Consider the following 62581-nt stretch of genomic DNA (forward strand, 5'->3'; position numbering starts at 1 on the left):
GAAGACCAAGAGGAAGCATTGTCACTTCTCCTAGTAAATAGAATAAGCTCACACCAAAACCTCACTTCTCAAAGTATGAATCAATAAAGAAGAGTTTGTTCAAGCACTTTAGAATAATGAGTGATTCTGAGGAGGAGGGATAAAAAAACCATGCCAAGCTTATGGAGGACTTTAGTGTTTCAAGAAAGAGCAATTGGTGAGAGTGTTAGTAATGGGACCTTGACAGCAATTGGTGAGAGTGTCAGAAATGGGAGCTTGGCAACTTCAAGGACTCCTGAAGTCTAGCCAATGCGTTTATGAATCTATGGATTTAGCCAAGAATCAGGTTTCTTCAACTACTGAGAAGAATACTTTGCATATTCTCACTGTGATTCAGATTTTGGCACTTGGTGGATATAATTAGCTTAATGAATAACCACTGCATTTGAAAATGATATATTTACAGCAGCATATCATGTCTTCAAGGGTACTGGTTTGACAAAAATGAAAAAAAGCGAAATGCGCTTTTGAGTTCATCATGGCAGCAGCCCATTGAGTCATATGAACAAACATGTCAAGGCAGAGAGTAAGACTTCAGTCTCACGAGAGTAAGACTTCAGTCTCACTCTTATTAACAAAAGAAAGATAATTTGGGTAATTTAAAGTATCAGGGTGACAAAATAGGTATTTTAGGGTTTTATGATTCCGTATTTCATTCCATTGAAGAGGAGAGAATAAATACACAATATTGAGCTAGGACTTACCATTCACATGCGATATGGATTTCTAACTTACCATTCACATGTGATATGGATCCTAGTATACAAGGTAATGGAAATATGCTAATCCTAATATACAAGATATCTAGGATAAGCTAGAATATACAGTTGGGATCCTACATGGATTGATACAGGGGAGAAGGATATTAGGTTTTAAATTGAATCAAAACGTTTAACTAAAAACAGAGCAATTTAGTGCACAAGGCTCCTACTACTACAAGTCTAACAGGGACAAAAGTACAAAGTCTTACTATCTATTAAATGATCTACACAGAAATGAAAACAAAACTCTTTATGAAGCGGTTGCGTAGATGTGAATGACTCAATTAAATTTTAATAAATGATTTCGATTTGATTTTGACAGCCTTAAATCCCTCGTGGGGAGACCCGCCAACAGGCAGATAATAATGGCAAAAACAGAAGCGGAAAGACGTATCCAACACCACTTTTAAGTAAATATTCATATTCCCATACTCTTTTGTTTGCTAGTATGATAGTTATCTGTATAACCACAACTTGTATATATGGCCACAAAGATATTAGTCTACATAAATAGCTGCATGTGGGGAGAGAATTGAAGCGAGTAAAGAGACAGAAAATTTTATGGATGAGAGGATCGAGCTTTGATTAGCTTCAACAAGACTCAACTCTCATGTGGAGACTGTCAAGTGTTCGTAGTTGATTTTTTTCCATTTCAAATCAAATGACCCCACTCACGTTCTTCTTTAAAAACTCTTAGTGCAACCCAGCTCCTTCAGCTTCCAATTTAGGGTTGGAGGAGCTTGAGAGAGAGAGAGAGAGAGAGAGAGAGAGAGATGGTGAACTTTGTGACACTAGAGAAGTCATTGTTGCATGGGCTGATGAAGCTGGCCGGGCTGAGAGCTCAGGTGGTGGAGATCGAGCCTGGGACAACCGTCAACTTCTGGGCTCCAACTGAGACCTCTAAGAAAGCAAAAGTGAAAGCTCGTTCTGAAAAGGTGAAGGTGGATTCATCGGAGGAGAAGAAGAAGAAAACAAATAAGCCTGCGGTGGTATTGCTACATGGCTTTGCCGGTGATGGTCTCATGACTTGGCAGTTTCAGGTGGGAGCACTGACCGGGAAGTACGCTGTCTACGTTCCAGACTTTCTCTTCTTCGGACGTTCCATGACCAGTAGGACCGACCGGTCACCGGAATTCCAGGCAGAATGCATGTTGAAGGGGCTGAAGAAACTAGGGGTGGACACCTGCACGGTGGTTGGGTTCAGCTACGGTGGGATAGTGGGTTTCAAGATGGCGGAGCTGCAACCGGACATGGTGAAGTCCCTGGTGGTTACCGGTGCTGTCACGGCCTTTACGGACTCCATCGCTGCTAAGATGTTCGGTCGGTTGGGATTCTCGTCGGCTTCTGAGTTTTTGCTTCCCACTTCTGTGGAGGGTGTGAAAATCCTTTTCAAACTCGCCATGTACATGAAACTCTGGCTTCCTGATCGTTTGTTCAAGGACTACCTACAGGTTTTAATTTCCTTCCTTTATTATTCCTTTGTTCACTATATTTTACTAGTGACACCGTACTATTTATAACTGGATGTCTTCTTGATTGTCTCTTGTCTTAAAAATTTAAGATAGAAGTACCAAAATTTCAAACGATGAATTAATATAAAAAAATTAATAATAAAATAAAAAAATCATTGTCGAGACATCTTTTAGAACGTACATGTGAAATTATATGATTTATCTTCAATGAAAAAAAAAAATGTTATACTAAAAAAGGTCAAAAAAAAGTAAAGTTGTAATTTATTTTACGCCTTAAAGAGTATCAATAAGATAATCCCTTTGTTATTACGTTTTGGGTGGTGGATCTATATACTGCTGGCATGTAATGCCATCTTCCACACTAAGCCAATGCGTCGATAGGAGGGGTGCATCATCATTCATATAAAGGGGTGACTTGGTCTGAGAAGAGAGAGAGTGTGTGTTAGAGTGATATACATGGCAATTTATTAAAGAGAATTTAACTAACCATTCTTAATGATGGATGCCTCTCAAATGGTAATGGGTTAGTTGCAAGGGAAATAAAGGAAAGGAAAGTGAAATCAAATCATAATTAAAATAATGATTTTTGTAATCATCACCTAACACGATTATACAACCTATTGCGATTCCAGGTAAAAGAAACTATTCCACATTGAATGTAAATAGACCAAAGTGAAGACTTAAAAAAACTTGGCCACCTTATCCTTAATAACTAATTTCATAAGATGATTCTACCCCAATCCTAACATAACTAACTCCAACACATTATGACTATTAAATTTTAGAAAGAAAGAATGCTACCCGTTAGTGTCTTTGCCTAGACACAATGGGTGTGAAAACACCACACCGCCTTGTGCTGAAAATGCTCTCATATGTCTTCCCATTGGCCCATGCACTTGCATGAACTTGCGCCAATGAGATAGCATTCTATTACCCAAAATTTTATTATATTTTACAACTAAGTTATTTGATTTCAAGAAGAAAAATAAAGATTCTATTTCCCTAAAAAGTATAATTACAATATGGGAGATAATGTACTCTATTAAGGAGCAGAACCATCGGCAATCGGTCTCTCTTCTCCATGTAAAATGACTTTGTGGATGGGGCGATGTTGGCGAAGACTGCACTATCCCACAAAGTACACTCTCTGCTACAATATTTAAGAAGAATTTAAGGGAATTAGACAATCTTGCTTAGGTACAAATCTTTCCACTTCTTTTTTGACTGATTTTCCTTTTTTGCCCTTTATTTGTTCCCTTCGCAAATTGCAACTAGATCTATCCTTACATTTATTTGTTAGGGTTGGTCTGTGACTCTGTAGTCCCAAGACGTTTAATGAGTCTAACAAACAGGTCAGGGCGTGTTATATAAATTGCCAACTAGATAAATAATGTCAGTATCAAATATTTTATTATACTTTTGAGGATAAAAATGTCAGCACAATTATAGCATATGGGGTTGGTTGGTAAGCGGCCACATCCTTTGGGGGTCGGTGTTTGTTTCACTTTAATGCGATAGAAACCTCTACCCATAAAAAGGAAAATTGCCATAGAAACCTTTATGTTTGAGATGATTCTCATTTTTCTTGGGACATGTGAATCCCTTATTAGTCTTTTTTCATCTAAGAATGAGATCTGAGTAGTAATTCATTGATCATATTTGTATTTCCTTCTGTCCCATATCAATATCTCACCTCTTCATGTTTTTTTTTTCTTCTAATAAAGTTGAAAATCTCTTCATCCACCATGATTTGACCTTATGATTGAATTATCGGAAAAGTCAATTTCATCGTTTAACTCTACAAATTGAAACATTCTTATTTATTCAATCCAATCCAAAAGTTTCATCATCAACCATTATTCTTATTGTATAAAATCCCAATTCAATCCAATGGTTGGGGATATCGTGACTTAAGAGGTTCTCTCTTTACCATGGCATAGGACTTTAACCACAAATACAAGAGAGGAGAAGTGGAGGGGGAGGGGGAGGGTATCTTATCTTATAGCACAAGGTGAAGATAAGAGAATCGACCCTATGACTTAATGACTTAAGAGCATGCATTCTCCTGACAAAATACCAATCAAGCACTTCAATATCATCTCAATGACTTAACATTTGGAAATAAATTACTGATGTAGGGACGTTACAACATAAAACTTCAATAAGGGATGGCAATACCTGATCCCACACCATTGATTCAACTAAGAAACACGGAAGGTCAATAAGATGCATGTCACTCCATTACGACCATCCAAATAGAATATTTCTTTCATCATCATAAATTACAACGACTTTCATTTGGTTTCTATGATGCCAGGTGATGTTCAATAATAGAAAGGAGAAAGCTGAACTACTAGAAACTATGGTCGTCAGCAGCAGCAAGGACGCCACCATCCCCTACTTTTCGCAGGTAAGTTTGTAAACCTACAACTTCACATTGTTCTTGGATTGGCATTTGACAGTGGAATGTATTACTCTACAATCTACCCCCTAGAGTCATAAACCATTGGATCTGAACATTCTATATCCGAGAGGATTTGTATGATAGAACATCCCTCTATTGTGGATCAGACATCCTAATTTCTTGGGCTCTGTTTGGTATAATTTCTATTTGTATTTATGACCTATTCATAAAAATATTTTAGGAGAAAAAATTATGGATCATATATAATAATCATTTGGATACTACTTAGATAGAATAAATCATAGAATGATAAATAGGTTTGAGGGTATTCAGAATAGATTATACGAATCTCTTTGGTATGAATTTCCTGAACCAAAACTTCGGCCACAAGAATCCTTTTCCAGGCCTTTTCTCAAGAAATTTCCCTGACCATTGTCTCTCACCTAAATTACCTGATGCTATTTATCTTCCACTCTTCTCTCATGGTTGTGATTTATTCATGGGAAAAAGAAAGCTACTCGCTTTGTGTGTCTCTATGCCTAGAAACAGGCGGGCAAAAAAACAGAGCCCCTCCCAATGGTGCTGAAGATGCTTATGTGCAGCCTCCCATTGGTCTGTGCACTGGCACAGTGGCCATGCAAGCGGTTATCGTTCTGTTACTCTTTATTTATTTATTTGTCTATATATGTCTGTTTGTTTGTTTCTTGTGCAGAGGATACATATCCTATGGGGTGAGAACGACCAAATTTTCAATATGGAGATTGCCCAAAGCTTGAAAGAGTATGTTCACTCACTCACTTATTAGTGATTGCAAGGATCAAATTTGAGTGAGAGAGAGAGAGAGAGAGAGACATTGTCTCCCCTCTGTTGCTACACTCTATTGTAGACTGTTCATAGAAACATAGAAATCCCAATGACAGTTCTCTGATTCTGTGTTTGGACATATGGTCCCACACTAGACCAGGATTTGCAAATCCATTTGGTCTTAGATACATGGCATATCTAAGAGATGGGCATCAAACAAACTTACATGAGATGCGTGGTAAATGAAACAATAAAATGCTTCATTCATCCACGAAAAATGAAAAAAAAAAAAAAAAAAAAAAATTCCCTTTTCATGGTGAGAGAAAAACATGAAACACCTTCATATGAATGATTTCCTCTTGGATGCATTCTTATAGATTATCCTAATGAAAATACTCCCAACTCTATTATGGCAGGCAACTAGGAGACAATGCAACACTGGAATGCATTAAGAAGGGAGGTCACCTGGTTCACCTGGAGCGACCCTTCATCTACAATCAGCGTCTCAAGGCAATTCTTGCTTCCCTGCATACAGATGCAGATCAACAATGAAGTTTACTCCTCTCATTTCTTGTCAATGTTTGTGTTTAGTACCACCTATTTCCCTGCATCGTAGAAACATGCATCCTAACAATTTCTCAATCAAAGGAACCATGAATAGATGGAGTTCCCAATATTTTCCTCACACCTTCAATGGACTTAAGAAATACTGAAAGAAACACAAAAGGCAATGAAGCAAAAAATTTGATACCATTGGATACCCTTGTACCATCTGAATGCCTGGCGTGACCAGAGCAGCATCAGTAGCTACGACGTTAGTAGCCCTTGAGATTGGAAACAAATCACATACAGAAGGAAGTCTGGTTTCTTCCCCTTTCTTCTTTTTCAAGACAGATTTTTGGGTTATGGCTTAAGATTAGAAAGAGACCATTCTGTACCATACAACAGCGAGATTGGATCCTCTGCATGTAGTTCACCTGGACGTACATGTAAGGATCCAACACATGTCCCACTTCTTACCATTTAAAGGGTGAAGAGGGGTATATAAGGAAGCAAAAACATAATGAGGAGAGAGTTCATTCTGATTTCTTAAACCCTGCTGGATGAAAAGCAGAGTCTAGTAATAAATAAAGAAAGAACAAATCAACAGATATAACATGTCCAAATCGCGGCTGCTTCAATTGTTGGACTATCATTGAATTCCCTCAGGCTCAACCATTGAGCATGTACTCTCATAGTCCAAATAAAAATGGCTCAGCAGCCATCGAAGGACATCCAAATGAAGCTCTAGTTACTGAACTGAAATTATTTAATTTCTAAGTTAACCTTTACAAAACATAAATTATATAAAAAACTAAATTTGTCTAGGGCTGAACGGCCATCCTGAAACCACTCAAATGGCAGAGGCAGGTAAGGAAAATGTTGTGCATGTCAGCGTCCAAACTAAAGAAGAAACCTCACGTAGTTACTGAAACAGAAATCATATGATGTAACATTTTAAGCAACATACCAGCCAGTGTTACATGGAACTGATGTGTTCCATGAAATACCATGATATCATCTAATTGTTTTGTTTGATACATGACATATTTAATATTACATATTTAAGATAGGATTTTTATTTGACACATCACATTCACTACGATACATCATATTTAGATTTTGTACTGAAACAAACTTACACCTTATATACTCGCCTCAATTACCTAGTTCTGATCATATAATTGATAATTTGATACAGAATATAGAAATTTACCGTGTACTCCAGCATATTTTTGCATGGCCTTTCCACCTCACAAAGTACAAATGGTTTGATAACAGGCTTTTCTCTCATATTGTACCAAAAAAACTGGTTTACCACCTTTAAAGCTACTATCCCTGTGAATAACAGCTCAAATACCATCGATGGTTGAGTTGGAATTCCAGGAACTTCTTTGAAATTGGGTGCTCACTACACGGTCTCGGGAAAACTGTGGTTTTGGCAACCAGGACTATGATCATTTTTTAGAACAGCTTGCCTCCCAAGAACCTCTCCATTTCTTAGGATAGCAACGACACCCATCTCATAAGGCCATCAGTAGATTCAAAAATTTTCGTTAAAGATGTTTCAAGATTGAATAACCAATGCACCCATTGAGTCTCTCTTGAGTACCTGAACAGAAGCACACTATAATCATCTTAAGAACTGGAGGGTAGCAAATACCTGCAATAAACAATGTTTAAGATTGAACTAAATGTGTAGCAGAGAAAGGCGAATAAAAATCAGAAACCAAAATCCATGCAACAGATTAACAATCATACGACAAGAACAAATAATTGTTTCATTTCTTTGTTTCAACTAATGAACTTGATACTACTAATAAGGTCTGTAAATCTCCATGGGACTTCATCTACCGATGGCATTCATCAAATAAACGTAGTTGAGTCTCCTCCCACTTCCAAGTGCTACCACTAAAGGCAAGTGGAAAATCTCAAACCATATAATAGGTCTTGAAACTCATATCGGATCGAGCCAGCCATATCATTGCAGCCCAAAAATACTAGGATTGTATTGATCTGAACTCCCCATATCATTGCAGCCAAAAATTTTAAGATTATATTGCCCTCACTGTAATAGCCATGGGTACAATATGGAGTCGACCACAAGTGAAATGCCCTCAAAATTGAGGGAAAGGAAATTTCGTGGAATTCAAGGCTGAATCACAGCAGTGGAATATGAAGATGATTTAACCACCTACTGCAATTCTTCAACATATAACCACAAGATATAGCCAGAAATATACATCTTATAGTTGTCATTCTTACAACCTCATCATAACAGTCCCCTTTGCATCCCTTAAGAAATCTATGACACCCGAAGATTTTACTGTTATGTTAATACCAAATTTATCTAAATATTTTCTTGAAGCCCCACTTGATCTCAAGTGGGAGATCACCAAACCACTATTAGTCAAGAAAACCCATGCGATAGCCCAACATAATATTTAAAGACAAAGTAAGAGGGCCTACATTGCCTCTGCATATCATCTACAACAGAGAAAGTGCTAATTGGATAATTTACAATCTAACAACACATCTAACAAATATTGGGGAATAAGGTCTTCCTTTTTATAGCACATTGCAATTGTTCAGCTCTTATTCCAGTTAGTATCAACAAGTTTGGAGGACCAGGTAGATTCACATGACCATAAAGAGTGTGACCTACTACGTCAACAAGTCGTCTAATTCAATCTTTTCGGCCACACAACAACTTCAGCGAATTAAGGTACATTTGACACAAGATCCTTAGGCCACATGCTAGCATTACAAATTTTGCACTTGAATTGGAAGAACAAACACTGAAATACCTGGGCAGAGTGAACTTCTACTGGAAAAAAAGCATTACTCAATTACTCACATTCTGGTAGATCTTGAATTGAGAGTCTAACTTCGACCTCCAATTCTGAAAATTCCTGCAACCACAGAACATTTTCATGAGAGAGAGAGAGAGAGAGATAGAGGGGGAGGGAGATGGTGTAGAATCAGAACCCGCGATTTAGACATCTACCCGACGATGTGAGGACAGAGGATGATCCAAATTAAGCTGCTTGTCGAAGGGTTTAGGGTTCCTCCGAGAGAGAAAGAGAGAGAGAGAGAGCCCTACCTCATTCGCCGGAAATATTCTCCAGTGACTGGCTTGAATCGTTGGAGGACTAGAATGCCGGAGAGAGGAAGATTAGAGACGTCAACCCTCAAGCAGAACCAGCAAAGTCGTTGTTTTGGGTTGTTTCTTTGATTATCGGTAAGAGAAACAAGAAAGTGTGTTAATTTACAAATCCACCCTTTGTCCAACCGTTTGTATTAAAAATGAATTGACTTTATTAACCTCAAAAGTAACCCTAAGGGAATGTTTGGCAATCAAAGAAAATCAAAAAACATAATTACATCATGATTTTTTTATGTATCTAATCTCTCTTTAAATCTAAATTTTTTTTGGAATTTTTTTTTCCTTTCTTTCCTTTTTCTTGCCTTCTAAATATAGCATAAGAAGACAAAATATAACTACATTATAAATTAAGTTTTTTTTTAATTAATTTATGACTCATTTGTAACCATATGAATGATTGTCACTTTGTGTTTGAGGGAGGATATTAATGTTAAGTGCAAGTGTTTCATTTGGGGAATCAAATCTCACGAATGAATAGAAAATTAGATCTAACATTGGATTTTACCTACCTATCTATCCTCATGAAGAGAAGTTTGGTTTTAAACTCTGATTCAAACAAGAGAAGTTCACCATGCTAATGTGCCTTTGATGATCCAAATCTCTGGGTCAAGCATCGACGAACACATTAAAACATAGACGTACACGGGAATCAATGGAAACAAAAAAAAAATCAATAGAAAAGTCATATTATATTTTATAAGGGCAGAATAATCATTTTGCCTGATGTGCCTGGGCACAAGCCCACATTCCGAGAGAAATCATTTTCCCAATGTTAATTGTCCTGTTGACTTTCTACATAACCCACCAATGGGGTTGGTAGCCTAGTGGTGAAAATGCCCTCAACCCATCACCACTTGAGTCGGTTAGTTGTGGATTTGAGTCTTGACATGCCCACTATTGCTCATTGGTCCTATGGAGACGCTCGTGGAGCACCCTTTTTCTTTTCCCAAAAAGACTTTCTACATAACCCATTCTACAAAATGTTGCAAGCAAATGGGTAATTTTATCATACCCAACGGTCAATTCCTCTTGAAACTCAGAGATTAAGAACACTCTCACAGCCTCCAAGTTAAGAGTTCGATCGAGCAGCTTGACAGAGAGATGCTGATGAAGCTGGCTGGGCTGAGACCTCAGGTCGTGGAGATCGAGCCTAGGATAACCATCAACTTCTAGGCTCCATCTCAGACCACTAAGAAGCCTGGGGTGGTATTACTACATGGCTTCTCCGTTGAAGGTACATGACGTGGCAGTTTCAGGTGGTACACTGACCGAAAAGTACGTTGTCTACGTTCCAGACTTTCTATTCTTCGGAAGTTCCATGACCAGTAGGACCGACCTGTCACCGGAGTTCCAGGAAGAATGCATGGTGAAGGGACTGAAGAAGGTACACCTGTACGGTGGTGGGGGTTCAGTTGCGGTTGGATGGTGGGTTTCAAGATGGCGGAGCTGCACCCGTACATGGTGAAGACCCTAGTGGTTACCGATGCAGTCACAGCCTTTACGGAATCCATGAGTGCTAAGACGATTGGTCAGATATTTTGCTGCCCACTTTTGTTGAGGGTGTGAAAACCCTTCTCAAAGTTGTCCTGTACAAGAAACTCTGGCTTCCTGATCGTTTGTTCAAGGATTATTTCTAGGTTTTATATTCCTTCTTTAATAAATTCCATTAGGATTGTCAATTCTGAGTCTGCACCGATAAACATGACATTGCCCAACATGTTTACAACCACATGGTGCCACCAAAAATAAAACTAGCTAAGGGTAAAAATTATAATTGACCAAATGCCTATTCCCTACTAGTATCAGGGCAACTAGTATAATTGTGGAGAATTCTATTCCTAATCTCAGAAGACATGGGCCATTTGTTCATAATGTGTCAATGACATCTCTATAGTAGGAGTATTTTAAACCTGGCTTCTAAAAGCTTTGAAGTCAAGGTAAAAAAAAAAATTGTTTTCAAAAATAATTTGAAAGTAATTTTTCTTTATGTATAAAAAACTATCACTGTCTTGTACATTTTTCGAGTATACATGTGGAATGATAAAATTTACCTTCATTAAAAAAATGTATATCATATTAAAAAGACAAAAAAAATAAGATTATTAATTATTTAACACATTAAAGGGTGGCAATAAGAAAATCCCTTTGTTAATAATGTTTTAGGCAATAGATGGTGGTATATGTAATGACATCTCTCATGCTAAGCCAATGGGTACATAGGAGAGGTGCTTCATCATTCATATAAGGGCCTGGCCACATGGTAAATGAAGAGAGAGAGAGAGAGAGAGAGAGAGAGAGAGAGAGTGATATATACGTCTATCTTGATGTTTTATTAAAGAGAAAATTTTATCTAACTATTGTTGATGTTGGTTGTCTTTCACATAGGACATGAATAACGTACCCAATGTAAAAAACTTATAGAGGTTTGAGGACCCTCTCCTTAATAGCTAATTTTTTAAAATGAGTTCTACACAAATCCTAACATAATTACTAATTAAAACACATTTTAATTCTAATTATTAAGTTTTGGGGAAAATAAATGCTTAGCATCCAAAACATAAAGGGCAGTGAAATGAAGCCTCACCCTTTGTTGATGCCCATGTGTTCCTCTGCACTAGTGCAGGTACAGACAACCAAGGAGTGCTCTTTTCCCCTAAATTTTATCATATTTTACAATCAAATTATTTGATTTTAAGAAGAAAAATAAATATTTTACTAAAATTTTAATTCCTAAATTTATTACAAAAAATTATGTAATTAGACAATCATGCTTAGGCACAAAAAAGTTTCCATTCCTTGTTAACTGATTTATTCTTAAGGTATTTAAACATTCAAATCGAGCCTTATATTTATTTCCTAGGTTTGGTCTGTAGGCCAAGGACATTTAATGAGTCTAACAACCAAGTGAGGATGGGATTGAATCCTGCCTTCCCCTTGGAGATTGTCAATCGGTTGACTTTGTTATTCTCATTTATCTGTGGAACCTGTCGATCCCTGGTTCCCTATTGTCTGAAGATTTGATGGCAAGAAATCCATTCATCACATTTATATATACTTATCTCTCATACCAATCATTATCATAAAACTATTGATTATAATGATTAATATCTAACTTTTCCATGCAATATTTTTCTCAGTAAGTTTCCAGTCAGGATAAGGAGAGAATTTCTTCATCCACCATGATGTGATCCAATGGCTGAATTATCTGGGGCAAGTGAACAATTTTCATTTTCTCAATCTAATCCAAAGATCAATACTGTGGCTCTCTGTCCCTATCTATCGTGATGTGATCCTATGGTTGGGTTATTAGACAAGTAAATTTTATTATTAACTCCTAATCCTTTTGTATAAAATCTCCCTTCAAGGTCAAAACTTAAATATCATGACTTAAGTCGTTCTCTCTTCATCATGGGCCCCTTGTTTTGGTTTAGCTATTTTCATACAATTAAGGACATGAATCCAAATAAACCCAAATCCTTTGTGTCATCCTTACTGAATGTAATAGACTTGAGTAGACTTTATTCTATATTTGACTTGGGAAATGTCATTTAGCGCCTCGGGAAAGAAAATGACCATTTATAGTTAATAAATCTCTCACATTGATCATTTAACATTCATATCATCTTGATGTAAAATGTACATAGAACTTCCACAAGGGATGGCAATATTATTTGATGCGACCCAGCAACTCGAAAATGACCTATGTAGCTATTTTATTGGTATTTTTGGATAATATTTTTATAAATAGATACAGTGTGGAAAAATATTCCAACACATGCAGCTTTTCTATTATGTGGATTAATAATTAGTATTTTAGAACTCCATAGATTTTTTATTTTTTTTAAATTGATGTTTCTTCTCAATCATATGCCCCCACTATATATCTTAATTTTTTGATATATTCTTTGATTGATAAAAAATTTTCGATCCTCTTGGCCTTTAAATGGTCCAAAAAAAAATTAAAAATTTTTCAAAACAAATTTTATAGCATTATATTAGCATGTGTAAAAGTTAAAGTGATCTAAAAATTAAGTTATGATTAAATAATGGGAGAGGGTTCACTCCAACACCCAAGTAGTATCTCAAGAAAATGGAGGGGCAGGGTTAGGAATCACAAAATAAGGGAGTTTCGAGAGGAGAGAGTGGACCTGGCGTGCAAAATATGCACACCATCCTGTTCGAAAGAATCCATGCACAGACGTTGTGCAAATCATGCAGATCTTAATTTTACCCTTAAGTGATAAGAGAATATGTACACAAAGGTTTTAACTCCTAAAATAATGCTAAAAAAAATGACACACCCAATAAATCTGGAGAGGATCATAATATGTGCAGCCTTAACACCACTTTCTTGGAGGGATTGTTTCCTGACTCGAACGCCCGATCATGCGTATGTCACTCCAATATGACCATCCTAATAAGATCTTGCTTTCATCATTATGGTCATAAGACTCATAACTTACAAGAACTTTCATTTGGTTTTCTATGATGCCAGGTGATGTTCAACAACAGAAAGGAGAAAGCTGAACTACCGGAAACACTGGTCAGCAGCAGCACAGACGCCTTCATCCCCTAGTTTTCTCAAGTACGTACACAAACCTAAAATTTCACCTTGTTCTTGGGTTGGCATTTGGCAGTGAAATGGAACATACTTACCTCGAGTAAGAAAACCCATAATTGGATTGGGACCTTCTATATCTGAGGGGATTTATATGAAAGAATCAAACCTAACAGCAAAAGAATCAAACCTAACAGCAAGCACTGTTCTAGAAGCTCCCTCTTAAAAAAATTTGTCTTTTGTTTTTTTTTTTTTTTCCTCCTTTGACCGAGTTGTTTCTCTGCTGATGGCCATGCACAAGGTGGACATGTAATCCAATGGTTGTGTTCTCACTCTATTCTTTGTAATTCATTGATTCTCAATATAGTTTTTTTTTTCTAACCATTCTCAATATAGTTTTATTGCTAATTCTTAGCAAGAAAAAAATAACATTTATATTTTCATTCTTAGGCTCTCTTTGATATAATTTTTATTTATACTTATGATCTATTAATAAGAAATCATTTAGGAGAATAAGTGATCGTTTGGATACTACTAGATAGAATAGATTATAGAATGATAAATAGGTTTGGTATACATACATACGTAATAGGTTATATGAATCTCCACTCTTGCATCTACACCCAATGTACATTGTCCTGAATTCAAGTTGTATGAATTTTGCTGAACCAAAACTTCGTCTATGCTCATTATTAAAGGTCCCACGAGAATCCTTTTTGTTGTCCTCAAGAAATTTCCTTGACCATTGCCTCTTGCCCAAATTACCCGATGTTTCAGTATTTGTCTTACATTCTTCTCATCTAGTTGTGATTCATTTATGAAAAAAGAACACTACCTGGTCGTGTTTCCCTGTGCCCTCTCATTTAATGGCACCCTAACCCTCTAGGGGGTAATCGTGCATGCTTCCCCATTGGCCTAGGTGCTTGCATGGAAACCACAAGACCAGGTAGCATTCTTCATCCCTTCATTCAGCAATGTTTTTTGTCCATGAGAGGCCCCTACGCCCACACACAGGGGCATACGCCCCCAGGAGGGTCACAATGGTCATTTTGCACCCTTGTGTCTGTGGTGTATGGGCCTCTCACTGACAAAAATTGTCCCTTTATTTTTTTACGGGAAATAGAACCCTTCCTGGCAACATGACGCCTACACCTAGACACTATGGGAGGTGAAATGACCACCAAACCCTATGTGAGTGAAAAATCTGACCCGTATTGATGGTCCCTGTGCGTTGTGGTTAACTCCACTTTAGCATGGGCCACGTTGCCAAGCAGGGAACCCTATCCCTTTATTTATGGGAAAAAAGCTTGAAAGGCAATGTGGTCCCCGCACCTAGTCCTAGAGGGTGGGCAAGCCATCCTGCCCCATGCGCAAGCACTAGCATGGAGGCCACTCCCTTTCAAGGAATCCTCTCCCTTTATTTATTTATCTATCGGGGCTGTTACTTGTGCAGAAGATACATCTCCTATGGGGTGAGAACAACCAAATTTTCAGTATGAAGATTGCCCAAAGCCTGAGAGACTATGTTCACTCGCTTAGTGATTAAAGGGATCAAAATGAGAGAGAAATAGAGAGAGAGAGATTGTCTCCCCTCTGTTCCTACTCTATAATGTTGTGCCTCTTCTTGGTAGGGAAACATAGAAATCCAATGACAGTTCTCTGATTCTGTGTTTGGGCATATATATTGTCCCACAGTAGACCAGAATTTGCAAATCCATTTGGTCTTAGGTACATGGCCTATCCGAGAGATTGGCATCAATCAAACCTCCATGAGTTGTGTGCTAAATGAAACAATAAAATGCTTCATTCATCCAAAGAAAAATCTTTCTTTTTTCTTCTCATGGGGAGAAAAAAAAAAACATGAAACACTTTCATATGAATGAAATCCTCTTGGATGCATTCTTATACATCATCCTGTTGAAAATACTCCAACTGAATATTATGACAGGCAACACCAGAAAGCATTAAGGGAGGTCACCTGGTTCACCTGGCGCGACCCTGCATCTACAACAGGACTCTCAAGGCCATTCTTGCTTCCCTGCATACAGATGCAGATCAACAATGAAGTTCACTCTTCCCATTTCTAGTCAATGTTTATGTGTTCTGTACCCCCTGTTTCCCTGCTTTCTATTCATTTACAAACAAAAATTTTGGAGAACTTGGCAGAACTGAAGACTATTTTGGAATTGATTGCGATGAATTAAATAACAATATGGGCACAAAAATGTATATGATTTATTCAAATAGAATACAGCACTTGGTACAAATATATTGACCTGGATTACAATCAAAAAGGGAGGTGAAACAAACCTATGGGTGATGGAAGAGGTAAGACTTCCTTTTATGCCAGACTAAGATTACAAATTTTCTTTGACACAATATGCAAGGAAATTGCAAAACAGATATAGAGAAACCATATCTTCCAACAAAAAATTTCATCTGAAGGACCATTGAATTTCCTCAAGAGTTCTCCCTTTTGTCTCAGGAACCCAAAGTGTCACAAATACTACAGTAAAAGCACTCACGACTGTGTAGAGGGTGAAGGTACCTGTTGAGAATGGAGCCCCAATTTAGTAAGAGGGAGGGAGGGAGAGAGAGAGAGAGAGAGAGAGAGAGAGACCTCCACTGCTCCAATTCAAAAGCAAGTTCGCAGTCATCGTAATCAGCCAAGAGGTTAACCAGTTGAACAATGTTGCTACACTTCCAGCAAGACCCTTAATATTCACTGGCATTATCTGTCATGCCAAGTGCACAAAGCACATGAAACATCAGTCTAATTGAAAAAGTTATCCAGATCAAGAAAGAGAAATCCATTCTGTGTCAGTCAGTACTTCCTACCCTGCCAGGATTTTCTGGTCAGCAAGAAATCCTAAAAATCAAATTTAATTTCAGAAAATTTACTTTCTTGGACTTTTTCCCCAACAGGAAGTTTAAGGTCCACAAAGGCAAACACTAGGCTTCACCCAAAAGGACCTGTTGGTCCTAGCTTCTAAGTAATTCCAGGAGAGTGCTGCAACCTAAAGCATGGGATAGAAATTATTTTGAACTTTGCTTTAAGTGATCATATCCTTTGAAAGCAGCTCAATTCATACTTCCATGCCTTTCACAACAGCACATACAAAACCTGAATTGCCATCAGCAGAAGACTTTCTTCAATTCCCCATGAAAATTTAAACATTGCTAATGTGATTTCCAGTAAAACATCAGATGTACCATTAAGCAGAAAAGTCTCTCTTGTCAAGAGTAAAAAAGATGCATAAACTGTGCATACCTCTGACATTATAATCCATGGGATAGCTCCAACTCCTAAAGAAAAGGTAAGCACGAAGATCTGCAAGGAAATAATTGGTCCAACTGAGAATAACTAAAAACAAAACAGTAAACAAGAAACAACATTACAATTTTGAAGGGATGAAAACATACCACAATCCCGACCATGGATACTATGCCCACAAACTATATAAATGAGATTCTTCCGATAGAATATCCTGCTTGCAGTAGAAGACGAAATATATTGTGCTCAATTCATGAACTCATGATGATGCTCACCAGGAGATATAAATCTATAAATAAGGCAAAATCCAAAGCGTCAACATAACTGACCTTCAAGTAAAAGCATACGGCAACAAGTAGAAGACTAGCAGTCATTCCAGATGAGGAGATCTGCAGCAAGCATATTTTTAGATGATCATATTCCAAGAGTACATAATTACCAGGAAAAGGAACCATTCAGCTTTCACTCACTATAAGAAGAAGCCGACGGCCAGCTTTGTCCATCAACCATGTTGTTACTCCAGTGGCAATAACCTAGATAGCATAAAATTTTTCTCATTAGATGGGTCTGATGAAAATTGTTCATGTAATGCCATATTTTAATTTGGAGAAAGAATAATAATTAATGATTCAATATGGTACCTGAACAGCACCGAGTCCACATGTTGCAACACTACTTGAGGAAATGCCTGCTCAAATGTGATGTAAATAAAACTAATGAGGTTGTCAGAAAGACAAAAGAAGCCCCCACCCCGACCCCACCCTATTTTTATTGAACAAAAATATTTCTTGATGTAAAAATGAGCACCACATTCAATGCTATCAAGAAAAAAAAATCAGAAACAAGATAGATACAATAGGACCAACAAAAACATTAAAGGTTACAACACAAACATACTCAAAGGGAATTCCACTGACATTGGACAGTCCCCAGTATACAAGAAGTCCCCCCAGGCTCTCACATTGCCATGTTCATCAGCAACGGAATTGCCAGGTCTCCCCGCACACGGTTGAATGAGATATTCAGGGATATAGCCAAGGCTTAGCGCAATTAGGCCAAGCACGATGACCCTCAAGAATCAATAACATCCATCTAACAGCCTTCAAATCTCCCTCAACTATCAAGAGTAAGAAAATTTTTGCCAACTCTAACCCATCAAGATAGCTCACAATTGAACTTTAGTAGAATCAGTCACATCAATAGGGGCAGTACTTAATTTACTAGCCACAAATTGACATTTAATGAATATCCGTATCGAGTATTGTATCAAAGGGGTGATTTTAAGAGATGTATCGTATCGTATCAGAGAGACACAAGATACGCATGGAAATGGTCAAAAAATACATGGATGTGCTTATAATATATATAAAGTAAGTTTTGAAGCATAAAACACCTTATTATGCAATATGTAAATATAGATCAGCTTGATGCAAGAATTTGAGTTTCTACCTAATCTAGTCGTGCATAACAAAAAAAAAAAAGAGATCTACAACTTTACCACTTTATTACCCAAATCTATTTCGATCCGTGAGTTGAGCACTGTAAGCCCCCAAAACTTGCTGAAATAGTGAACATTATGGCCATTTTTTATGTTAGATGATTTCTTCCAACTCATATCAAAGAGAAAAATATGTTACCAAGGCCTTCGGTTGCTCTTAATTTTGTATCTCACTCATGGTCTCTGTTTTCCAGGTTTAAAGGAGGCATATCAAGTGTATCTTACCAGTATCAGACCGTATCAGACTGTATAGTCCCGCATCGGTCAATTCAAACTTTTTTTGAAAAATAAGTATTGTATCAGCAAGTATCATATCACTACCCACTGATACCGATACAAATCGGCTGATACGATACAATACGATTCCTACCAATACTTAAAACCCTGCTTAATGATGGTACAATGGTACATAGTACGATAAAGTCTATATCTGGACCAAATGGTGTTTTTATATGCCAAGTTAAAACATCAGATTGGCTTGGTCAAGTTTGGCCCCTTAGTTTGGAAGGAAAAATTAGGAATTCAGGTGGATCAGGCTCAGCTGATCTGGCCAATCTGATCCCAATACAAAATCGAAAATAGCCAACATATGGTTGAAAACCTAAAAGGCCCAAGTACATGAAATCAAGACCACTGTGCCTTAATTCTGTTGAAAGCAAGATTGTTCAATTCTTAGCCAAGACAAACAGTATAAAGGTAATAAAGTACAAGGTTTAATAAAGTACTAGTGCTAATTATAATCTACACTCGGAAAATCCTTGTCCATAGCAGTAGGATCATTTCTCACATCCTAGACTGCTCAACAATAGTCAGCCTGACAAAATCACAAAAGGCTTCATCATCACCAGATATGGTTTCTAACATTACAAATCAATCAAGTCCTATGCATAATCACAGACGAGAAACCGGGCATCCATACCTATAATCTCTAATATGATACATACTAGAATCACACTCCATATAATATTTCTAAGTTTAATACATTGATCAATACATGTCTATTCAATATCACATATCCAAAATCAAGGTCTGGATTCCCAGATCTCTAGAAGCATGCATAAGTGGATCCATTAAATTCCAGCTTCCTGATCAGCAAGTTTTATGTTGACCATCACACAGTGGTTCTGATTACTAAGTGCTTACAACACAACCCACCCCTATTGGGGCGAGTGTGTTGAGGAATCAACTTAGAGTTTTATTATTGTTATCTAGTGTCATAAGATACTCAAGTTAAGTTCCTAGATTTAATTCTCTTTCTCGCTTTCCTCTGTTCAAATTTGTTCCGTTTCCTAAATAACTATATCCCCATCAAGGAACTTCCTGTCCATATGAACAAATTTGAAAACCCAAAATATGTGGCTCATGATTAAAATATCCCAGGAATATCTTCATTTTCGGGAGGCTGCACATACCTCCATGCAATATCTTCATTTTTGGGCAGCTGCACATTGATTCATGCAATATCTTCATTTTTGGGAGGCAGCACATTACTCCCACTGTGATTTGTGAAAGCTTCAGTTGATATTCAATCATCCCAGATATATGCTCTAACAAACTCCCATTCATAACTGACCCAAAAAGTCCTTGACATTCATTATCAGTACAGCACCTTGAATTGGTTGCCCTTTAACCAATAACCGTCGATTAGAATTTAATATCTAATTTTCCCATCTATTTCTTTAATCAACAAGTCATATATCCTCCACCACTTCAACATCAATCTAACTGACGTTGGAGTGTAGGACAACCTAGTGTTTCAAAACGTAGAGCTGAACTACAATGTAAGGGTGGTGGGAAAAAGGATAGGATGGATTGGGATTTTAAGGAATAGAAAATAAATAGGGAAAGCTACTATTTTTGGACTGTGAACAGTACCAATGAACAGTAACCACGAATAAAAAAAGTGCATACCAAGTGTGCTAGGCTCCTGCTACTGCAGGGTCTGGGGAGGGTCATAATGTACACACAGCCTTACCCTCACTTCACAGAGAGGCTGTTTCCCTACTCAAACCTGTGACCACTAGGTAACAATGGAGCAACCTTACTGTTGCACCGAGGTCCACTCTCTAAAGAGAAGAGAGGAGGGACTGCATCAGAAAGAAGAGATCAACAAGGGAGAGAAAACTGACCACCTAGGCAATTATCAAATCAAAACAAATTTAATGCATTCTATTACATAGTTCGGGGGGTTGCTGCATATTCATAAGAAAACAAAGAAAGTCTCCTAAATCTGAAAATCTTAGGTAGCTAGACTAACTCAACTAACAAGGACTCTAAATACATAACTAATTCGAATTTTTGACGCCTAAATCTTCTAGATAACTTGGACCCCACACAACTAACCAAAATAGGACTCTCTAATGAATAAACTACAGCCAACTACACTACCTAATGGACCCCACTACTGATTAAATAATTTTTTTTGTACACCTTATAATTCAGCCAATTAAAAATAAATCCCAAAGAATTAAAATCCCATACCCAATAGATATTAAAATAGTAACAATTTCTAGATCAGGCTTGCATTATTAACCTTGACCTCTCTGCCTAATCTTACATCATTCACTAGGTAGTAGAGCTTGGTTGTTCTGCATTTATCATCTGTTACAGATGGTGAGTATTACCCCTTTTCTAACATTGGATGTGGTCCTCATATTCTCCGCTCTTTTTCAATCAAAACTGGAATCTCCTCTTCCATCATATATCACTCGGTAGCAGAACCTTAGCTTTCCTGCATAAATAATCTACTAAAGATGGCGTAATATCCCTTCTAACATGAGATGTGATCCTCCATTATGTTTTCCTATAACTTTAATAGTTGAGAAAGCTTCATGTTCATTGTCTGAAGGACCAAATTCAGCCTTCTCCACAATGCTACAGTTTAATGATTTTTTTCGAAATTGGAAAAAGTCATTAACCAAAGCAATACAAATATAAACATGGATAGTATAAATTGTCTAATGCAGTCGGAAGCGCGATGGGCTAGGTGTCATTCTAGCACAGACGAACCCTCAAATCCACAAGCTAGGTGAAACCCTAGATCCAGTGAGGAAGAAGAGAAATTGTGGCTATTTCATTCAACATGCAAGTTAACCTTCCAGTAATCCCAAAGTGACCTTGTATAGATAGGTCAGCTTACAAGGGCAAACGCATAAAAACTAGAAACTAGGAAAAAAACCCTAAATTGTGCACCAAATTTCACAGGCCTCGCTGACCCCCTAAACTGATGAATTGGGCAACCCAGTAGTTTCTTGGTTGTTAACACCTATAGAACACTGACTGCCATTTCCAAAATGGGATACGACTCCCATGACTCCACTTGAGTCAAAAGTTATGATCCCGACAGTGACACTGAAAAATCAGTATTTTTGACCAGGGAAAATCATTATTTTCGGCCGGACCGCGTGGCCTTCTATCGGTCCAAACGATCCAGGAACTCATTCGAGACCTCCTCTACATCATTGTCATAGCTCTTGATGCAGTTCATAAGAACAAGACCAGCAACAAACCAAGCCATTGGAGTGGACCAAGAATGGACCAATATGTTTGATTTTGAGTGTCCAATTGGTTATATGGGCAAAGGTTGGACCTTGGCGAAATGGTAAGCTTGCTCCATTATGACGTAGTAGTCATAGTTTTGAGTCAGGAAACAGCCTCTCTGTGTAGCATGGGTAAGGCTGTGTACATTTCCATAGTGGCAGGAGCCTCGTGCATTGGGTACACCCTTTTTCAATGGGTTATATGGGCCATGGGCTTAATATTTTTGGGTTTTCTATTGTAATGGGCCAACTCTATAAGCCCAAATATTAGGGATTTGAGACTTATATGGGTTATTGTTAGTTTCTACTTTAGCAAGTAGCATTCTTTATTTTAGTAGTAAATCTAGAGGATTGGACAGATGTTCTACATTCTAGCCCCTAGTTTCTATGTTGTTAAAGTTCTAGAATAGTTTCCGTTTGAAGAAGACTAAATTTGTAAGAGATTCTATCTATTGTATATACAGTTTCCTATTTTTCTTATTTCATGAAAGTAATAAATAAAAAGTAGGGAACAGACTCTCCACAAAGCGGGGTAAGGCTGCATACATTATGTCTCTCCCCAAACCCCGTAGTGGTGGGAGCCTCGTGCACTGGGTATAACCTTTTTTATAAATAAAAAGTAGGGAGGGATCACACTACCCAAACAATTGGAACAACTTGTTAACTCTATGTTTGCTAAGTTCACTGAGAGACAGTATAGTTTTGTGGGATACAGTAGGAAAACTTTGGTGGGATGTAAATGTTGGGAGTTGGTGGGATCCCTTTACCACAGTTAGGTGAGAAGCCTAACATATCCTCTATGTTGGTCTAATGACAGTTGAGGATGTCATGCAACTAGTGTTGTTATTGATGGTCAACACAGCCATGGTCAACATACTCACAGAGTAGTGGCAATGATGGTAAAGGACAATGGTATGCAGTGTCGGCAGTAGTCAAAATGACAAAGGTATTAGACTTGATAGATGTATTGGGTGAGCAAGCAGCAACAGTGACGAAGCAATCAAAATCATAGTTGTCAAGGCGTCACATAGGCGTCTAGGCGGTAGGCAACTATTGCCTTGTGTTTTAGCATTTATTTATGCAAAATATCATTTAAGGAAATATAAAAAGAAAATATCCCCAATTTAAATCCAATAAAAATAGTTTAAAAATCAAATTCCAAAAGGATAAAAATTCAACCCACTAGTCCAAGAACAAAAACTGAATTTTTTGTTGTAGGGCAATTTTCAACTTTCAAATGCTACGTTTTTCTCAATTCTGAAAATTTTATAAATCTTATCATGGTAAAACATTGCTAAAAACCAAAAGTCCGATAAAATTATCTTTTGTTTTGATGTCCATAAAATTATTTACATTCAAACGATTTTAATAGCATTTGTGCACTTTAAAATAAGTTTGATCGAAACATAAATTCGTCATTACAACTCAGATTTAAGTTATCTTAGACTTGTTGGAAAGATGGTTTTTATGCTATACCTAATACAAAAAGTCTCATGTAAAAATAAAATCATTTGAACTTTCAAACTTATTATAGAACAAGAGCATTTATTTAAATGTTGATTTTGATGATTTAATGTTGATTTTTGATGATTTGATGTGGCTTAATGTTGACTTTTTAAGATACATGATATATGTAGCATACTAAATAATGTTAGAAAAGAGGAAAAATAAAAAATAACACTTGGTCACCTTACACACCCTGTTTGCCTTAAGGTAGGCACCTTGTTGTCTAAATGCTTAGGCAGCCCTCCAACGCCTTGGCCTCGTGATAACTATGATCAAGATCAGCATGGTAGTAATTTTGAACACCGTGTTTTGGGCCTTTGGCATCCCAGTATTCACTATTCAGTGTGACCTGGTAGAGTCAAATAATTGATTGTGCAATGCAGAAAGGCAATGGTCATCCATCATAGTATAATAGTGACTATAAGGGTCTTGTATGATGAGGAGGCCAAATGTGATGATGTGCCAGTGTATTGGCACTCTGATGACATGGCAATGCTCAAAGGCATGTTAGAAGTTGCATAGGGTGAATGGTGTAGTGGTGTTTGGTATGATTTTCCAATCAAGATGCGGCAATTTTGGGCCATTTAAGTTTGGGGGCATTTTGATCATTTAAGATGGCATTTTTTTCAGTTGACTCATTCAAGAAAGTTACAGAGTGTCTTGCACTCTCCAACGCATACAGATTCGCCTCGATCCGATGTCGAACAAAGAATATATCGCCTCAACAAGATTTGGGAGCATTTTAATCATTTCACATGGCTGAGTGCACAGTCGAGTTATTCTAGAGATTTGTAGTGCTATAAATTTTGAACCCAACACAAGTGGTTTCAGTGAGATCCGAATTTGTATGGAGTTGTCACTATTCTTGCGTGGATGCTCTAAGTTGACAAAAATAAGATTTCAAAAAAGAGTATTGTTTGTATTTTTCTATCAAAGAATTTTATGGTAATTTTGAAGAAGTTGAGACCCACAGGGGCATTAGAAGTTGGACATAGGGACTTTTATGCTATTTCAGAGAATTGAGACTGTTAGATCAAACACCAAGAAACACGAATAATAAAGACAGTAGATCCGTACGACAGAGATTTAACGAGGTTCACACACTAGGGTGGTGTGTTACGTCCTCGGGCGAAGAAGAAGATGATTCACTATGCAGAGGAGAAATTACACACTAGCAGCGGCGAGGAAAAACTCGCCCTGAAACCCTAGCTGCATGAAAACCCTGGAATACAATGACTTTCTCAACAAGCAACAGTACATTATATATATACTCCAAATCGCGGTTCTCAACAAGCAACAGTACAAGCAACAATGACTTTCTCACCCCCATACGAGATCAGTGATGGGCTCCGGGCTTGGGCCTCTGCTTCCATCACAGATCTTAGAAAATTTCCCATTCGGGTCGCCACCAAAATATGTCGGATCGAGTCAATCTTCAAAACGGGTCAAGAATTCGAGACAAACTTAACAAATCTCCACCTTGGCTTGAATTCTCCTCCAACAGATAAACAAATAGCTAATATCTTCATCTTCTCCAATAGCCCTCCAAAGGGCTGAACTCAAACATGACAAACACCAAGTAAGTTCAAGCAATGCTCGAACTTACCAACACATAAAGGCTTAGTCAACATATCAGCTGGATTGTCTTCAGTACCAATCTTCAACACTTGGATATTACCTTGAGCAATTATCTCTTTTATGAAATGATACCGAACATCAATGTGCTTTGTCCTCTCATGATACATTGGATCTTTAGTCAAGTGAATAGCACTCTGGCTATCACAATGGACAACAGTCACCCCATGATCCATGCTGAGTTCTCCCAACAAACCTCTAAGCCAAATAGCTTCTTTAATTGCCTCAGTCACTGCCATATACTCTGCTTCAGTAGTAGATAATGCAACTGTAGCCTGTAAAGTAGCTTTCCAACTAACCGTACTTCCTCCAAGAGTAAATACATAGCCTGTGAGTGACCTCCTCTTGTCAAGATCACCTGCATAATCTGAATCAACATAACCAGATAAATTATCACCATTCCTCCCAAACTCCAAACAAACACCAGAGGTCCCTTTCAAGTACCTAAGTATCCACTTCACTGCTTCCCAATGAGCTTTACCTGGACATGACAAATATCTGCTCACCACACTGACAGCTTGTGAAATGTCAGGACGAGTGCAAACCATAGCATACATAACGGAGCCAACTGCACTAGAGTATGGAACACGTGACATGTACTCCACCTCTTCATCTGTCTTAGGTGATAGAGCAGTTGAAAGTCTAAAATGAGATGCAAGAGGAGTAGTTACAGGTTTGGCATCTTTCATGCCAAAACGATTCAATACCTTCTCAGTGTACTTTTGTTGAGATAGCCACAGCTTCCCTGCTTTTCTATCCCTCTTGATCACCATACCAAGGATCTTCCTTGCTGCCCCCAAATCTTTCATCTCAAATTCAGAACTTAATTGTTCCTTCAACCTATTGACCTCATTCCTATCTTTTGCTGCAATCAACATATCATCAACATAAAGCAACAAATATATGAATACCCATCAGAGAGGTTTCTGAAATAAACACAACAGTCATATTGACACCTGGAGTATCCAAAACTAGCCATAACTGAATCAAACCTTTTATACCACTGTCTAGGAGACTGTTTTAAACCATATAGGGACTTCTTCAACAAGCATACATGGTCTTCCTTACTTTCAATAACAAACCCTTCAGGTTGATGCATATAAATTTGTTCTTCTAGTTCACCATGCAAGAATGTTGTTTTCACATCAAGTTGCTCCAACTCCAAATCATGCATAGCAACTAAAGCAAGTAGGACACGAATAGAACTACGCTTAACAACAGGTGAGAAAACATCATTAAAATCAATTCCTTGTACCTGACTGTAGCCCTTTGCAACCAAACGTGCCTTGTACCTAGCATCTTCAACACCTGAGGCAGATTCCTTCTTCTTGAAGACCCATTTGCAACCAACAATTTTCTTCCCTGTTCTCGGCTTCACAAGCTCCCAAGTCTGATTTTTATGAAGAGATTCCATCTCTTCATTCATGGCAATCAACCATTTTGTAGAATCAATTGAAGCAACAGCTTCAGAATATGTTGCAGGCTCACTATTTTCAATTGTATCTGCAACAGACAATGCATAAGCAACAAATTCAGCATGCCCATACTTTTGTGGTTGTCTAATATTCCTCCTTGGTCTATCCTTGGCAATGTTGTACCGCTCTTCTTCTTGATTCTCTTGAGCATCATCTCCTTCAGTAAAAGTAGGCAACTGGACTAAAGTAGATTGTGCTTTGTTTGAAGATGAACCACCAATTTCAAACTCTACCTTCTCTCTAGATTTTTCTTGACCTTCATCACAATGAATAGGAACTTCTTTCCTAGGATGCAACATAGCAGATTCATCAAAAGTAACATCTCTGCTAATAAGAAATTTTGGAGACTTTGGATCAGAACACCACAACCTGTATCCTTTCACTCCAGATCCATACCCAAGAAAAATGCATTTCTTAGCCCTAGGTTCCAACTTCCCTTCATTTACATGTGCATAAGCAGGACATCCAAATACTTTTAAATTTGAGTAGTCTGCAGGTTTACCTGACCAAACTTCTTCTGGAGTCTTGCACTCAATAGCTGTGCAAGGAGATCGATTCACCAACAAGGTTGCTGTGTTAACTGCTTCTGCCCAGAACTCCTTGCCCAATCCTGCATTTGATAACATACACCTCGCCTTTTCTAACAAGGTTCTATTCATACGCTCTGCCACTCCATTCTGCTGGGGTGTTTTAACAACTGTATGGTGTCTTGCAATACCTTCATTTTTGCAGAACTCATTAAAGTCACCTTCACAAAACTCTAGGCCATTATCGGTTCTCAACCTTTTAATTTGTTTCCCGGTCTGCTTCTCAAGCAAATTCTTCCACTGTTTGAAAGTGACAAATACTTCATTTTTGTGCTTCAAGAAATAGACCCAAACCTTCCTAGAGAAATCGTCAATGAAAGTAAGCAAGTATCTTGCACCAGCCCCCTTTGAAGCAACCCTGGAGGGCCCCCATAGGTCTGAATGAATGTAGTCCAAAGTTCCCTTAGTCCTGTGAATAGCAGTACTGAAACTAACTCTTTTCTGCTTCCCAAATACACAATGCTCACAGAACTCCATTGCTCCTGTACTCTGACCACACAACAAGCCCCTTTTACTTAATGATGCTATCCCTCTTTCACTCATATGGCCTAACCTCATGTGCCATAAATTTGTGACATCTGATTCAGACATAGATGATGAAGCTGCTGCAACAGACCCAGTGACTGTAGTACCCTGTAACACATACAAACTGCCAACCTTGATTCCTTTCATCAATAAGAGAACACCCTTACTGATCTTCATTACTCCACCTTCAGCTGTATACTTGCAACCATTTGAATCAAGAGTGCCTAAACTGATGAGATTCTTCTTCAAATCAGGGACATGCCTGACATTAGACAAGGTTCTGACAATGCCATCATACATCTTGATATTGATCATTCCCATTCCAATAGTCTTACAAGAAGCATTATTTCCCATCAACACAACTCCACCTCGAACTGATTCGTATGTGGAGAACCATTCACGATTAGGACACATATGGTAGGAACAACCAGAGTCAAGAATCCATTCATCCTGTGATCTAACTTTATCATCAGTCACCAAAAGCATATCAGACTCACTCTCATCTTCAGCAATGCTAGCTTCTGCAGAATCATCTCTTTTCTGTTGATTTTGAGCACCGTCACCTGCCTTCTGCTTATTTAAAAGCTTATAGCATTCAGATTTAATATGCCCATTTTTCTTACAGTAATTACAGGTTAAATTCTTGTGCTTAGATTTTGATCTAGCCTTCTTTTTGTCACCATCTGAACCCCTTTCATTCGTTCTCCCTCTAGCTACCAAACCAACACCATCAGATTTATTGGTAGATGTCAACTCATCATCAATCTTCTGCTTGCTTTGCAGATTCGTTTTGACATCCTCAATAGAGATTGTCTCTCTACCATAAATCATGGTATCCCTAAAATGCTTATAAGATGGAGGCAGAGAACATAACAATAATAGGGCCAAATCGTCATCGTCTATTTTAACATCTATCCTTTTCAAATCAGTAACAATAGAATTGAACTCAGATATGTGGGATTTAATAGAAGTACCTTCACCCATATGAAGGGTATACAATTGTTGCTTCAATCCCAACCTATTGGTGAGGGATTTGATGAGGTAGAGGTTCTCTAACTTCACCCATAACTCTGCAGCCGTTTTCTCTGAGAGAATTTCCTGTAGAACATCATTCGAAAGACACAACTGAATAGCTGAAAGGGCTTTATCATCCAAATCGCTCCAATCATCATCGGACATAGTTGCAGGTTTCTTCGCCTTCCCAAATAGGGTTTTCTTCAAACCCTGCTGCGTGAGAACAGCCATCATTCGAACATGCCATAAACTAAAACTGATGTTGCCGTCAAACCTATCAATATCGTATTTCGTTGAAGCCATGGATCGAAGTAACCCAGAGCTCTGATACCAATTTGTTAGATCAAACACCAAGAAACACGAATAATAAAGACAATAGATCCGTACGACAGAGATTTAACGAGGTTCACACACCAGGGTGGTGTGCTACGTCCTCGGGCGAAGAAGAAGATGATTCACTATGCAGAGGAGAAATTACACACTAGCAGCGGCAAGGAAAAACTCGCCCTAAAACCCTAGCTGCGTGAAAACCCTGTAATACAATGATTTTCTCAACAAGCAAGAGTACATTATATATATACTCCAAATCGCGGTTCTCAACAAGCAACAGTACAAGCAACAATGACTTTCTCACCCCCATACGAGATCAGTGATGGGCTCCGGCCCAAGCCCTCTGCTTCCATCACAGATCTCAGAAAATTTCCCATTCGGGTCGCCACCAAAATATGTCGGATCGGGTCAATCTTCAAAACGGGTCAAGAATTCGAGACAAACTTAACAGAGACCGATCCCGATTGAATGGTTTTGAAGGCATCCACGTTATCGGGGAGTTTTCTAACTTTTTTTTAAGGCACAGTGATGTAGATACACATTATGGAAGGAAATATGAGAGGAAGAAGGGTCCAGCCTTAGTCCACCTGAGTGGCTAGGGTCCAGTCAAGAAGCCAGTCGAACCCCTACTTAGTCCACCTGAGTGGCTAAGTACAAATAAGGGCCAATTGCGCCCATCAGCTAGGGGAATAATTAGTAATTGTTTTTAATTAATTAGTGGGCCATTGGGCCCATCGAGTTTTTTTTTTTCAGGAAATTATGTTGCAACATACAAAAATACGATTACCACAATGGAAAAAGTGAGCACAGTGTTGAGTAGAAAAACCACCATGGAAAATACCACACAGCTCTTTTTATCACAATTGGAGAGGTGGTAGCAGATCATACGAATATCTTGACAAAAGAATAGAGCAGAAATTATTTTTTTTAGGGGTGGGGTGGGACTGGGTGAGGAACATAAAACATGCTAGTCTTATTGTTAAAACTTAAAACGACTCAACTAAGCCTTATCCCAAAAGTTTTTCTGCTTAACACATCCATTCAAATTTCAACATTAGTGGTTGCTGAATGGAAACTAGAAGTAAATGAGGTCCTTACTCCACTCGTATCTCAGGATCAACTTCTGAGATATTAGAGCTTTTGGGGATTCGATCTAGCTGAAGATTGTTGTAGAAATCCACCAATGCCCAAATAATTGGTTCATGGATACTAACCCTCCAACACTTGTCAGTGACCTAGCATTCCAATAGAGGTTTTTGTGAGAAAATGTCTACAAAAAGATACGTTCTTCTCTTGTCTACATAATGACAATACTCTGAATTAAGCATTACCCGTATATAAACGTATGGGTACACCTGGGTGCCATCAGTATTCTCGTTCTTCATTGTAATAGTCATTTTGAAAACCGGATGCTGCATGTCAGTTTGATCAGGTGCCAACAGAACAGGCAACAACGTTAGTGGGAGCTGATTATCAAGCTGCAAATGGCCAAATATAAGCTTGAACCTGGTATCAGCATGTCGAGTCCAAATTCTCTTAGGACTCTATTTATTTTCCACATAGGTTTATTATTCCTAGTCCAATTTTGAATTCCTAATTGTAGTAGGAGTGTCTAGTTCTATTGGGAAACTAGCTCCTAGTTGAAGTAGGAGTGTCTAGTCCTTTTGGGAAACTAGCTCCTAGTAATAGTTTGATTGTTATTCTGCCCCTATAAATAGAGGAGCCTATGTACTCATAATTTTATATTTGAATAAAGAAAATTGCAATCATTATGTTGAAACAACTGAGATAGTTGTGGGTGAGAAGCCCTGGTCGAGACAGCCACTCCTCCCCCACATTCTCCTACTTCTTTTCTTAATTTCTACAATTATTTTTCTGTTTTCTGTTTCTGTTACAGCAGGGATTGATTTCCGAATTCAGACCTAATCTTGGGAGCCAATCGATCTCTTCTTTTGGCCAACTCTGAGGTCTGATCTGCAAGGGCTTTCAAGGACTAGTTCAACTCTTCAAGAGGGCAACTCGATCTCTGTTGGGAAGCCATCAGCAGCTGTTCACTTCCGGTTTTTCTGCAGTTCTTGATTTTCTCTCTCCTAGGTCAGAAATCAAGAACCTTTATAACTCCATAACCAGCCGTCAGAAGCTCTTCATAGTTGGGGGTTTTTGTACCCTTGGTGGGACTACAATCGATCAAATTTGCAGCTCAATTGGAGCCCTACAGGCTTGGCCGCACCTCTCTCTCTCTCTCCAGCTCTATAGCAGGTCTTTCTCTCTCCTATCGGGTTGGGTTTTGGACTGGTTTTGCTCCAACAATGGTATTGTATCCTTGGGGTTTTATTTGATGGTCTTCTTCCTTTGTTTCCTGGTCCTCTTTGTATTGTTTGGGGTTATAAACTGCTGGGGTAGTTCTTGTAATCTACTCCTACATTAAGTGGTATCAGAGCTATGGCTCAGACAGAAGAACCCCAACCCACCCTTCAAGATGTGATAAAAGCAATCCAAGCCTTGTCTACGAGGTTGGATGGACATGACCAACCGTTGGCTGACCTAAAAGAGAGTACTGCTGCCCACTCTAACACCCAATCAATTGTTGCCCAAACTAATGTTCAACCTGTTGTTACTTGCATTGGTAATGTTCCCAGAAGAGTCACTATGCAACCTAGAAAGAATTTCCCAACTCAAAATGATGAGTATGATGAGTATGACAATCAGCTTTATCAGCCTGACGATACGCATAAGGTCAAGTTAGAATTGAAAGAGTACAATGGGAGGCACGATCCCCTCCACTACCAGGACTGGGTAACTTCCTTTGATGACTACTTCCGGTGGTACCGTATGCCTGAAGAAAGTAAAGTCCAATTAGTTGTCACTAAGTTAACTGGTGGAGCTAAGGACTGGTGGAGGAATGAAGAGAATAGGCTGATCCGCAGATGTCAGATGCCTCACAATTGGGAAGACTTGAAATTTATCCTTGATGATAGATCCATACTACCCACCTATCGACGTCGGTTCTACGACATGCTGAATACTCTCAGGCAAGGTACTATGACTGTAGGAGATTATATTGATCGTTTTAATGAACTGCTTTCACGAACAGGTGCCCATAAAGAAGATGAAGAACTACTCATATCCCGTTTCAAACTGGGGTTAAAGTATGATATTCGTGAGAAGCCCTAAGTGCTTGTTTTGACAAATCACGAGAAGAAGAGGATCTGATCAAATCAACCTCCAGAAGGTACATTCAACCAATTGACAACAAAAAGCCTTATATACCAACCAAACCCACTGGATTTCCTACCCGAGCTCCACAAGATACACAGGATAAAGGGAAGGCCCCAATAGGAAGGGAGAGTGGACCTGTGACATGCTACAGCTGTGGAAGAACTGGGCACACGGCAAAATTCTGCCCTAAGCGTGGACGATCCAACTCCGTCATCAGTGCCATCGAATACAACCCGGATTTACAAATCCACGAACCTCAAGATGATGATTGGACTGTTAACGTTGCAGCTACATGTGAGGAGGATGAGCTGGAAGATGAGTTGGCACCAGAGAATGATGATCCTTATGCTTATGTCAATGTGGTTGCAAGAATCCTAGTGTCTGAAACTAAGGGTGAAGACTGGAGGAGGCAAAATATCTTCTACACCTTAATGTCAAGTGGACCTCACAAAGCTCAAGTGATTGTAGACAGTGGAAGTTGTGTGAATGTGGTATCTCAGGCCTTTGTCATTGACGGGAAGCTTTAGACTGAACCCCATCCACAACCATACAAGGTATCCCTTCTAGACAACAACACCATGGCTGTAACTCAACGGTGTTCTGTCCCATTGAAGGTTTCAGATTATGAAGAAAGTGTGGTGTGATGTCATCCCCATGGTCCTCACCGATGTACTACTTGGAAGGCCTTGGTTATATGACAACAATGTACTAGTGGGAGGTGCTAAGAACCAATGCATCTTCGATCACAAAGGCAAGCCCTTCATTCTAAATCCACTCAACATACCTCAGGTTAAAGACAAGTTATGGGCTGCCCAATTAAGAAGACAACATGTCTTAAAGAATATTGCAAAGACCTCTTCCAAAACAACCACTGAGCAAAAGAAGCAACCATTCAAAGGAAAATCCAGCAAAGAGAACACTTTGGAAAACAAGCTATGTGTGCTGCCCCATAGAGAGTTTTTAACCACTAGTGAAGAAACCGGACTAATCCTCGCTCTTGTTACTAAAGCTGCTGAACCACTAAAAGAGGTAAAACATCCCCCACAAATCAAACAATTACTTACTGATTTTTCAAACTTGGTACCAGAGGAATTACCTGATAAGCTACCACCTATGAGGGATATTCAACATGCCATTGACCTTGTGCCTGGGTCAATCCTCCCCAATCTGCCTACTTACCCTCTCAGTCCTACAAAGCATGCCAAGCTCAAGAGGCAAGTGGATGACTTGTTGAAGAAAGGGTTCTTGGTTGAGAGCATGAGTCCATGTGCAGTGCCGGCCCTACTGACACCAAAGAAAGACAGATCATGGCGTAAGTGCATTGACAGCCGTGCCATTAACAAAATCACGGTAAAGTACAGATTTCCTATTCCTCGTTTGGATGATATGCTTAACATGTTGATAGGAGCCTCCATCTTCTCAAAGATTGACCTACGAAGTGGCTACCATCAAATTCGAATCCGTCCAGGGGATGAATGAAAAACAGCCTCTAAAACAAAAGAAGGCCTGTATGAGTGGAAGGTTATGCCTTTTGGCCTCACCAATGCACCTAGCACTTTCATGAGGGTGATGACACATGTACTATGACCCTTTATCGGCAAATATCTCATAGTATACTTTGATAACATATTAATATACAGCAAAGCACAAAATGAACACTTTGAGCATTTGAGACGTGTCATGAGAGTACTACGGGCAGAACAGTTATACATCAACTTGAAGAAGTGTTCCTTCATGCTGCCCAATGTTATCTTCTTTGGCTTTATTATGTCTTCACAAGGCATAGAAGCTGATCCGGATAAAGTAAAAAGTGTTGGTGATTGGCCTATTCCAAAGACCTCGACCGAGGTTCGTAGCTTTCATGGTCTTGCCTCATTTTACCGACGATTCATCCGGAATTTCAACGTTGTTGTAGCCCCAATTACAGACTGCACAAAAAGGGAAAAAGTTCCTTTTCAATGGACTCCGGCAACCACTAAAGCTTTCAATTCGATCAAACAAAAGATGACAGAAGCACCCGTGCTTAGACTACCCAATTTTGATCTTATGTTTGAAGTGACTACTGATGCATCCCATGTTGGGATAAGAGGAGTGCTTATGTAAGAGGGCCATCCGATTGCCTTCTATACTGAAAAGTTGAATGATGCAAAAAGAAGGTATTCTACCTATGACTTAGAACTTTATGCCGTTGTTCAAATCCTCAAGCATTTGAGGCATTACTTAATTGGCGAAGAGTTCGTGCTCTATTCGGATCATGAAGCACTCAAATACTTGCACTCACAAAAGACCATTAGTGATCAGTTCGCTAAATGCATCTCATACTTGCAAGCATAGTTGTCATGGCGTCGCCAAGGCGGCGATTTGGCATCCTGGCGGAAAAAAAAATTTATGGCAGTGCTACGATTTACGTGACTCACAAATGGCGGTATCCATTGGCTGATAGGCGTTGCCATGGCACCACCATGGACCCCAGGTCACGCCTGATTCACTAGGCGGTCGATTTTTTGTAAAATGCAGGGTGATTTTGATAGGGCTATGTTGATTTTTTATGATTTGATGTTGCTTAATGTTGGTTTTATATGTTTTAGGGTATATATTGTAGGCTTGTAGCATGCTAAATAACTTTAGAGAATAAGGGACAAAAAAGTAGCATACTAAATAACTTAAGAAAATAGGAAAAATAAAAAATGGCACATGGGCGATTTGACCGCCATGGCAACGCCATAATGGGCGATTCATCGCCAAATCGATTAGCCACCCCTCCACCGCCTTGGATCAATTTGACACCGTGACAACTATGCTTGCAAGGATATGTATTTGCTCTCAAGTACAAAGCTGGGAAAGAGAATCAAGTGGCTGATGCACTTAGTCGAAAGGTGATGATGATGAATACCTTCACAGTACAAAGTGCAGAAGTGGAACACATCAAAGAAGAATGCATTAATGATGCTGAATTTTCAGAATTATTCAACAACCTCCAAGGAGGAGGAAGGGATGACAAATTTGCTATACATAATGGGTATCTTTTCAAGGGCACTCGCCACTGCATTCCAAACACCTCTTTGAGACATCACTTGATTCGAGGGCTACATGGAGGAGGAATGGGTGGACACTTTGGCAAGGACAAAACATACTTTATGATGAAAGACTTATACTTTTGGCCTCAACCCTTAAAGGACGTACGACATGTGATACAGAGATGCTGCACTTGTCAACTTGCTAAAGGAAAAAAGAAGAATACGGGATTGTACACGCGGTTGCCCGTTCCACACGCACCTTAGCAAGACATAAGCATAGACTTTGTCCTAGGCTTACCACCTACACGGAAAATGTATGATTCCATATTTGTGGTAGTAGATCGTTTCTCCAAGATGGCACACTTTATCCCATACAAAAAGACTCTTGATGCAAGTCACTTGGCCAAACTCTTTTTCAAAGAGATAGTGCGCATATATGGTCTACCACAGACAATTGTTTCAGATAGGGATGTCAAGTTCATGAGCTACTTCTGGAAGACCCTATGGCTGAAAACAAATATTAAACTCAAGTTCTCCACTGCATTCCATCCTCAGACAGACGGACAGACCGAAGTGGTGAACAGAAGTCTTGGCAACTTACTCCGATGTCTAGTCCAAGACTATGAAAAGACTTGGCCATCTATATTGGATATTGTTGAATTTGCCTATAATAGTTCCGTCAACCATACCACAGGTCGTACACCATTTGAGATTGTCCTTGGACTAGAACCTCAATGACTGGTTGATTTGGTACCTTTGCCACCTCAGGCCCGTATTAGTGTGGAAGCCAAAGAGTTCCTTAGACACATCACGGATGTACATGCTAATGTTCGTCGTCGCATCGCTGTTAGCAATGACGGATACCAAGCAACTGCCAATCGACATCGTCGCTACGTGGAATTCTAGCCTAGTGATATGGTAATGGTTCGAATTCCACTTGAGAGGTTTTCTCCTGGTACAGTGCACAAGCTCCATCCTCCAAACATGGGTCCCTACAAGGTCTTGAAGCGCATCGGCACTAATGCTTACATGCTAGAGCTACCTCCTACTTTGAAGATCAATAATGTCTTCAATGTAGCTAATCTGACGATATATTTGGGACACCATTCTGATGACAATGACACTAAACACACCCTCAAACTTCCTCAATTTGCAAACCCTAAATTTGATGTCATCGAAGATGTTCTCGACAATAAGTTCACCACAGTTCGTGGGGGCAAAGGGTACTACTCCTTCCTCATCAAATGGAAAGGTCGACCACGAGAGGATTGTACTTGGATCCATGCCGATGACTTTCAACGCCTTGACACAGACCTCTATGAGCACTACATGTCCCTTACCTATTCATCAGAGTTGAATGATTCTAAGAGAGGGGGAGCTGATGTAGATACACATTATGGAAGGAAATATGTGAGGAAGGGTCCAGCCTTAGTCCACTTGAGTGGCTAGGGTCTAGCCAAGAAGCCAGTCGAACCCCTACTTAGTCCACCTGAGTGGCTAAGTACAAATAAAGGCCAATTGGGCCCATCGGCCAGGGGAATAACTAGTAGTTTTTAACTAATTAGTGGGCCATTGGGCCCATCGAGTTGAGTAAGTGGTATGTCGAGTCCAAATTCTCTTAGGACTCTATTTGTTTTCCACATAAGTATTATTCCCAGTCCAATTTTGAATTCCTAGTTGTAGCAGGAGTGTCTAATCCTATTGGGAAACTAGCTCCTAGTTGAAGTAGGAGTGTCTAGTCCTATTCGGAAACTAGCTCCTAATAATAGTTTGATTGCTATTCTGCCATCTATAAATAGAGGAGTCTATGTACTCATAATTTTAGATTTGAATAAAGAAAATTGCAGTCATTATGTTAAAACAACTGAGAGTTGTGGGTGAGAAGCCCTGGCCGAGACAGCCACTCCTCCCCCACATTCTCCTACTTCTTTTCTTAATTTCTGCAATTATTTTTCTGTTTTCTGTTTCTGTTACAGTAGGGATTGATTTCAGAATTCAGACCTAATCTTGGGAGCCAATCGATCTCTTCTTTTGGCCAACTCTGAGGTCTGATCTGCAAGGCCTTTTAAGGACTGGTTCAACTCTTCAAGAGGGCCACTCGATCTCTGTTGGGAAGCCATCAGCAGCTGTTCACCTCTGGTTTTTCTGCAGTTCTTGATTTTCTCTCTCCTAGGCCAGAAATCAAGAACCTTCATAACTCCATAACCAGCCATCAGAAGCTCTTCATATTTGGAGGTTTTTGTACCCTTGGTAGGCCCTACAATCGATCAAATTTGCAGCTCAATTGGAGCCCTACAGGCCTAGCCGCACCTCTCTCTCTCCAGCTCTATAGCAGGTCTTTCTCTCTCCTATCGGGTTGGGTTTTGGGCTGGTTTTGCTCCTGCATTGGTATTATATCCTTGGGGACTTATTTGATGGTCTTATTTCTTTGTTTCCTGGTCCTATTTGTATTGTTTGGGGTTATAAACTGCTGGGGTAGTTCTTGTAATCTACTCCTGCATTACCCAGGGGGCTATATGTAATTTCTTTAAGTATGGTGATTCGGATCTGTTAGCCTAGATGAGGCCACGTAGTCAAGATCCAAATCCATGGTGTGCGTGCTTTGCACTTGCGCTCAATGTTAAATATTCCATTGTGAGCTCTGACATTGACTCTGCGCATCGAAGACAATTCTCTGCGCTACATGGAATCAGTTCCATCTGGGTGTTACAAGAGCGCATCATGCATCTCTCGTAGATTCCATTCCATGTGATATTATTAGGTGTGCATATGAGGTGTGGTGTTGATTCGAATCGAAGGGCCAGATGTTGTTCTTGCCTAACACCAGCCCATCCAACAGCTTCTGATTGAGCCATGCAATTTAGCTAGACAGAGGCCGAAACACAGTCTAGCAGGTCTGACGTCACCAGACCATGACATCAGCCTGATTCAAATCTGATGGCCAGTAATACCTGTCCCCTTGTCTCGATCGCATGGCAGCAATTCACTCCGCTAGATCATTGCGCCAATCAAACATCCATCATTTCCCCGCGCTACAGTGCTTCGTGGGTGCACCCACGACACCATGGAACCCCGATAGATTCCTTTTTTAGCTCCGTCACTGGTCCTTTTTTGTTTTGAGTGAATCAAGTTGTGTTCTCAGAATTTTGAGCTCTACAGAAACAAAAGGAAAGTATAGAGAGGGGGTGTGGCCCTATGCTTGGTTTTTTAATAAACTCCACCAAAGAGCAATTGCAAGTATTAAATGGCTTTGAATCTTGTTATCAAACTGTGAGGACTTGCGAAGGGAGTATGGTGAGTCTGAACATGGGTATTGGGCTCCATTGATGACAAAGACAAGCTTCTTGTGCGAAGAAGGGAAAGAAAGACAGAGCTTATTAAGCTCTTGTTTTTAAAGAACTTCAAGGATGATGAAAAGGACTTGTATGCTATATTAAAGCTTCCGATGTACTCACTAATCTATGTTCAAGATTTTATTGAGGGTAAATGAAGGCTGGGTTGTTGTCATTGAGCTCCACTGATGAGTTGTGAGCATTGAATATGAAGAACGAGTAATGTAAGAAACCACAATTAGAAACAACCTCAACCAATATCAGTTCTGATCTCAGACTTGGGGCCGCAAGTAAGGCAACAATAAAGCCTAAAAGAAGGGTTGAACTGAAACTCACAAGTGGATGGATGTTTGGACCGTCAAACCTGGTCAAAAGACCCCACAGAATACTGCTGTAGGTTCCTAAACAGTGGCTGAACCTGAGAAAGGATGGCAGAACTAACAATCGTCCCTAAAAGATTTAGGGTTTCAGCAGGGTAAGGGAGAAACTATGCCTTCCTCTGGAGGGCTTCCTGAAGGTGGTCCCTGATTACCTCAATAAAACCCCAAAAGAGGCTTAGGAAAAACCCTGCTGGCATGGGAGATGTCGAAGAAATCGATGGGCAAGAAAACCCGGACAATTGGTTGCTTTTGATCCACCCTTTTGCCTGCTTTCAATCAGAGTTGTATTGGTACTTTTGTACTTCAAAATAGCTTGGATCAATCACTCTCACACTCTCTCACAAATTGAAACAAAGAACAAAATAAAGAAAATAAAATAAAACCAATGGAGGATTGAGAAGGGTGGAAGCGAATGATAGGAATGGGTATCTCACCCCTCAGGTTTTGGATATCACACCCCTCAATGGATAGGCATCTCACCGCTCAATAACAGCCTTCAGACAAAGAGCATTCACTCAAGAAATTCATTAATCAAATCCTCCTCAGTTACAATCAGTTAGCCTCTTAAATAGGCACATCAGCTCCTTCAAAATAGAAGGTTACAAAATAGGGAAGTAATTGAAATAGGCAACTAACAAGAAAAGGAAAGTAAGTAACTACAACTAAAACATTCCTAAACTAATTACTTATCTAACAGAAGACTCTAAACACTAAAAAGGTAACAAATCCTTGAAGAATAATGGGCTGGTTACTGTTCACATGAACAGTCACTTTCGTTTATCTTCCTCCAGCTGTATCTTTATAATAAGACAAGATAGCACTCAAACTGAAATCAGTAGATATTTTCTTGAAGATTCTAATAGTTGTTGCTGCCCTTCTTGAAATTGCTTTCCACCAAATAAAGGACAGCCGTACTTTCCTTTTTTGGAAATCTTTTCGATGTCAAAACTTGGAGTAACTGTTCACGTGAATAGTAACTTCATGAACAGTGTTTTCTGGTTTTGGGGCTGCATAGCGATTGGTTCGATGGGCCCCAAAAGGCTGGAAACCTGGCTGCACATCTGGCTCAAGGCTGGCCCAAAATAGGCCAGATCTGGGCTGGCTCTTGGGTGGTTTGATCCATATACATCAACAAGTGAAAGAGACAACTGGGAAGCTGTTGTGTTTGTGTGTGCATTGAATGTGAGGGAATCAAGTCCAACAACACCTGTGTGCTTTCCTGAAGTTACAGTGAAGGTAAAAGAGGGGTTGTTGAGCTCCATTGATGACAAAGGAGTTCTTTGTATGTGAGAAGAGAAAGAAGAAGAAAAAGAACGGGGCCACCAATCACACTTGAAGATTCCAGTATCCCCAGCCATAAGGGGGAGTTGAAGATTCCAGTGTATATCTAGGAATCTTTGAAAAGCTTTCCACCCCTTGCTAGTTAAGGGAGATGATCTCTGTACACAAGTCCTATTTTGCATGACCTAGGTTGCTAGTGTTGCTAAACCTAAGGCATTGATTGTAACGGGAGGGACTTGTACACATTGTATTATACACATAAGGGGTGAAACCCTAGCTTGAGAATCATCTCAAGTTGAAGCAGGTGTCATAGCACCTGGACTCTAAGTGTGGTCAAAAGCTAGTAGTGCATTGAACAAAATATGAAACCCATAAAGGGTATTGCTCCATGGAGTAGGCAGTAAGCTGAACCACGTATATCTTGCGTAAAACTGTGTTCATAAATTCGTATTGGAGTGTGATGATGTGTATGTTTGTAGGATGGTTGTGGTTGTCTGGTAGACCTGGGCCACTCATTGGTTGCATGGTGGACAACCTCACGATTGTGTATTTTCTATTGACAATTGTGAGACTGCCGGTGCAAATCTAAGTGCACAACGGGAAGTGTCATCAAAGAGAGAGGATAGTCAAGGTTATATTTGGGAAGAACTTGTAGACACTGTTCACCCTCTCAGAGTGTCAAATTGGGATTCACACTCTATCTTATATCTTCTTCTTTTATTCTTCAAGACCAGATCGACTCCTTCCCTATAACTTGAGCACATCAGTTTCCTTCTTTAATTCTGTTTATTCTTTTATTTACTATTCTATTCATTAACATCTGTTTTCTTCTTCCCAGTTTCCGATCGTATCTTTGGGTTGGAAAAGCCACCAAACTAATCCATCAATCTCCTTCATGGTTGGCAGTTCTCTGTTTTCTTCTAAGTCCAGCGACAGCACCATCTTTGCCTTTGGTTTCTAAATTTTTTCACTCATTTCTATTTCCATCTTATTGGCTATTTTGTTTCCCCTTAGTTGCTAATTCCGTTCTTAGTTTCTATGTAGATAGATTCCACTATTCTCAATTCAGCTACTAATCCCTGTTGTTTCTAATTCTAGAATTCTATTTTCAGCCACTTTATATTTTAGTGAACCACTGGAATCTCTTAATCTAGCCATTGGAATAACCTCCAATTTTGAGGAACCCTTCCTTGCGGTCATTAGGCCAATTGACCAGAACAGGAACCAGTACAAAGCAACCTACACCAGGTTGCTGGTTTTCTGTATTAAGGGTTATTGTTGACCTGTTCTACATCTCGGCTGCTTATTCTCATCCCAGCTTTGGGTAATTAGATAGCCATTAGCTCCTTGAAGCAAAATTTCAAATATGGGTGAAGGGAGACTAGACAGATGATCTAGGAGGCATTCCCAGGCCATTGGCTATTTCTACCTTGCGCAGTATTTATTAGCACTCAAATTTTGTGGACATTATCTCCATGTTGTCATCTGGCAGTGTGTTTTCTTCTTGTTCAATCTAATATTGCCACATGCCAGAATAGGACTTCAAATATTATATGGAAAACTCATTCTATGTATACTGTGTGAAGGATGGGATCGAATTCAACCTTAAAACATTGCTACAGTTTTATAACTTTCAAGCTCCTAGGCAAGGGATTCCTAAGATAAACAACTTTAGACATGAACAATTTAGGTCTTTAAGCAAAATATCAAATAAAGTGGTGGGGAACCAACGCTAACTGCCCCCCAAGAGAGTATTCCCAGACCTTAAGCTATTTTTGCCATGTGGCAGCATTTAATAGTGCTTCAACTTTAGCCGTGTTGTTCTCGTTATCATATAGTCAAGCATTGAGTCCAAACTGACATTACCACTTGCCAGAATAAATCTTTCAGAATTGTTTGAGAAATTCAATTCAGTTTGAAGAATAGAAATGAATAGGACCATCAAGAAACAAGGGGAAAGCACCATATGCATTCAAGTTATATAACAATAATTTTTTTTTTCCAAACCACATGGCAGAAATGGGAATCTGGGAATGCCCTTCTACAATGTCGGTGTAGATTCCCTTGTCCTTCAATTATTGCCAAGATTTTGTGAAAATTCGACTTCTATTCAGAGATCCAGGAACCAAAAATTCAGTCATTTTACATGGAACAGATAAGTGGAACTTTGGTTTCTTCACAAATTTACTTCGGACACAATTATTGACCTTCCCTCTAGGGAATTTTATACAAAACCTTATATCAGTTCGGTTGGAACTAATCAAGGTAAACAAAAGAGCGAAAATAGACTCAGAAACACTACCTATTGTCCCACTGTGAGGAAGGATATCAATTGAAATGTACAAGAAACTAATTTTTTTAATATTAATCCAAAAAACATCAGTGTCTTATGAGCTTACCAGCAGTTTCAAAAATGGTGGTGGAATAAAATAGAACACCATTGATTCCACTAGCCTGTTGCAGCACAAGTAATCCAATTCCCATCTGCAAGAGAGAAATTTTTCAGGAAAATTAGGTTTCATGTTATCAAGATATCATTTCTTTTCCACTTCCCTATTACCCACCCCACCCCCCGCCCTTCTCTTTTTTGTTAGTCCACTTTCAAGTTCGAGAAAAGAAGCATCACATAACTTTAAGAGAAGGCATTATACCGTTAAAGGAAACCAATATCTTCTATGTTTCAGATCGGAAAACCGGATCGTAGTTCTTCTGGTTGTTGATGCAACAGACCTCTGTGCAAAGAAAAAGACAGTGACTTGACAGACAAAAATTTATAAACCAAATCATCTACGGGATTTTTTTATTGATGTTCTGTCGAGTTGACTGCTCAAGAGATTTAAGACAACGAATAAATGGACAAACCCAAGGATTTTAAGTATCAGGTATCGTATCAGAGGGGTGACTTTAATAGACGTCTCCTATAGGAAAGATGCAAGATAAGCATGGAAATGGTCAAATAATTGTCAAGGCAAGGCGGTGAAGAGGTGCCTAAGCACTTAGGTGCCTAGGCGACCAAGGCACCTAAGTGTTATTTTTTATTTTTCCCCCTTTTCTAACTTTATTTAGTATGTTACATATACCTCATATCATCAAAATCATATTAAGCCACATCAGTCATAAAAAATCAATATTAAGCCACATCAAGTCATCAAAAACCAACATCAAGCCACATCAAGTCATCAAAAATCAACATCAAGTCACATCAAGTCATCAAAAATTAACATTTAGAGAAATATTCTTGTTATCTAATAAGTTTGATTGGTCAAATGATTTTATTTTTACATTGAGACCTTTTGTATTAGTTAGAGCACATAATCAGCTTTACAAAAAATCCAAGATTGCTTAAATACAAATTGTATTGACAAAGTTATGTTCCAATCAAACTTATTTTAAGATGTGCGAATATTGTTAAAAATGTCTGAATGAAAATAAAGTAATAGGCATAAAAAATAAAAAAATAAGAAATTTTATTTTACCACACGTTTAGTTTTTAGCAATGTTTTACCATTTATAAGATTTACGGAATTTTCAAATTTGGGAAAACCTTCAACATTTGAAAGTTAAAAATTAACCCTATAACCAAAAATCAAGTTTTTGTTCTTGAACTGGGGGTTCTCTTTTTATCCTTTTGGAAAATTTTTTTATGCATAACATTTTATTTACAAGATATTTGGCATAAATAAGTGCCAAACTTGATTTGATACTATTTTGAGGTGCCTTGTAGTAAGGCGATAGTTGCCTAGACCCCAAGAAAACTGCCTAGGCAATGCCTTGACAACAATGCATATGATTATGATACATACAAAATACAGTTTTGAGCTTCAAACAGCTTATTATGCATATGTATATATATATATATATATAAAAGCTTAATGTGAGGATTTGAGTTGTTTTTACCTACTCTAGTGATGCATAATAGGAGAGAGAGATTTGAGCACCCCCAAAAAAAATTTGAGATGCAACTTTACCACTTTTTCACCCAACCGTGTTTCAATCCGTGATTTGAGCATTGTAAATCCCCAAAACTTGTTAAAATGGTAAAGACGGTCATTTTTTATATTAGATGGTTTTTTCCAGCTCATATTAAAGAGAAAAACAACTTTCCACGGCCTTTGGTTGCTCTCAATTTCGTATCTCACTCCCGGTTTCTGTTTTGTGGGTTTAAAGGAGGCGTATCAAGTGTATCTTACATGTACCTAACTGTATTGGCCTCGTATCAGATCTTATCGGTCAATACTTCTTTTTTTTTTTTTTGACAAAATATCGTATTGATAATCCCCCCCCCCAATACTGATATGTATCGTCCAATACAAAACAATACCGACCAATATTTAAACCCTGAACAGACCTAGAATGGGTTGATATTTCAAATCAAAAAAAAAAAAAGAGTACCTTGATTTCATTCACTTCAATGGATATGTCAGTATCAAAACCCCGTAGAACTTGTAGTGAAGCTTCAAATTCATCCATCATACCCATTTTTGCCTGAATTTCATAAGAAGAAAGAGAACATATCAGAATCTGAAACATGAGTTTCAGCTTTAATTGAAATAGCATTTACTTCACAATCCTCACCAGCCATCGGGGAGATTCAGGGATGAAAAACAGACCAGGTATCAAAAATGTGCAGGGCAGGATTCCTGCACAATAAGAACGAGTTAAGAAGATGAGTTTAAATACATTAATGAGGGGGTATATGGTTCAAATGATTCAGATTGTGCTCTTTTTCTCTTTTTCTTTATTTCCGGGGGTGTGCTTCTGCTTTGATTTTTATCAAAGAAAAATGAGATAAGAAAGCTCCCAAAAAGGTGAACTTTCCAGCCATCAACCAAATACAGACATTAGAAGCTAGGCGGAGAATCTAAAAACTCACTAAGTAGCGGGTGACGAGTGGATAAGGTTTAATTAATTGGGAAGAAGTTTGTACTTTTCAATAAATTAAAGTAAGTAGATCCATCAGTCAAAAGCCCAAACAAGTATTTACAGTAGGTAGAGGTAAGAAACTGAATATGTAGTCATGCATCTAAAACCTTATCAAAACATTGATCAAGTTAGAAGCAATGGATTCCCTGATATGCCAGAGACGAAGTTGGTGCATAGCTTGAAAACTCAACCAAGTATCCAACAATTCTGTTCAATCTGGCATTTTTTTTTTTTTGGGGGGGGGGGGTTGTGGGGTGGGGAGAGGAAGAAAAGGAAACAGAGTATCATATTGTTCCCAAAGAAGAAATAGCCAACTCTATGAAACACAAGTTATCTAATTAATTTTTATTAATCAAAATGACCTAGTCTCGGATGGATTGTGCCTTGGATCTTCACTGAGTAAAAACCAAGTTCAAATTTTAAGGCTCATCCAAGCTTCCACAGAAAAGTAACAATAAAATCCTTTAAAACAGAAAATGAAGCAAGGAAAATACTCAAAAAAAAAAAAAAAAGGGGGAAGAAATCAGATAGTAGAAAAGAGGACTCCTTATGAGTGATACTGTTTATGTCACTGATTCAAGACAGATAGTAAAGGTGACAATTCAAGAAAAAGAAATACATGGAAGAAACAAAGCCCAAACCTAGTTGTGACTCAGAAATATGAGTGATTAGAATACAGATATTCCAAAGAGCCTTCTCAGCATGTTGGCCAAAGTATTGATATTCAAACATCTCCTTATAAGAAGTCATTAAACCCAAAATTTTTAGAGGCTTACCTAAAACCGCAAGAATTCTCCAGTTAACAAAAAGTCCCAAAATATAAGCCAACAATATTCCAATTGTAACTGATAGCTACACGACAGAGATCAATTCAATTGGTTAGTTTGAAATAATTTGAAGTAATCAAGGTGATTGGGGTTTAATAATAATGACAAAAATTCTGGATTAAAACCATGAAGCAAAAATATGAAACTAGCCTGGTTCACTGATCCAAGACCTCCTCGCATGTTCTGAGGTGCTATCTCTGCTATATATACAGGCACCTATAAATGTCAACTTAATTAATTAGGTATCATCAAATAATAATAACAATAAGTGATTAATTATGCTCCCCACATTCAAGTCCAAATGAAATAATAAGAGAAACGAGAAACTTCTAGCGTACAGTGTAAGAGATAACTCCTACGCCAAATCCTTCCAACAACCTCCCCATGTACAGAAATGAAGAATCCTAACACATACAGGTGAAATTGATCAACAGGAAAAAAGAAGAAACGTAAAGGTTTAAAAGGACATCAAAGGAATAGAATAATACATTGGACAATTCCTTACATGGGCAAAAGATATTGCCAGCCATCCAATGATATTAGGGATAGAAGCAATCATCAACGACTGCAATTCAAAAAAAAATGTGGGGGAGATGGGGTGGGAGTGTTAGGAAGAAAGGTAAAAGAATAAGTTAAAGAGAAGAAGACACTTCAAATCACCAAAAGCAATAAGAAATGATTGAGTGGATACCCCTTTCCTTCCTATGTATTCTGCAATTTGACCGCTGGCTATTGCCCCAACCATGGCTCCTACATTCGATAAAGACCCAAATATCGAGAACTGGACATCCCCACGATAATGAGTTAGAATCAGGAGATCCAATTCAAAATCAATCTAACGATACTAATTCTTAAATCTTATAATTCTACTTCTTCTACAGGACTTAAAAAAAAATGATCAGAAGAAGATTCAACCTCAGAGATTGAAAGCCCGAGATCGCTGATGATGGCCGCTTGCGTAGGAGAAGAATAACCACCCTGTGCAAAAGAGTAGAAGCAATTAAACAAAAAAGAGATCGGGGAATTCCATGAGATAGCCAAAGAAACGTTGAGAGAATTAAAGTAGGTGAATGGAGTTGGAGAAGCTTACTGTGAAACCAAACTGAATAGGGCCCAAGGCAACGATAAGGACGCAGAGCAAAACAGAAACGGAGTTGTCTCGGATGACCTGAGCAGAAGAGCCGAGCTTCTCCATCATACTAGACTGCCTTGAACCCATACGATACCAACTCCCTGTGTGAAGGAAGGGCTTCCTGAGATCCCTTCCATCCTCGTTATCCTCTCTGAAACTCATTTCTCTCTTTCCTTCAAAGCTCCAAATCCGATCCCTCTCTACTCTCGATTCTCTACCTCGAGTGCCAGGCAGAGACGAGAGTGGCTGCCCCTCTCTTATCTATCCCTTCTCCTCGTATACAGCCTAATGAATCAATGTGTTCTCACCTTGTTGGGAAGGTCCGGCGGAGATTCACCGGAGAATTGGAGAGTGAGCAATGCAGGCGATGTTGGAGGAAGAAGTAACGAAGTCGGAGTGAAACTTCACAAGAACAACAACAACAAAGAAGTAAGGAAAAATGAAGCTGTGAGGTTAAGACTGTTGGTTAACTTGCTATAGCCAGATAAGCATGCCGTCTCATCCTCTCGGCTCTCCCAGACAAGATTCTCTGCTCCTTCAACCGCACGGTAATATTTACCCCTTTTGTCACCAGGATCAAAATCCTTTGTTTTTTCCATCCATGTTTTTCCTTGTTTTGCTACCTACAGAACACGACACGTGGACAATAAGGAGACCAACGGTCAAGATTGGATGAGGATTATTACATCCGGTATATTGATCTTAAAATTGTCCACGTGTCGCGTTCTGCAGGTAGCAAAACAAGGAAAAACAGGGATGAAAAAAACAGAGGATTATTTTCCTTGTCATAAACTCACAACCCCTCTTCTACTTGGGAAAAGGGTGGGGTGCCCAGCTCTCCCTCTCTCTCACTTTGAAATGGCCCGCGGCCTCTTTGCATCCCACGCCCCAATTGGTTGAACCACTAGGTTTAGAAGAACTAACGAGGTGGACAACCCTCTCCCATTCACTTTATTCACTTTTACTTATGTCATTTTCTGTTCCTTTTCTTTGGAAATGACCCCCACAACCCTAGTTAGTCACTACGTCTAACAAAACTAGCGGCGTGCCAACTCTCTATCTCTCTCTACTCACTTTTTTTGCCTACAAACACATCCATTGTGTGAGAGTGTTTCTATAATTATCCTTCGAATAAAAGGTTCCATCAATCTACAGTGTACCTTACGTCGACACCAAGGTTTTAGGGGACGGTTTCAGTATACCGATACCAATTTAGTTTGGATCAGATCGGTGGATATCGGTCAGTTTTGCCCTTGTTCTTTTTTTTAAAGTATTATTTTTTACTGTTTCATCCTTGAAACAATACAAAAAACCGGAGAACCGATCCAAATCGATTAGGGATCAGGGATCGCTCTTAACCGATGTGACAGATACCAAACCGATATTTGAAACCATGATCTACACTCTTTTTTTCCCATGTTCATTTTACAAAATACAGTACTCTGATGCGTTTCAACCGCATTCGAATGGAAGAGTAGAGATATGCATGAGAGGTTGTATGGCTACCCATTGAATGGGACAAAGGGGTTGGGGGATTTTCGCACCCAAAAACAGGAAAATTGTAAAGTTTGTGGTAACCAATAATGTATGCTTTATGTACAATTACCACTGGAATAAGTAATATGAAACACACCATGCCTAGAGTGAGGATTGTTTCCTATGTTATCTCACATAATGAGTTGTGGAGTTTATACTAACATTCTCTCTTTGGCTAAAATGTTTAAGTGCCAGATATCATAATGGGTATCATCTAGTTTTGAAATTAATATCGTATATTCGTATCCAATATGTATCGATACCTATCAGATGTTTTTGCCTCAAATACATCGATATTATACTATATTTTACCATTTTACCATTTTACCATTTTACCATTTTACCATTTTACACTTTTCTATATCATATATCACTAGTCTAGTATCACCCAAGTATCGATACTGGTAATATTAATATGATCAATCCTATATCCATTACTATAACTTGGCTCCACAATGATTCCATTTCCAGATCTCTGATTGATGTAGTTTCCCACTTTGACATCATAGGAAACCTCTGACTTATAAAATATTAATTTGCTAATAGTTTATTCAGAAAGGAAATATGGGTTCGCAATGCGTGATATGAACCTATAATAATTATTAATATTAATTATCTTGATATACTCTAAGTAATAAGCTTTACTGTTATTCACCCCCCAAAAAAAAAAGCTTTAAAATTAAAATATTGTGTTTATTAAAGTTAGGTATTATTAAATATTTTCAACTAAATACTGATTAGTTGACTTTTAAAAGGTAATGGAAGAAACACATAACTAACGAAAATAGATTGAATTCAAATTTTAAATTTAGTAGCAGAAAATAAACTAACATAAAGTATGATAATCACTTCTAATACTTCTTTGTTTTTCTGGTTTAATGATATTCTGACTTTTCTCTTTTCTTTTTATTTGTTTAATTAAATAATTATGTATTGTTGTGATTTTCTATCATAATATGAATTTAATGGGCACATTATTATTTGTTGTGCATTTCATGTCAAATCATCAATTTACATGCTTGTTTACCCCTCCACCAAAATCAATTTTTCTTGCTTGCATAAAAAAAAATAGGGTAAGTTACAGTGCCACCCCCTGAAGAATGCCATTATTATAGAAACACCCCATCTCTTTCACCAAATTAGACTTAGACCCCCTACCGTCAGTCTCTGTTACATAATATACCAAAAATGCTGACATCAGCAGTTCATTTTTTTTCTAAATACCATTTTCCCCTTAATCGCTCCCATCCCTCCCGTTTAGCAACCTGCAATCCATTAAGCCCAAAAGAAATATGCTTATCAATATATAATGCCAAAAAAGAAAAAAAGAAAAAAAATCAGTAAAAGTAATAGTTGAAGATTACAGAACCTGACAAGACATATTTGTTAAATCGTTCCAACTTTCGTCTTCGACTTCTTTGGATCTCGATCGGTCTGTTGATGAGTGTTAACCTAGATTGGAGCAACCCATTAAAAAAAAAAAATTTGCCAAAATTAAACCATAAAAAATGCAACAATTGGCATATCACAATAAAGAAAATTCCAAAAAAAAATTAATAAAAGAAAAGCAGAAAATACAGTTTGTAAGGGATATGTGATGAGCTGAGCGATCCATTGATTGATTAAAGCATCTAACATGTTTCCTAAGAAAAATAAAGGAAAAACGGAGTAGAAGCTCGGGCTAATTGAGTGATTGAGAGAGGAAGAAGAAGAAGAAGAGAAGGTTAAAAGAGAGACATTCAAAGAGGGGAAGAAGCAAGCAGAAGCCTTAAAGAACAATGTATGAATATCTCAGAGTTCGACTGTAGTGATTTAATTTCATCTCGTTTCTCACAGTAGATTTAACGCTTCAGCTTCCTGGTCAGGAACCTTGTGGTTCTCCTCAGGTAATCATCGGCGGTTTCGTGGACGAGAAGGGAAAGTAACGCTTCGACGGTCGCTATTGCTGATGTTGGAGGATCTGCCCCGATGGCTGCGCCTAGCGATTTGGAGCTCCGGCGTTAGACATCAAACTTTTAGCAGATTTCTCGCAATTTTTCGTCTGATAGAACGATTCCAAAAAAAAAAAAAAAAAAAAATTCGAGACCTCTGGAAAAGAAAGCTCCTAAAGTTTTCGAAGGAGATGATAGATTCGAAGCAAATTAGGGGAGAAATTGAGCGAATTCTAGAGAGAGAATGGGATCTAAGAGTACTTGGGGGAAAGAGATAAGAGGGGTAATTTTGGGATAATAAGATAAACATGTTTTACTCATATGGGCTAAAGTGTCATTTCATAGCATCACTTAACAGAGACTGACGGTAAGGGGTCTGAGTCTAATTTGGTGAAAAAGATGGGGTGTTCCTATAATACTGGCATTCTCCAAGAGGTGGCGCTGTAAATTACCCAAAAAATTATGAAACTTTTCACATAAATTGTTTAAAGAAAAAAGATAGATGCTTTCGCATGCCTTTTAACATGGCCATCTGGATCATGTACTAACATTCTTTTTCCTCCCTGTGAGTTCATTCCTTGTAAATTAATTTTATTTCTCAAATTTTTAAAAGCATTTTTTATTTTAAAAAAATCTTGATACTTAATTAGCTTAATCTTGATAACAATAACTAGTATCAATTGAATTATGAAAAAAAAAGATTATATTGAAAAATTATATTTTTGCTCATGGTTCAAAATCAATCATAATTAATAAGGGATGTGTTTCTCTTTCTAGCAGCGTAATCTACGACAGAGCTCCCTATGCGTGTCTCTTTTCCTCTAAAATAAAGAGTAGATATGTCTATTCACATTGGGTGGAGAGAGATAGACGCATGGGAGCATTGGCATAGGCTATGCTCCCAAACAGTTCTTTTTCTCTATTAATAAATAGGAAAATGTTCTCTAGGCATATTAAGAGAGTACCTGAGGAGGCACCCTCTTTCTCTCTTTTATCACTATCATCTTTATATGAAATGGCCAATAGACCCTTTAAAAATTGGGTGATACACCAAGGGTGTCTATTGAGATACAAAAGCCCTTCTCTTAGGAAGGAATAAAACCAATCGATCGACTGATTGACTATGAGCCTACTAATCCAGAGCTAGGGGAAAGAACTAGGCCAAACTAAACAAAAATCATTGAGAAAGCTAAACATAATGTTTAACATATGGGAGAGGGTTATCTGAGCAAATAGATAGTCTTTTAAATTATTGTTTCTCTCTCTAAAAAAAGCAATCAATAAAAATACTACATGTAAAGAGGCGCAACGGATAACTTAGGCTCATAAAACATTTTTCCATAACATATATTGATCATGAATGATAGGGTAATGGATGAGTGTTGAACACAAACTATAATATCCAATCAAACGTCGGATTTAGTGCTGGAGTGTGGGGTCAATCCTTGTAGAAGAAAGGAGCTACAAAATTGATTGATCAATCTTCATTTGTGGGCTCCTTAGGGGGTGTTTGGTTCGATAAATCAAATGGTGTATGTATTGGATATGAATGTCAATCTTTTGATAGACATTCTTTTGAATTATATTTCTTTCTGAAAAATCGTTTGGTTGCCTTGAGGCTAGTACATGTTTCTCGCGGGTTGAGATATTAGATTCCGTATAAAACGTCTTTCCACTTTCTCCTTTTATATTAGGTGGTAAAAATGTTGCTCAAATATGAGTTTAAGTGTTGAGGTAAACTCAGATTTGGAACACATCCTTTGTAATATGTACATGTTTATCGCGGGTTGAGATATTGGATTCCGTAGAAAACGTTTTTCCACTTTCTCCTTTTATATTAGATGGTAAAAATGTTGCTCAAATATGAGTTTAAGTGTTGAGGTAAACTCAGATTTGGAACACATCCTTTGTAATATGGTCATTCATGGGAAGTAGGATGCTCACTTATGAAGGTCATCCTAGTGGAACCAAACAACTCAACAAATAAAAAATTATCATTCTAAATAATGTCATCCAAAAGATTTACCGAACCAAACACCCCCTTATGCCACTTGCTTAGAGAACTATGATAGGATCAAGTTCTAACCATTAATTTTGCTTGCCTCCCTAGTGTCGTATCCATGCATCCATTAAAAAGGAATTTGGACTCCCATTGGATAAAGAAATTTCGACATACCCAGCAAAGCAATAGTACACATGTACCTTTCGCAAGAATGATGCTGATATCACCTTCAAATCTACGTTTTTATCAATGCGAGGGAAGTTTGAATAATTGATATCAGGACCCCTCTTTCCCACCACACAGATGCAGTCTATGATTGGCACTGTGCCGCCCTTTGCTTAAATAAGTGTGTGCCCCACCCCCTTTCTGGTGGGCCCTCTCTTGGCCCCTTTTGTGGTTCTAACCCTTGGTGGGCATATCCTTGTTAAAAAAAAAAAGAAAAAGTAAGAGAATCTATCCGTTTGTGCGGCCTTTATGTCAGTGTATAAGTCAATAAGAGATTGTGTAAAAGCATTTATAAGGGACTGCAGTGGTTTGCATCTTGACGTTGAAACACGTGAAAAGAAAAAGGGGTGGTAAGAGAATCATGTCCGCTTATACAGCCATTATCCAATAAAGATAAGTTGCTTTGATAAACTTATAAAGCAAGGTTGTAAGGCTTGACCTTTACCCTTCAAAAATATACAAATTAATAAAAATGTTACTTACGTCATCTGGTTAAAAATTAAAGGGAATGCCATCTTCTTTTTGAGCCAAGATCAGGCCTCATTTAGTCTAACCCTATTTTTTTTTTTTTTTAATAAGCAACATGTATCATTTTTAGTTAATTGCACCTTATTTGTGTTACCCCACACTAAGAAATTATCTATATATTATTAACAATTATATTAAAGAAAAATTTTTATTGTCAAATTGTAATTTTACTTTGGGAATAGTTCTTTGTCAGAAAGTGTAGCTCCTACACGAATGCAGGGGTAATGGAGCACTTCTCGAAGAATTAACATGATAAACATTTTCACTTTTCATGGAGGGGGTCATTTCTTCATTCTCTTGTCTAAGCGTAGCTTCTACACTTTAGGACAATGTCTTTTTTTTTTAAGAAGATGACATAATTTTTGTTTTTTTCTTTATTTTTTTGTTTTTTGGGGTGAAACATAATAGCAAGTATCTTCCAAAATTACTTTGAAAATATTTTTTTAGCCCCACCTAAATAACGAATTAGACAAGAGACTATCAAAAAAATGTTATAAGATCTCATTTCACCATTTTGGTGACATCAAAATATATCCTAAATTAAATCTAGTGAAAGAATTACCAAGTTAATTTCTTAATCAACTGTTAAAGTTAGGCTTGTCTAAACGACACATTTATTGAGAGGGCACAAATTATTATTATTATTATTATTACTGTTAAACTTTGACACATGTTATAGAATGTGTTACTTTTGATTTTATTTATTTTATTTTATAGAGAAAAATTTACTAGTTCATCAAGATCGAGAGCGCTAGACCACTCAAACAGAATAAATTCCTCCCCTCATATTAGATTAAGGGAAAATTACATGATTACTCATTTTTGGGTTTCTCTTTACAAAATTACCCACCAAAAGTTTCAGTTAACAAAATTACCCAAAATTAGGTTTCCATTTACAAAATTATCCACTTAAGGTTTAAGTTAACAAAAATACCCAAAATTGAGCTTGGGTTTACAAAACTACCCACTCAAAGTTTTAGTAATAAAAAAGTACATGCTTATATGTGGAAGATGAAGAATCACTATTTTGGGTAGTTTTGTAAATCTAAACCTGATTTTGGGTATTTTTGTTAACTGAAACTTTGTCTGAGTAGTTTTGTAAACCCAAACCTAATTTTAAGTATTTTTGTTAATCAAAAATATTTTAGGGTAATTTTGTAAAAAAAAATCCAAAAGTGAGTAATCATGTAATTTTTCCTTAGATTAATCGTGGAAACTGCCGTCCTTTTTTTTAAAAACAAAGTGGCTGACCAGCGAACCCCTTCCTTTATTTTATATAAATTAAATTCTAAATTACAAAGAGAAAGATCCAAATACATGTATCATGTATGGTGTTGATTCACAGGGCAGATTGCGGATCACGAAATGTGCCTCATATCAATTAATAGTTTTGCCATGGTGAATGACAACCGTGGGTGGGACCACATGATAGGATAGAGTCGACGAACAACAACCATCTTCGCTACTTTTCTAATCCCAAATAATAGAAATGTTTTTAGTGTTTAACACAAGTTATAGAAACGTCTAGTTTTACCCTAAAAAAATGTCTTCAAATAAGTACAAAGTGACAAATTATGAAGACCACAAACGAAATTATTGCAACAAATTCAAATATACATTTTAACTCTTGTTATATTTAAATAAAGGAGAAAAGAATCCTATTTGTTTGTGTGGTTCTACGTCATACAAGTAGATAAAATAAGACTGCGTCACCGTTTACGTAGATACTTTGCACAACCTCCTATTAGCCTATACGATGAACCAATAAGATTCTCTTATTCATAAATTAAAAAATAAAATCCTTTTAATTTTAATTTTATCATGTATTAACTAATATGTTTGGAGAGGCTAATGGCAAACATGGTGGTAGTTGGGAGTCTTTGGAAAATGTGATAAGATTGACAACATCTTCAAGCATTCTACTTCGGCGGATTCTTTCCAATCCTCTAGTTCTTCCAGTTTATATTCAATGATTGGGAAGGTTTTGAGGTGTGTGCAGGTCTCTCCAACTGTTCGAATCTTATTGAAGAGGTTGAAAAGGATTTGGATCCCATTATACTGATTTGATGAAACTTCATACTTACTTTTATGTTGTGTTTGATAGTCAAGAGAATAAAAGAAAAAATATAAATATATATATATATATATATTTATATACAAAAACTCTACTATTTTCTTAATTTAAGAAATTCTCATTATACTTGTCATGTCCTGTACCAAGAGAAGATTATTTTTTAAATTTCAAATTTTACTTTGGAATGATGAAGTTTTCTTTTGTTGCCAAAATTTTTTTTTTCTCCCAAAAATACGAGAAAACATGAAAACTTTTCTTTCATTTTCTTCTAATAATAGTCAAATATACATATTTTTTTTGTTCTTACCATTTCATTTCATTTCTATTCTTTTCTTTTATTTTTTGGATTATTTTTTTTTTCACTTATTTTCTTTTCTTCTCTTGGCTACCAAACATAACCTTAGGGAAAAATATTTCCTGTGGGAGAGTGTAGGGATTATACCCAGGCACATGGGGGCAAAATGACTACCCTACCCCCTATATCTACCCTGTTGATAAGGGTGCAACAGGGCCGGGTTGGGATGGGCTTCTTAAAACCCTAGCCCAACCCTGAATCCCCTTAACTGGGTACAAACCCGCCCTGACCCTGACTCAAGGCCTTAAAATTTCAACCTAGGCCAAACCCTTTAGGGTTCAACCCAACCCTTACCCGCTCTGATTGGCCCTGATTTTTCAGGATCGGGTCGAGTATACATTGATCCTGATACTGCAAAATATTAAATAACTAAATATATATATTCATAATAAAGATGATATAAAACACACATACACACACACAAATTCACAAATTACTTGTCATGAGGAGAACATAATAAAGCAAATATTCAAACAATATTGATAACTCCAACTATATATTATGGAAAACAAAGAGAATATCATCCTAAGAAAGCAAATAATCCAAAAAAATTTCAATTATTTGTCATGATAAATAAAGAGATCATCTTAACAAGGCAAACAATCCAAATATCTCAAAATCCTTTAACATGAGGAGAACATCATAAGAAAACAAAAAATCCAAAGTCAACATCAAGGGAAAAAATCAAGGCCGGGTCGATAAAAAAAAGAGCCAAAAGTCAAGGTAAAAAAATCAGGGCCAGGTTCAAAGTGGGTTGGGCGGGCCAAAGACATCAACCCTTACCCGCCTTGACCCTGACTTAGGGTCAGAAATTTCAAGGTCGGGCCGGCCCTCAGGGCCAAAAATTTTGGGTTAGTACTTGTTCGAGATCAAGGCCGGCCAAGGGCGGGTTTGGCCAAACTTGCACCCCTACCCGTTGATGCTTCTATTTACGAAATCATTAGCTCATGCATTGGTGTAGGTACCTCGCTCTTGGACAGAAGACATTCACCTTTACTTTTAAATCACTTGTGTACTTCGGGGTCAATACTTGTTCAGGATTAGGGTGGGCCAAGGGCGGGTTTAGGCCATCAGGGCCAAACTTGCACCCCTATCTGTTGATGCTTCTATGTACGAAATCATAGGCTCATGCATTGGTGTAGGTGCCTCGCTCTTAGAGAGAAGGCATTCACCTTTATTTTTAAATCACTTGTGTACTTGTTGGTGCCTCTCTCTCTCTCTCTCTCTCTCTCTCTCCAAAACAAATTTACCTAAAAAAATAGGAAACCCAATCGAATTTTGATAAGTGAAATAAATGTGATGTATTTTATCACACAGAACCACAAATGTTCATCACTGGGCAAGAAACTGTAATTAGGTGGGGTCAATTAGATATTCTCCTAAGAGAGAGGGTTTCCTAAAAGGTAATATGACCCCTACATCAGCCATGGATTTAGGGGATGGTATTGGTATCAGTATCGGTGCCAATCCATATTGGATAAGATCAGCATGTATTGGTCGATTTTTGCCTTTGCTTTTTTTAAAAACTATAATTTTTTACTATTTTACCCCTGAAATGGTACGAGCAACCGATCTAGATTGATCTCAGTCGATATCGATATGATACGATCGATATGACGATACTTGAAACATGACACCAACATAGGTAGGGGTGTCAATTTGTGGCCCGACCTGACTAAATTGACCGGGACCGACAGTTTATAGACCGGCCTGACCTGGACAGTTTATTAAACGTGTCGGGCTTGAGCCCGGTCCGTTTATAAATGGTCGGTCTCGGTTTTGCTACTTGAACCGTCGGGCGCCCGACAGAGACCGACCGAATAACGCCCGACCGAGACCGGTCTATTGTGCACCAACTTGGCCCGACCCTTTAATGATTGTAGAATACATATTTTACCCCCCAAATTAAAGAATAAAAACTAAAAAGTAAAGACATGTTCACATTTTAAATAATGGTTATATTTGGTATCATTTATTGATTTATTTTTACTTTTTTGGGCTTGCATGAGTGGACCGGAATATTAGAGCACATTTTAAAGAGAGCCCGTTTAAAAACCGATTAAAGCCCGTTTAACATTAAACATATCCGTAGCCCGATTAAGGCCCGACTAAAGCCCGATTAAGGTAGCCCGATTATAGCCCGAGGCTGACCGACCGAATATAAAGTGTACCATGTCCTCAATAACTAAGCCCGATTAGTTAAATGGACATACACGGTGTATCATTTGAAAGTCTTCAAGCCCGATTAAGCCCGATCAAAATCGGACCGACCCGACCGGTTGACACCCCTAAACATAGGGACCAATAAGAACAATGATGGAAGGATCAACAGTAGCAAGATATCCGCTTTTCATGGGGTTCGACAATCATTTTGCCTCTCTTTGTGTTTAGGTGTAGAAGCTACACTGCCTTTCAGGCTTTTTCTCTTTTCTTATTTAGTATGATAGTAAATTATGCAAATATTATAAAGTTTAAAGTATGGATACATATTATTTACCCTTTTATTTATTTTTATTTTTTTTATGGATACATATTTTGTATGAAAATCACATGCAATTATATGCTATAAGAAATTTAACAAATAATGCCAAGTGAAATTATTAATATTGTTACATTCCAGATATGAAATTTTTGGTAGGGTTTATTGATTGGATGTCCTACTACAGTTTTGTCTTCTAGGAACGGGATGATCAGACGGACATTTGAAAATGACAACTGGATCCAGGCCGATTGGGACCGTTGGTTTGTAACTTTGTAAATGCCCAACCAAACGTTCTTAAAACTTTCAAATATAAACTCAGTGGGACCAGACAGTCCAGAAATCCCTAAACTAAGGATGCTTCCTTTTGTGGTGATAGGCCACGCACGCATGATTGGGGCACCACTCTCCCTGTGTCGTGGACTCGTGGTGGAGCCATTTTGGCTTTCCAATTAGGTGGGCCCTCTGGACTATAAGGCATGGTTTAAGGTATTGATATCGTTTCCGTCGATGTTGATACGATAATTTCGTATTGAGGGTAAAATTATTTTACAAATTGTTTTTTAATAAAAATAGAAGAAAAAAAAAAAAAAAAAGACATTATTCAGTGGTGTATCATGTGCCAAGACATGGGGGTGGTGAAATGATCATCCCGTCCCCTGGTTGGATGCACATTTACGTTGGCCCTCGTATTCATGTAGAGGCCACATGATCATATAGTATTTTCACTATCTAAAAAATGAGAACAAAACCATTTGATATAAAATCGTATCAATCGATTCTTATCAATATCAATATCAACAACGATCGAAACTCATCCTAGTACCATGATTTAAATTCTTGTAATTATATCATGGTTTTAACCATTTTATCATCCAATGTTAGCCAAACAAGCAATGGAATGGTAAATTATAATTTTTCCATGTCTACGAAACAAAAAATGGGATGATTGTACAAAAGTCCTTTGTGGGGAGGCAATGAGTGGTAGTGAGTATCTGACGATTGGGGTGCATGCTAAGCCCTCCTAGCCATTGGATCCTCACTACCACTCACTGTTAACTACAGAGGATTTGACTCCATGAATAAGTATCACTTTTTTCATAATTTACTATCTTATTTTTTCCGCTTACCTTACCAACATGGGATCCCAGTCTCCAACTTTTCATCTCATTTTATTCACAAACAAATGGGGTTGAAGGATTAATTAATTTGAAACGATTGGAACCAACGACTCAATTCCGATTCCTCGATGATTTAGTCCCGCTTTATGTCCAAAAGGAGCAAATGAGCAATGGGTGGTACCCTCGACCAGGATCGGTCAAAAAAAAATTTTTTTAAATAAAATTTAAAAAGATTCAGAAAAATGAAAGAAGGAATCAAAATGTAACAAAATAATAGTGGAAAGTTGGAAAATGGAAAGGGCCAGCTCTTCACACCCCTCCACCAACTTATAAGGCGAAATCAAAATTAGAAAGACACAGCAAAGAGAGTAAGTACTTAAAACAATAGTAATAATTACCGCAAATTGCTTATTTGTTTTTCTTCATTCCATTGACGGATAGTGATCTTCCTTTCTGGGTTTCACCATCAATTTCTTAGTAATGGAAGAAACGATTCCCAAATCTGTTCGGTATCATCTGATTGGGGTTATCTGGCTTCAGACGTAACAGGTTTGATCATCTCTTACCCACCAATCTGATCAATTGTGAGAGCCAGTGCAGTCTGCAAGTTCTGGCACTCCGTCGTCACTAACCCTTCATTCTCCTCTCGCGTTTCCGCAGTCAAGAAGCCTTGGTTCTTCTTTTCCAGCTAGAACAACATCTTCATCAAGAACAACCAAGCCTTCGCCTTCGATCCGGAAGCCAACGAGTGGATTCGCCTCCCATCCAACCTCTGCCCTTCGCTTCAGCTACTCTTCCATTCTCTGCCGTTCATGGCGAGAAACGTCACCGCTTAGTTCTCTCGCTGTAATCGCCTCGTCGGCGTCTTTGATGATGAATTGGGTCTTTTTCGATTCATCGTCGTCGGTGGAGTCAGATTCATCGGTGGCCTAGTAGACATCGAGGACCGCTTGGTCGCTTAGGGAGAAGATGACCGGAGAGGAGAGCAGAAGAATTTACCCAAAAAAAAAAATTTTAAGTTTTTTTTTTTTAACGGATCGGATCGTATCTGCCGATCCGGATCGGTATCAATACCCAGGATGATACTGATACCCATGTCAAGATGGGTAAGGTATCAGGATCGGTCTCAGTCGATATCAATCCGATCTGGCCGATCCAACCGATACCCATGTCAAGATGTTCTGATACTTGATTCCATGGTCATGACATACGAAGTAGTTGTTGGAAATAAAGTTATGGGTCCACCTTGAAATCTTGAGTCACACATGTGGAGATTACAATGTGTGTTTTAACAAAAAGTTCGTAGTCCACATCCTCTGTAGTGCGCCGTAAGATGTGATGAACATCGTATGGCTAAGAGCATCTGGACACATGTATCAAGGGGCTCCTAGCCACCCAATGCTTACTGCATCGGTGCAATGGCTTAAACGATTTTCACACGATGTTTAGAGAGTCAAGCATACCGCATTTAGCGGCATATTTTTCTCTTGTGGTCTTGACTATTTGACGGAAAAAAGTAAAAAAGATAAAAATGAATGAGAAATTTGTACTTATTTTTCACAAATTATTACACAAATGAGAAAAATTTTACACCCTATTCCCTTTCAAAGTCATACTAAAATTGATAGGACTTCATATAAATATTTCTTTGTCTCTATCTCTCCTCTTCCTATTTGCTCTCTTTCTTATAGAATTTCACCTTACTTTTATTTTCTATCTTTTTCATAGAGAGGATCTCACTAAAAATTACATATTCCATTATTTTATTTCTTTCCCTTTCATTGTCAATCTAACTCACAAGATGTGGGACCAACCATCACAAGTTTCCCACCCATTTTTATCAGTCAAACAAACGGGGCTAATGATTTGTGTTTATGGGTTTTCCTTTTGTGGACACATGATTCCTGCATTTCTATCATAGTAGAACATTTTTGTAGCCAATCCAGGGTTAGCTCTGGTTGTTAGCAATTAGCATTGTTTCCTTTGAAAAATGCTCATTGACTTGATTCCTGAGCAATTCAGTGCACGAGGCTCCCACTTGTGTCTAAGAGAGAAAAATATATGCAGATTTTTTCTGTCAATTCTAAGAAGTGTGAATCAAGTCCCCTTGACTAAGAGTGTCAATTTGGTGTTGATACCTGATACAGCCAAATCATACGGCTCAGTAGGGTGAGGACACGCATCGCCCACCGGGACACGTGTCGCCCGCCAGGTAGGGAGTTCTAAGACTCTATGACGCTCTGTCACGTCGTTTGCATGAGGGGAATTGTCACACCCCGTTCACACTGAACCGGGTCAGTGACCGAGTTAACACCGGTTAACCCAAACCTGCCAGGATCATCAGATACTGTATTCCACCACAGCATACACACAACTAATATAAACTCCTCAGATCAGCGAAAGACTAAGTTTTACCTGTGAATAATCCCATAATACTTGATACCCGGATAGTGATACAATAATTATATACATTTGGGCCCGAAAGCATGATATTTACACAAAAAGAATAAAATTCAATTATCAAGTACATAAGGAAATCCACCAAAACAATCAGAGTACACAGCTCGGCTCGGTATCAAGGCTGGAGCTTAGCTCGGCCTCAGAAGTGCTGACCCGCAGCACAACTCTCACACAAGCAGTCAGTGCCGTGCTCTAACTCCTCAGGGGTCCACCAGTCCTCTTCAGGAAACTCGACTGTGGGACCCACCCCGTGCTCCTCAGATGTATGACCTGTAAAATCATCTAAAAAGGGGCGTATACGTGGGATGAGCTCACTAGCTCAGTAAGTAGAAAGATGGACCACACAGCAGTCCACACATCACAACACATCATATGCACTACATGCCATGTTGTACATTTTAAATCACATCCACCTAAGCAACATTACTAAGTCCTCGGTTTTAGTGCTACTACAACCACAGTGCGCGTATACTCCGGGTACGAGCCGCGAACTCCCTCCCACGATACGCCCATAGGGCTGCCGGAGAAGGCCCACCGTGAGTACTCGGAAAAGTAAAGACAATGCCGTCCACCGGCTCTCAACAGAAATGTAAATGACTAAAAATAAAGGTGCTGACTCCAGCAATTTAAAA

General features: G+C 38.3%; 2 protein-coding genes, 1 long non-coding RNA gene and 1 pseudogene across 3 annotated transcripts; 2 read left to right on the forward strand and 2 right to left on the reverse strand.

Moving 5' to 3' along the window:
• Nucleotides 1–1319: 1319 nt before the first annotated feature.
• LOC122071955 (putative aminoacrylate hydrolase RutD) lies at nucleotides 1320–6165 on the forward strand. The gene is made up of 4 exons (XM_042636450.1): nucleotides 1320–2251; nucleotides 4590–4682; nucleotides 5389–5456; nucleotides 5897–6165. Exons 1-4 carry the CDS (start codon nucleotides 1574–1576, stop codon nucleotides 6030–6032), a joined length of 975 nt encoding a protein of 324 aa, XP_042492384.1. The 5' UTR covers nucleotides 1320–1573; the 3' UTR covers nucleotides 6033–6165.
• Nucleotides 6166–6963: 798 nt separating this feature from the next.
• LOC122071956 lies at nucleotides 6964–9280 on the reverse strand. Its single transcript, XR_006138310.1, has 3 exons — nucleotides 9124–9280; nucleotides 8878–8932; nucleotides 6964–7683 (listed from the first exon to the last, which is right to left on the reverse strand). It is a non-coding gene; the product is annotated as an uncharacterized LOC122071956 (long non-coding RNA).
• A 1007-nt stretch (nucleotides 9281–10287) lies between these two features.
• Nucleotides 10288–15290, forward strand: LOC122065117 (annotated as a pseudogene).
• A 667-nt stretch (nucleotides 15291–15957) lies between these two features.
• LOC122068451 (sugar transporter ERD6-like 6) lies at nucleotides 15958–47794 on the reverse strand. The gene is given in 19 exon segments (XM_042632306.1): nucleotides 15958–16292; nucleotides 16365–16479; nucleotides 17016–17075; nucleotides 17168–17199; nucleotides 17202–17232; nucleotides 17348–17407; nucleotides 17489–17551; nucleotides 17660–17706; nucleotides 42756–42840; nucleotides 43008–43088; nucleotides 44749–44841; nucleotides 44932–44996; nucleotides 46056–46131; nucleotides 46257–46322; nucleotides 46445–46510; nucleotides 46612–46671; nucleotides 46798–46887; nucleotides 47022–47084; nucleotides 47197–47794. Coding segments are annotated over 19 exon segments (1470 nt in total). The 5' UTR covers nucleotides 47401–47794; the 3' UTR covers nucleotides 15958–16179.
• Between the last annotated feature and the right edge of the window lie 14787 nt (nucleotides 47795–62581).

This window comes from Macadamia integrifolia, chromosome 2, assembly GCF_013358625.1.
Source record: "Macadamia integrifolia cultivar HAES 741 chromosome 2, SCU_Mint_v3, whole genome shotgun sequence".
In the NCBI taxonomy this organism is placed as follows: Eukaryota; Viridiplantae; Streptophyta; class Magnoliopsida; order Proteales; family Proteaceae; genus Macadamia; species Macadamia integrifolia.

Bases quoted from the DNA above. Each gene is read 5' to 3' on its own strand.
- LOC122071955 (XM_042636450.1), top strand. From the start codon at position 1,574: ATGGTGAACTTTGTGACACTAGAGAAGTCATTGTTGCATGGGCTGATG. The intron at 2,252-4,589 runs GTTTTAATTTCC...CTATGATGCCAG, and splicing joins TGTTCAAGGACTACCTACAG to GTGATGTTCAATAATAGAAA. The intron at 4,683-5,388 runs GTAAGTTTGTAA...TTTCTTGTGCAG, and splicing joins CCATCCCCTACTTTTCGCAG to AGGATACATATCCTATGGGG.